The sequence below is a fragment of the Barbus barbus genome (genome assembly GCF_936440315.1).
Source record: "Barbus barbus genome assembly, chromosome: 28".
NCBI classification, from domain to species: Eukaryota; Metazoa; Chordata; class Actinopteri; order Cypriniformes; family Cyprinidae; genus Barbus; species Barbus barbus.
The window spans coordinates 8,824,866-8,894,711 of record NC_136756.1 but is presented as its reverse complement, the minus strand read 5'-3'; the positions used below and the strand labels follow the sequence as shown (position 1 = coordinate 8,894,711).

Below are 69,846 nucleotides of genomic sequence, written 5' to 3'. Positions count from 1 at the left end.
ACATAAAAAAAGATGTTACAACATATAAATAAATGACAACAAATAGGAGTTGCCGGGGGGGGGGGGGGGGGGGGGGTCAACTCCTATTTGTTGTCATTTATTTTTATGTTGTAACATCTTTTTTTATGTTATTTCTTGTAATATAATATCAAAATCAAAATAATATCAAAATCAAATAAATTTCACAAGCTTTCAAAGTTCTTACAGCTTTCTTAAGAGTCTCTGATACTGTCAATATGTATATATAGTTCAGCCAACAAATCCATAAATTGGGTTTCTTATTAGATTTAGATTAGATTCTTATTATAGATTAAATTTGGTTCACAGTATATGTAAATAAATTAAGTAAAAAATACTGCTCCTCTTGGAAAGAAGTAAAAGAGTATTTAAAAGAGTATTTTTACTCTACTGCACTGCACTGTGTCAGTGCATAATGTTTTAGCACACTGTATCCATGAAGGATTATCTGTTACATTTCTTATTGTTTGGTGTGGAGTTTATATCGGTCTCCTGCTATGAAAAATATTGAAAACAGACTACCAGTGTGTCAATTTTTGATTTGTATTTACAGATTTCTTTCCATTTTATCAGTGATGGTAAATTATTAGTAGGCTACTATGTTCTATGTTCACTGTGTTCTGACCTGAAGCACAAGAAAAGCTCAAATGTTGGGGTTGAAAACAGAGAAAGCAATTTCCACAAAGAAAGAAATTCATTTAATTTAATGTACATTAGATTATATTACATCACAGTTATACTAAATGAATATTAGAATTGTTACCAGAAAAAAATTGCCAAATGAACAAGTGTGACAAGTGTAAGCTTTCATAATTTCTAACGAAAATGAATAAAATGGCAACAGAGTTATTTTTAATTCCATGTAGATCACAAACCACTGAAATCGGCTGATAAATGTAAACGTTATCGTGTTTTTATCCAGAAAAAAACGCAGCTCCTACATTTGTTTTTAAGGCAATCTTGCCCGGACCAACATGGCGGACGCGTCGCGAGTGGAGGTGACGTATTTCCGCTCTTGAGTGGAGCGCCACTCGCCCAGTATGTCTGCAGCCAGACCCTATTGGGGATTAATAACACAATTTTAATTTTGGGGTGGAGTAACCCTTTAAAAGTAACATGCACAGCATTGACTCACTAAGCCGGTTTTACATTTATTTAATATATATATATATATATATATACACATACATACATGCATACATATACATATGTGTGTGTATATATATATATATATATATATATATATATTATTCATTGCTTTACAACATCTCTCTGTTGACTGTAGGTTCAAGTTTGGTCTGTGAACATGAGACAAGTGCCCTGACCTGTGGTGTGTATTCTGCTCTTAAGTGTTACTTGAGTTTGTACAGAGTTTATGACTAAACAGTAAAAATTATAGCATATAATACTTACAATGTAATATAATATAATATAATATAATACTTTTTTTGCATCCAAGAGATTGTAAAATGTTGAATTGATGTTTTCAGATCATGAGACTGTCATACGTATTCACAGTGCTAACTACGGCCGAACTGACAGCAGCACGTGCTCTACTGGACGACCTGCTTCTCAGCTTGCCAAAACTGACTGCTATGCCTTAAATTCTCACACAGTAGTTGCTAGTGGGTCAGTTTACATGCTCAGTGTACAGTTTTTCACATGTAATTTAGTCTTTGCCCTGCTGAAAAAAAAGAAGCCAAACCACGCTGCAATACCAGCTAAGACTAGTGTAGTGTTTTCTTCCAGCAGGGTAATAAAATGACTTTAATAGTAATAAGAAGATAATTTTTAATGAAGTTTTTGTTTCATTATTTTATATTTTATTGTTGTATAGATGTGAAGGAAAAAACAGCTGCTCCATATTAGCCTCCAACAGTGTCTTCTCGGATCCATGTGTCGGCACATTCAAGTACCTGTACATCTCATACTCCTGCGTGTATAAGTGTAAGTGTTACTGTATTGAGTAATAATGCTGCATAGTTTTCTAATGTGTTGATTAGTTTTGGTTTGGTTTTACTCATGAACTCACTCATCAGGCTAGGCTGATAATAGCTCATTACTGCTGATGTTTGTGTTTGCAGAGAACGACAGCTGATCTTGTGGATCTGGCCTCTTCAATTCTCAGATTCTCCTCCACTTTAAATGCATTGAAACCAAATCTATTGCTTAATTGTTAATGCATCTGATATTATGTGGTATTTGCCATTTTTCCTCTTATAAAGCTATGGCAAAAATCGTAATGGTAGAATACTTGTGTGCTAATCTGAATTCAGTCTTTGTGTGCGGATGAAATCATTGGGTAAGACTTTTGCATAAGGCTTTGATTCTCATACAATTAATATTTCTATGGACCTTGCTTGTACACTATGTTGGGATTTTTCTTACAATAATTGCTTTGCAAATGGGAATGAGGTGTGTGTGTCTTCTTCTTAAAGCATGTTGATTGTAAACACCAGCTTTACCATATCATCATTTACCAAGTTTTAGGATAAAATAACATTCACATATCGAAATTTGAACTATGTAATGTGGGTTATCCTTGTCTTTTAACATATGAATTGCAAATAACTGACCAAACCAACTTATCTTTCATTGACTAAGAAAAGTTAAATGCTAAGTAAACCTTATAGTGCAACCTTACAAAACTTTTCATACAAAATTTGCCAATTGTAATTCCCTTTTTTTTGTATTTGAATAAATTTTAAAATGTCATTTATTCTTGCGAAGCAAAGCTGAATTTTCAGCAGCCATTACTCTGGTCTTCAGTACAGGTAAACCGATTTACTGAGTATTGATAAGGTGGGACTGCACTGGCTCATAACTTCCCAAGTAAAATAGTGCTGAATGTAGGGTGTTGATCCTCCATAATCCTCACCCATATGAAACAGAACAAGCAATATACGGCTTAGTTTGATTAAAATGCACAACAATCTCAGAACCCCTTCTGACAGCTGCACTTTATAAAGCACATCAGACACCCTTTCTAAAAACTTTAAGGGGCCCTTAAAACACCAAAGACTCTTATAATGTCTCCTAGATGGGAGAGGAGAACAGTCCATGGTTGGGGTGAGAGGTACCTTTGATCAACCTGGTCTCACAGAATTCCGTGTAATGACCGCAGACCCTTAACTCCGAATCTGTGGTGCATCACGGAATCGCCGAAAATTCCGTGATGGGTTCACAGAAGTGATACCAATGTAAGTCAGTGACAGGCATCAGCCGTGGTCCACGCACGGTTAACCGTATTCAAATATAACTGCATCGGAGTCACTCTTTTTACGTGGTCCAATCACGGATCCACTGGTTCAACACGTGCTGCCTCAATTGACGTCGTTTTCTAATTTGGAAACGTAAGCCTATCATGTTAAATATTCTGGGCTTTTTTAGACCTACTTCAAAAATACTACACGTGAAATATTTTTTCACCATGTCTGAAGCATTGTTCTGTAGTCGTTTGAGCGCTAGCTTCTTCTGATCGGCTCAAGTTCTGTGATGGTATCACTGAATGTGGTCACCAAAGTTTCACCCTCACTGGACATTATTTAGGCTATAGGCCAAAGTAGTTTGTTTGTTTTGACACTTGAAGTCTTAAAGACGGTGTCTGCGATGCAGTTAACCCGTCAACCTCTCATCTACCCCTGTTTTTATATAATTCAGTTTGTAGCCTTTTGCTTATTGTGCATTTCTGTGGTAGATACACAGACAACCTCGGGTCTCACGCAGTGGCTTGTAGCAACCCTAATGTTGTTTCATTTCAAATAATTTGGCCTACGCTTCATCTGTCATTCATCAATCGAAATTGATGGGCCTACACAACCAGGTCTCATCAATCTGCGTAGAAATAACACGAGTTTACGTGTAATGCATACGCCAAAGTCCAATTTTGCTTGCATATGACACGCCAATCCTTCCTATTATGTTCGGTGGAGAGCAGATGCATCCGAATACCACGCGACATCTTCAGCGGCAGTGACGTCACCAGCGAGGCTCAGTTTGCCCGGTTCACCTGATGCACGCACACCTTCAAACAGGTAAGTAAAGGCAACAATCTGTTTATGTTACGAGATCACGGGTTTAACAGTATTAGTTTAATTATTTCAGTGTTTCTGCATCACATTATAGATGAGGTAATGTGTTAAAATGGCAGCATATGCGTTCAAATGAATTGTGAGTGGAACAGTGGGCTGCTTAGTTAGCACAGCTGCTAGCCTGCCATTGACATTAGCCTAAGGCTAACTTCTACTGTATGTTGACCTGTTGCCGTCTGAAATAAATAAATAAAACAGTTTTTAATCATGTTGTGACATGGGTCTTCAGCTTTTAGACATGGCTGATGACAGCACAACAAATCAACCAACCCAGTATTGCGTGATAATTGTGATCATGTAAAAAGTCCATACATTTACCATATTTTTACCATAGTAACTGTTGCTCGACCATGTCATGTGTAGTCAATACATTTCATGATTTTATCTGTTACCACAGTAACCGTAGTTTTACTGTGGTATTTGTAGTTAAAGCACAATAACCACAACACCATGCTTTTACCACAGTAACTGTACTGTGTGCTATTTGTAAAGCATTAACCACAATGCTTGCCACGCCTTTAATATGTTTTTGTGAAGTAATTCAATATTTTTTTCTGTCTTGCAGTTACGCCAGATCACATACTCCAGCAGCTCTTTTAAGAAGCCCTCTCTCTCTCTCTCTCTCTCTCTCTCTCTCAGCTTTTCCGTTCCCATTTTTCCAAACTGTAATCCATAATTTATTTACACATATTTTGCTCTCTCTCTTTCTGTGGTTCAACATGGTATATTTTTCAATCTCAGAATCAAATTCTGACCAATTCTGACAGAAAGCTGCTGGAATTAACAGGGAACTTGAGCTCAAAGTTCACAATGCTGATCTTGAAAAAGATTTGATTTTGGCCATCTTGTGTGTTTACGGAGAAGACCAAAAGCTGCAAAGGCAAACACTTCCAATGGTACGCCTGTGTTGGTCTGAGAACCTTGACTAAACTGTCCCGCAGCTACATTTGCACAGATGTTTCTTAACTTTGCTCTCCAAAATGGTGCTACGCTGACACAGAGAGGAGAGGAATTGTTCAATAAATGTTATTTTATTGTCTTTGCGTACAAAAAGTATTCTCGTCGCGTCATAAAATTCAGATTGAACCACTGATGGCAGATGGACTATTTTGACAATGTTTTTTATTCTTTTCTGTGCCTTGACAGTGTAATTTACTTGACAGTCAATGGGACAGTCACAAGCCTCCCGGTTTTCATCCAAAATATCTTAGATTGTGTTTCCGAGGAAGAACAAAGCTTTTATGTGTATTGAACGACACAGGGGTAAGTGATTAACGACAAAATGTCCATTTTTGGGGTGGAGTATCCCTTTAATGAACAACGTGAGGGCTTTTATCAGAATGAGTGATTGGTCAACAGGTCAACAGGTCAATCTGTCTACATATTTGCATTTCATGTTATACAGTATATTAAAAGCCTTGCACAAGGGCAAAGTTGCAATCTAGTATTAAGGCTGAAAGTGTACACTGCTATTTTGAACCAATCATTTGAACATGAAAAAGGGTGATATATGCTTACCAGAGCTACAACATCTCGGATACATATGTAACACTCTTTCCCTGAAGGAGGGAATGGAGATGTTACATTAACATACTGACATATGGGGTCTCATTTGGGAGCCCCAATCACCTCTGAGTAGTATAAAAAAGAATGCTAGCTCTCCGCTGCGCATTGGGTGGTTCTTTATGTCCACGTCATGCATTAAAATCATTGAATGCACAGCTAGGCGTAGATTACATCAGTGACAACAGAATTGTTTTGTATTGTTATAACAGTTTGTTTGTTTGTTTTTGATAAATGTAACAAGACTGAAATATTTAGGCCTACATCGGAAAATAATATAATAATCATCATAAACTATACATATAGACTTTACAAAAAAGAAAAATATACAAATAATAAACTGCTTAGGTCAACTTCAAGCTGTTATGTTGGTCCATACAAAGTGGACTGGGACCAAATTGCTTTCACGAATCAAAAGGAAATCGAACCACAAATGGACCCACAAATGAGTACGGCTTTTGGGTCAGCTTGGTTTGCTCACATATGAGCTGAACCGCCCTGTGAGTGTTTAGAAGGCTCAAACGAACTAGATGTGAAAACACCCTCATATGGCGGCATGCATCCACTCATTCAAGTTTGCGTCAACATACATACTAACGTGGGATCTCTATGGAAAGTGGCACAACCACTGAACAAGTTCAACACGAGTTGGGGATACAGGTGTAGGCAAGCTCTCACATGCCAAGTAACAACTGGCATCCCAAGTCACAACCTATACAGTGCTTTGTGTGAGACAGATAGCCTTTCATACCGAAACCGAGATTGAAAGAACACTCACCAGGAGGGTCACTGCTGCTGTTCCTTTACCCTCAGTTTGTTGTTTTCATTTTTTTAACAACAACAAAAAAGAGTGATCATTTCATTTCTGATGGTGGTACAGCCATCTTCTGCTTGGAGACAGCCTTTACCTTCTGCTGACCTCCAAGGAAAACAAGATTTGGTTGGAGCTCCTAGCTCCATGTACAGTCCACAAAAGACCATAGGTTGTGTTTCCCAAAAGCATTGTTATCTATGGTCGTAAGTTCCATTGAACTCTATTGGTAATGATGGAAATTGTGACCATAGTTGCTTTTGGGAGATGCACCCCAGGGCATCTGTGTTGAGGCAAAATCGAGATGCGCCTCAGCATCAGCTAGTGATGTGCTGTTCGTGAACGAGATGGCTTTAAGAGCTGATTCTTTGTAATGAACGAGAAGAGTCAACTCCCGTCGGGGAGAGCCGAATCTTCAGCCTGAGCCTTCTATTTTAGCCCAATTTAGTAATTGTGAATAGTTTGTGTTTTGGAAAGTCATTTTTTATTCAGTGTTTTCATAAAAGCCTTCTTTCGTTTAAAAAAAAATGTGGCTAATCACATGGGAGGAGAAAGATTATGTGATTATGTGAAAGAAGGAAGAGGCCACATGCTCCATAGATAGTGAGTGTAGTGGTAAAGGGCAGGTACACAGAGAGACAGAGCGAGATGGGGGGGAGCTGGATTCAAATGCAAGCGCATTGGTTAAGGTAATGGAAGGAAAACACTGCATTGTTGCAACATCGGTCCCCTGAGAGAGAGAGTTTTCTCAAAAACAGGACAAATAATCACAGAGAGGAGAAATCGCATCAGCACATCCAAGCTGAGGCATCTGATATTTCTGAATGCCAACCTGCCCTAAAGACTAAAGTGTTTTATTGTTAAGACTTTTGCCTTTATTTATTTGATTTGTTTGCTGTGGTTCCGTGTTCAAATTAAAGTTTTATTAAATGTTAAATAATAGTAACTGTATTTTTTTGTAAGGAAAAAAAAAAGCATAAAATGAGGCTTTTAAGAAAAAACTGAATAAAAAATTGCTTACCAAAACTCAAACCATTCAAAATTGCTAAATTGGGCTAAAATAGAAGGCTCTGAGTGATACTAAATGAAGAGCCATTTGGGAGCCGTAAGAGCCGGCTCTTCTAAGGGAGCCGAGCCAAAAGAGCCAAATCATTGAAAAGAGCTGGACTTACCATCAAGCCTTAACATTTTGAACAGGAGTTTGTGCAAGATTCAAGACCTCGACTTCATCTCTGCTGGAGGGGCTGGCTCTAAAAAATCTTAAGTGACTCATTTACTTTCAGGTGAGTTTAATTTAATGGAAAAATTATGCACTGTAAAATATGTGATGTGACAATATTTGCTCTAACTCTTAAGAAATTATCAAGTTCCTATAATAGTAGGAAGTGTTTGCTCAACATCACATTTTTTAAACTGATGTCTTTACTTTCAAAATTAGTTTAAGAGAACGTTTGCAGGTTGATTCTTATCTGATTGAGTAATCAGAAAACAGACCGTATAAATATGGATCAGAGGCTGCATCTACGCCTTCGACTGTGACAGCAGAACCATGTTCTCTCTCAGTGTCCTCCTGCCTACCTGTAAGTTTCTTTTATCTGATTAAATTGCAAAATCAGATGCACAGTTGGTTAAATTTAGGGCTGAGAATAGTGTGAATGACTTTAAGATTAGCATTGCACAGGGATTTTAATCATTTATCTTCTGTTTTCTTACAGTGGTGCTTCTGAACTCCAGATTGCTGATATCTGCAGGTATTTCATTTGTCCATGAACCACATCAATAATCAGCAGTTAAGCAAAGATTATTGACTGAATTGTCCAGTTTTAAATTTAATAGTTGTTGTTTGTTTGGGTGGGTTGTGCTGTGAATATGTCACTACTGTATGTTTTTCTTATTCTTATTAACATTATTAGGTTAGTTCAGGTTATACTGTATATGTTGTGTTGCAACTCCCCCAAAACATAATATTTATGAATGAACATTTCTGGATATTTGTAATAAAACAAGTACTTTTCTAAGAACTTTGCATGTGTTTTGTGTGTGTTTGTGTGTGTGTGTGTGTGTGTATTGATTAACTTGCATCAAAATCTTGAATTTATTGTTTTTATCCTCATAGTTTGTCCATCACACCTTGTTACAAATGACAAATAATATCTTGAAGCTGCACTCTTTAATTTTTCAGAGACTGTACATGTGATGGCTTTGTCCAGCATCTCAGTTGTGGTAATGTTGTTGTGTCTAATAACTACAGTTATTTATTTATATATACTATTGTTATTGTTGTTAACAGTAATCCATTGTGAAATGATATTTTTCTTCTGTTCAGATACTGGTGTGATCAGTGTACAATCAGCAACATATGGCCAAGTTTGCAGCTTTGGACAACCACAAAGTCAAATATCTAATACTCACTCGGTGTTCAATAAATGTTCCTGTGATCTATAAACAGTAAGAGGAAATAGATAGAATTATGAGTATGTTGCTCACTCTGTTTATTTACTTATATAACATATGTCTTTATCTTTAAACAGTTGTAATGGACTGAGAGAGTGTGGGTTAAACACTCAAGGGCTCTCCACAGATCCATGTTTTGGCACCTACAAGTACTACACTACCAGGTGCCCTGATCTGTGGTGTGTATTCTGTTCTTAATAGATTGTTGCTTTATTTTTTAACATTTCAGTTAATGCATTACAGAGTTTGACAAAATCCCCAAAATTCTATTATATGATTACTTTTCTTTGCATCCCAGAGATTGTAAAATGCTGAATTGATGTTTTCAGATCATGAGACTGCCATACGCATTCACAGTGCTAACTACGGCCGAACTGACAGCAGCACGTGCTCTACTGGACGACCTCCTGCTACACCTTAAATTCACACACAGCAGTCGCTAGCAGGTTTACAATACATGCTCAATATACAAAATTTCACATGTAATTTAGTCTTTCCCTGTTGAAAAAACAACCCAAACCATGCTGGCTACCACTAGCTTAGGCTAGTCTAAGTATTTTCTCCCAGTAGACTTTAACTCTTTCCCCACCAAAGTTTTTTTTTAAAGTTGCCAGCCCCCTCCAGCATTTTTGATGATTTTCACAAAAAAATGAATTGCCCTCAGAATATTTTGTTGTATTATGTGCAAAGCACCAAAATAAAGAACAGATCTACTTTTAAACACACACACACACACACACACACACTTACACACACATCAGTTTTATTCTAGCTTCAAACATTCTTTTATTCATCAACACTTGAATGTAGGTAGGTTTCATAAAGCAACATTTTGAGTAATCACATTTTTAGCAAATACTGCATCTGGATCATATTCAGTACTATTATCAAAGCAAAGATGCAACAGATGGCTTTCATCAGCACCCCCAAAGCTTGCACAGTCCTTTGCCACTTCCTGGATCGACATTTCACTTGCTAACATTAGGCAGTTTTCATTTATATGCAGCTTAGTGTTGATGATCTCATTATTTTTCATATATGAGATAGCTTGGTTCTGCATCTCCCTCGTCTTGTGTTTTTGATCGGGAGATTCTGGACTTATTCAGATGCGTAATAGCACCCTGAGCATATTACAGTGAAAACACTGAAACTCAGAAAATCCTGTGTGTGCTGGGAAAGAGTTAATAATGGAATAATTTTTTAATTAATTTATATTTTTTTCATTAATTTATATTTTATTAATGTTTAGATGTGAATGAAAAAGCAGCTGCTCCATATTAGCCTCCAACAGTGTCTTCTCGGATCCATGTGTCGGCACATTCAAGTACCTGTACATCTCATACTCCTGCGTGTATAAGTGTTACTGTATTGAGAAATTATACTGCATAGTTTTCTAATGTGTTGATTAGTTTTGGTTTGGTTTTACTCATGAACTCACTCATCAGGCTAGACTGATAATAGCTTACTGTTAATGTTTTTTTTTCTTTTGCCAGCTGATCTTGTGGATTTGGCCTCTTCAATTCAATCAGCATCCCCTCCACTTTAAATGTGCTGAAGCTAAATCTATTTCTTCATTGTTAATGCATCTAATATTAAATGGTATTTTGGTAATGGTATAATACGAGTAAGCTGATCCGATTTCTTTTTTGTGCGAAGAAAGTGGCTTTGATTTAATACATTTTTCTATTGTCCTTGCTTGTACACTGTTGTGGGATTTTCCTTACAATAAACGCTTTTTGAAATAGAAATCAGGTGTGTGCCTATTGTATTTAAAGCATGTTGGTTGTAAACTCCTTAACATCATTTACCAAATTTTAGGATAAAGAATACATCAGGGTTCACATTGTTCATTTATTACCGACATTTGTTACATTATAAATCTCAATGTTGCTTTTGATCAATGAAATGCATCGTTTAATAAAAGTATTTATTTCCTAAAAATCAACCAAGCAATTAGTCAGTCTTACTCAGGGCTGTCCAAACACCTGCAGAGTTTAGCTCCAACCCTACTTAAACACACCTGAAGCAGGTAATTAAGCTCTTACAAGGCATAGACCTGGCCCTCTAGGACCGAGTTTGGACAGCCCTGATCTTACTGGATCCCAACCTTTTGAACTTTAGTATTCTGCTCACCTAGTGGCAAAATTATGGTACTTCTCAAACAAGCTGTTCTGACTTCATATGTTAAAAAAAAAATAATGTCATTTGATTTATATGTACTTCAATGTATTATTAACATAGTATGTCAAAGCAGAAAGAGAACATAAAAGCTAGCTTTACTCATTCAAGTTAATATCAGTAGTTCAAAACAGTCCTCTTAATGTTTAAGAATGTCACTACTTGTGTTTAAGAATATGACATTCATGAAAACACAGCTTAAGCAGCACAGAATTGAACACAAGAAAACAGAGATGTCAGACTTGCTCTGTATTTGGTGAAAATAAACTGCCAGTTTAATAACCATACAATAAAACCTGTAAATACCGATGAATTATACTAAAAAAAATATGATCGTAACAAAAACAAAAAGGGGATGAAAAATGCACAACCAGCTAAAGTGGAACAAAGGGAATTATCAGGAAGGACGATTAGAGTTCACAACCCCCGATCCCCAATACACTCACTCTCACTTTCAAACACATACACACACACACACGCGCACACGCACACACACACACACACACACACACAGTTACTCTCCATTAGCAGCACACACACTCTTACAGTCACTCAGACATGCATAAAGGACAGGGTTTGATAATCAGTACACGTTAAATTCACAAACAAAATGACTGGACCTGCTCTAATGTCAGCATGTCACCCTGTGAGCCATCCCCACCCCCTCCCAGCCACGGGGGCTTCGCTGAACGTCTTCCTGTGGGTGCTGATCATCATTTAGAAGGTATAGGGGAGCGGGGCCAGGAACTGGATGGAGAGGGGTGGGTGCTGTAGGGTGGAATGAGGTGGGAGGGTTGGTGGAAGCCATTTGTGTATTTAAGGTGGATGTGTCTGGGTGTTTGGAGATCAGTGCAGCTCCCCTAGTTCTCATTGTCGCCAGCTTCGTCGCCCTGGTTTTCTGACGTCCAAAGCTGCAGGTATGAAAATTAATATATTGTATGAGCCAATAAAGCACTGAAACAGAAATATATCTTGTGCAGAATGTATAATTGAGGACTTACAGTGAGGTTGTCCCTTAGAAGCTGCATGATCAAGGTGCTGTCTTTGTAGGAGTCCTCATTTAAAGTGTCAAGCTCAGCAATGGCTTCATCAAAAGCCTGTAAGAGAGGCTCTGGTTTCTCATTTGGGTTGAATGAGCATCAAATACACTGGTGCATATATTGTAAAACTGTTTACTGTAGTCAAGATTTGCTAAGAAATAAAATTCACATTTATATGAAGAAGTGTAAGAGGCTATCCACATAGGACACATTCTTGTTTTTTATGGTTTTATATGTACACGTGCTCTAGATGGGCATCTTTGGTGACTGTACCGTCTCTCAATACTTGGGAACTTAAAAACAGTTGAATTTCTATAAACAAGTCCAAGTCCAAATTTTGTTAAATGCAAGAACTCGTCCTGTGTGAATAGCCCCTTCAGCCCAAGTTATACTTCTGCGTCGGACCTACGCCGTATCCTTTGCAGTGTCCACGGGCATGCTGCTGGTGTAACCCGCAGTACCATGGCAAAAGCCGAAGAAGCAGCGTCTCGTCAGAGAAGCATTATAGCCGTGACAAATCAAATCATTATTTAAAACTAAAAAAGGGGACAACAACGGAACAGAAGATGGCATTCTTTCAATCTCCACAAGGACGTGTACCAAGGCAGATCAACATTGTTTGTCGCGGACAACTACTGATGCTATGTAGTATAATAAATAAGACACTTGTTCTTTGCTTTGTTTTATTTTAAATAAGGTGTAACATTACCTTATTACAGTGCTCATAAACGCACACAAAACTCAAGTACATACGGAGGGGAGGGTTTTAGTAGACCAATCACAGCGCTTGCGTTCCGCGTAGAATTGACGCGCTGTTAGATTTTTGGAGAGGTGCACGTCAGGTACGGCGTAGGTTCGACGCAGAGGTATAAATTGGGCTTTATGCTTCTAGTGTTTAAAGAGATACCAACCGTCTTAGCGAGGTGACAGGCATTCTCAGGAGAGTTGAGGATCTCGTAGTAAAAAACTGAAAAGTTGAGGGCAAGACCCAATCGTATAGGGTGCGTGGGCTGCATTTCCTTCTTACTTATCTCAAAAGCATCTTGGTAAGCCTTCTGAGAGTTCTCAACCGTGGCTGAAAGAACAAAAAAAAAGTTGATCGTGTGTTGATTACATTAAAAAAAATATACAATGATGTCAAAAATAGTCGACAGATAGACAGTAGTCACTGAAATGAACTTTTTTACTGAAATCAAAAGGAAAGTTATTTAAATCGAAAACCAAACCTGAAAATGACAATTCCAGAATTTTATTTGGGTAACTCATTATACTGTTCAGGGTGTAAAGTTCTTTGGCAACAGGCCACTTCTCAAGATTTCAGCTGAACAAATTTTACATACTGCTGCTCTAAAATCATTTTTGGTCACCCTAATGTGTATCCACACTGCTGACGTCTTTGCCTGTTGTAGCGTATCCATGCCATGTTCACAAAATAGTGCTAATTACACTTTCAATCTAAAAGTATTATGCCAGAATTTTCTCAGATGGAAATACAGATAGATAGTTAGATAAATGACAAACAAACAGATAGACAGATAGATAGAACAATAAATAGAACAATATGATAATAGCTGGAACAATATAGATTGACAGACACAATCAAATTTAAGGCTTTTAACCACCCTTACAAAATCCGCAAAATGAATACCGTAACATGACTGTATAAAGCATGATTTAGAGTTCAGATACAGGGTTTTATCAAATGTTCTTCACATTTTTATGTTTAATGCTTAAAAATATGGGTGGATTTTCACACTGGTCTTAAAAACAGTAGACAGGCTGATTGAAAATGCAAATTCATTCTCTGCCAGTAGGTGGCACTTTTTGAAACTGCAGAAATATAGCAGTTTTCCCCAGTAACGGCGAAGCAACTCTGCACCTGTAAATGCTACTTTAAGCAGGCATAAGAAAATCAATGTTGATATTGTGGCAAGCTGCTACAAATAAATAAATATATGGGAAACATTAAAACGATAGATAGAACAATAGAAAGATAGAAAGATAGATAGATAGACGCATATAATGCACTTACTGGTCTTGGATTCTCCAGATGCGACCTCAGATAAGTATCTATAGTAATCGCCTTTCATTTTCAGGTAAAACACCTTGCTTTCTGCCTGAGAAGCATTGGCAATGAGGAACTTCTCCAAAAGACCCTGTCAAGACAGGTTGGGATCATCAGGATGGCTCATATTTGTGGTCAAACATAGTGAAAAATGGAACAACATTTGAGTCTTACACTTTTAATATTGAAATTAAAGTGTTCTTTGTAAACTGAAAGCTAAATATTTTGTATTTAAGAAGGAACTTCATTTAATTCCATCATTATAAAATGTTCAGAAGATCAAGAGAAAGAAGGGCAGATACCAGCACATCATTGCAGATGTCCTGCAGTTCAGTCTCGATCTTTTCACGATACTCGCGTGCCATCTGTTGCTTCTTCTCGTTCCCCTCGGTCTTCTGCTCGATGCTGGAGATCACACGCCAGGAGGAGCGGCGGGCGCCCACCACGTTCTTGTACGCCACAGACAGCAGGTTGCGCTCTTCATTGGAAAGCTCCACGCCGCCCTCGGTAACAGCCTTCATAGCTGCTGCCATGTCATCATAGCGCTCGGCCTGTTCAGCGAGCTTGGCTTTCTGCACCAGGTCACTCTTGTCCATTTTTAGACTGAGAATCAGATACGAGTAGGTATGAGCACAATAATTCACAGAAAAACACTAAATGGGATTTTGAAAGTTTTCAAAAGTATTCATTGTATTAATGCTCAATAATTGATGAAGAGCAGAAGATTAACAATTTGAATTACTCTGTTTTTAATCAATCTTCATATTCATCAAATGATTTTGATTTTTAAATCCCAAATTTGATATTTTAGTTTATGTTGTTTTCAGCTGATGCACAACATTTCACTAACCAGTATTTGCAGCATGCCTCCCACCCAATAATTTTAATAAGCTTTGAGCTGTTACTTTTGATATAAACAATGGCTCCGCTTTCAAATTTTAATATTAAAATAATAAATGCAGTTGACACACTTTAACATGGCATGACAGATCAGTGTAGCCACAACAGGTAAAGTGAACTGATCATTTCTTCCTCTTGACTAGTAGTTAATAGCACAAAATACACTTTTATGAACAGAAGGTGAAAGAAACAGTACAACTTACTGTATCATGTCTCATATGTAATTCAATCGGTTTCAACCACAGATGTATGTCAATAAAACAACTTGTAGGCAATGTCACAAAGTTGCATTTACACCTCAGAAAAGCCAAAAGAAATTTATATGAAAATTTCCCGATGTGTAGCTTAAATCATTGTATAAAATTCAGTGCTGATTACTAGGTCTAAAAATAAACAGCAATTGAATTTAATAGTTTGCACTCTTTAACCTGTCAACCTAAAAGATTTTTTTAAAAGTCAGATTTCCATGGAAACACAATGTCCGATTTCAAAATGGTTTTCACAGGATAAATTAAGGTTTTAAGAAGGGATGCATTGATCTAATACTCAGTATCGGTATCAGCACCGATACTGGCATTTCTGCCAGATCGGGTATCGGTCAGATGAGACCGATCCAAATCCGATATTGTGAGTATACTATTGTGTTATTGTTGAGCCCCACAAAAGTCACAAAAACATTATAAAGCACCATAAAGTTTTCGTGCACTATATTTTAAGTGTTCTGAAGCTGTCCCATAGTTCAATGTGAGGTACAGATGAATATTTAAGTCATTAAATTCAAGTTCACATGAACTCTTCTCTCCGCTGCTGCTGTGTGTCATCCTCCAGCGTTCAAATTGCATGTTGCATTCGGTTACTACAGTCAAGACAATGAAACTCTCTTCAAGAGTACACAGTAACTGAGGTTTAAAACTGTTCAAAGAAAAGGCTCAATAAACTAACGCACAGATTTAATACACTATGCATCTATCTCTCTTTCCTTTGTACTTTGAACTTTTCTATGAGGACTCGGAGGGCTGCGCAGCTTGCTTCAAGCGCATCATTCTGCGCACGGGATGGAGCCTTTCATATTATAATACTTTTCTGCGCAATGAAAGATTATTAATAGTCTTTCTTGTTCTGTCCTAGCTATCATATGTTACTGCCTTCATTAATGTGCTATACATTTAAAAGAAATGTCTTAATTTTATAGTAGGCCTATATATTATATATAAATGTATTTACTCATTTAGTTTTTCATTAATGTATTTTACAACAATACAAAGAGCAATGTGTAACTTTTTACCAGATTTAGTCGTACACTTATTCACTTTTATTTGTAAATAAAAATGTTTCACTAGATTTTATCAAATTATTGTACGAGTATCTTTTGCTGCTGAATTCTCCACTAACCTAGTTTATAATAGTATTTTTGTCATAGATTATGATCATATATTTTTTCATTTGTTATTTTTCCATTAAAATTAAGTTGTCTATATGTAGTAGAGTGTGTTTAACACAAAAAATTGTGATGATCAGGTCAACACAGAGAAGTATAGAAATTCTACATTGATTTAATAAAAAACTGCGCTGGTATCGGCAAATATTTTCGGTATCTGATCGGAATTGAAAAAATGGTATCGTTGCATCCCTAGTTTTAAGCTTTCAAATGATATATAATTTATGATGATTACTAAAACATGTAATAGGGACAAAGGTTTGTGACAAAGGTCAACTCCTGTTATGATGTATATGTCTTGTGGTGCACTCTTGTCAAAAATTAATCTACTACTGTTCCTACATCATTTTTTAACAACAAACAGTGGTAAAAAAATCTATTGAGGAGTCCTAGTCCTTTCCAACGATGTATATAGATTGTCATGATTAGATTAGGATTTAATCGTGATATATTTAAGTAAATTTAGGTGTCCCGCTGGTGGGTTTTAATAGCAATGTAATAACTGACGGGGTTCCCTATACATTTTACAGCATTTCTTCAGAAATATTTTTTCCCTAAAAAAAGGCATGTACTGTACTTATATGTCCAAATGAATCAAAATCGGATCAAGCGCTTGTGAATCGGAATAGAATAAAATATCTTACAAAACACAGCTTTAATAGGTTTATGATCTCATTGAGAAGAAAATGAAGAGAAAGTGTCAAAAATGCAATGCGCTACCAACACAAAACATTATGGCACCATGTTTAACACTCGCTTGTCACATTTAACAAGGCCTGCTTGGAGGCAAAACAGCGTGAGAACAGCGACTAAACAGTAGATGAAAGCGTATTTTACAAAAACAAACTGAACATTCAGGCCGTTGCTAAAATCATTGAACTTTCATCATTTGTCCTTTACTCGGTCGATACGATTCAACTGAACTCGGTCAGGCTCTGCTCATATGAGCTAGCACGCTAACCACACATCCTTTCATTTAAATTCTCCGATAATATGTAATGATTCTCAGCCTTTTAAACAATACTGCTAACGTTATACTATTATCTAACACAAAATGCTGGCAGTGGGTTCGGATATTTCATTGTAAAGATTCAGCGCGTCTGAGAGACAGTGAGGCCTGAAGCGCTTAGCAACCTGCTAAATCCCTCGGCTAGCCGCAGGAACGGAACACAAGAGCAATCAAAGCATGTTATGTAAGACACGTGGACAGTGATTCAACGAATAACGGAAATACACTCACTTTGTGAACGGCGTTTACTCTGACTTTAATCGTTAAAAAGACACAAATTGGGACCCCGTCCTCCGCCTCGCTCTTCGGTTGTTCGTTCTGTGCAGTACCTCTTCCGCTTGCAGCGACACTTCCGCTTCCTGCAAACCGTTCCTACTGTCTGAAAGTTTTGTTTTGATTTTTATTATGTTACATACATTTAACATCATGAGTAACCCGTTTAGTTCGTGTGAAAATACCGGGATCGACGTGTACTGTTATAATGAACGACTCATTAAAGCAATAACAAGTTAAGCACAGAATTTAAGGAATTAAATTAAGAAGTAGTGCACAGAAAGCATTTATATTAATATTTGTGTTCTTAGTTCTGGGTTTTAAACTTCATAAGTCTTATATTTATTTGTAAATGCCACTGTCTGCAGGTATAAGTGACACATTTCCTACAAAAATACAGCATAGACCAAAAGTTTTCAGCTGTTGAGGTGGAGAGACCAGCTAAAATCAGTGAGCCACGTGTGTGTGAGTGAGGTGGCCAGGTGTGGCAGGTTCACTCACAGAAGTACTGCATCTTAATAATAATAAATAAAAAATCAATCAATAAAAGCAAACACAAGCAATGCTTGAAAAAGCTACATCAGCCAGACAAAGTGAAAGATGTTAACTACTTTACAGTTTAAAAGTTGTGGGTTGGTAAGATCTATCTAAAGAAATATTTTCACAATTTTAAATGGACTTTTCTCTATTTTAATGTCATTTATTCCTGTGATCAAAGCTGAATTTTTCAGCATTATTACTCCAGATTTCAGTCACATTATTCTTCAGAAATCATTCTAATATGCTGATTTGCTGCTCAAGAAACATTTCTTATTATCAATGTTGAAAACAGTTGAGCTGCTTAATATTTGTCATTTAAACTGTGATAATTGTTTTAGGATTCTTTGATGAATAAAAAGTTAAAAAGAACATTTATTTGAAATCTTTGTAACATTATAAGTGCCTTTACTGTCATTTTTGATCTATTTAATGTGTCCGTGCGGCTAATAAAAATCTTACGGTCCCAAACATTTGCATGCATCAATAAGCAAGAAACAAGAACACAAAACTGAAACCTTTAGTCATTTTTATTTAAAAAAACAAAAATCCAGTTTCAAATATGCCAACAAAAAAGCATTCATTTCCATCCAAGCACTGCAAACATGCCCAAACATCTGCTGCCCAATGTTCTACTGAAGAAATCAGTGCAATATGTAATCATCTGTGTAATTACATAAGAACAGTTTTCTCATTTTCTAGAGATCAGAGGAGATTCAAAGTCACACTTTTGCTGGATGTCTGGATCACGAAACGCTCGTTGGATCCAATCTGAACAATCTTGCATTCTTGTGCATTGACTGTCAATGACTAAGCGTTGGAGATTCAGTTTTCCTTTGATAAAACAAAATCCGATATAAAAAGCTGTATTTTGCAAAATTCATTTTTGTTTTCCATCCAATAATATCCCTGCATTTTCTCTGAAAAACAAATACTGCTCAGAAAGTAAAAATTGACCACACAGACAGAAATATGATCAGATATGCTAAATGCAGAAAAAATAATAATTATATTTCTGGAGGAAGGAGGTAAAGTAAGACAAGCAAATCAGAGGGAGCCTGTTCACAAGCCTTCTAGCTTCAGAGTTGGATTTATTAATAGAGATTACACTCAAAAACCTCCACCGTTCACTCCAATCCTTGGGTCACTGCACTTCAGAGGAGAGCAGCGAGGACAGTCGTCAACCAGAGGGGCAGAGCATCAGTCTGGGGAAGAGGCCAAAACAGGGAGCTTGTATTAGTTGGCTTTGGCTCGAAGCTGGGCTCTTTTGCCGGTGACAGCCTGGAAGCCGGTCTTGATGCTGGCTACAGAGCAGCGTGAGTGACAGGTTTCACATTGCAGGAAGTAGAGGCGCGTGTCCTTCTGCAGAATTGTATCCGGTGAGCGGCAGGTGTGACAAGTCACATATTCCTCTGTGAAACAAAGAGAAAATTGGTTGTCAAAAATTAGTAACTTAAACTGTGTTTTCACCTTGTTTTCTGTAAACCAAAGGAGTGGACTGAACTAAACACTGTCATACTACATGAACTGAATTTGAAAGAAGGTCACTATATTTACATGAATCTAAGGCTGCACAATTATTACAAGAATAATCAAGATTTCGAAAGCACAAATCACATGGGAAGACGTGTTGTGACAATGAAATGAATTGAAGGCAAGATGCATCACCGATTGTTACACGACGATCAAGTGCTCATGGCTAATGCATTAACTGCTTTTAAAGTGTTTGAAGATTTCATTTATTTGTACATGGTAAAATTAAATGATGCTAAGTTACAGCAAGTATGTCGGGGCATTTGATGGGGGGGGGGGTGCACATATCAGCAAAAAGTATTGGTACACCAACAAAATGTTTGACTTACTTATATATCTTCTCAAGACATTTTCTATTTGTTTCTGTTGAAAGCGTCCTTTAATTACAAGCTGGTTATTTCCATCTATGGATCCACTAGAAGCAAGAAGACATTGCTTGCATTACAGGAGAAATCACCATTTGACGGAAATCTGGAAGTGCAATTAAAAGCTCACCTGGTTCCTAACTCAGCTAACAGGAACGCCAAAAGATGTTTGGGCTGTCGATGCAACCTGAAGATGAAAATGCAATGAAAATTTGTTTTGTTTAGTGATAGTTGTTCATGAGTCCCTTGTTTGTACAATAAAACTGCCTGCTGTTCTTCAGAAAAATCCTTCAGTTCCCACAAATTCTTTGGTTTTCAAGCATTTTTGGGTATTTGAACCCTTTCCAACAATGACTGTATGATTTTGAGATCCATCTTTTCACACTGAGGACAACTGAGGGACTCATATGCAACTATTACAGCAAGTTAAAACACTCACAAATACTCCAGAAGGAAAAACCAAGCATTAACAGAATTTTTCTTATTTTGCCTAAGTATCATATTTTTTCTTCATTTAGTACTGCCCTTCAGAAGCTACAGAAGACATTTAAATGTTTCCCAGAAGACAAAAGTTCAATTTTCCCTGATCTTCAAATTCAAAACATTTTCACCCCCTGGCTCTTAAAGCATGTTTTTCCTTCTGGAGCATTTGTGAGTGTTTTAACTTGCTGTAATAGTTGCATTTGAGTCCCTCAGTCATCCTCAGCGTGAAAAGATGGATCTCAAAATCATACAGTCATTGTTGGAAAGGGCTCAAATACCCAAAAATGCTTGAAAACCAAAGAATTTGTGGGACCTGAAGGATTTTTCTGAAGAACAGCAGGCAGTTTAACTGTTCAGGACAAACAAGGGACTCATGAACAGCTATCACTAAACAAAAAAACACAGCTGTGGATCGTTCAGGTAACACAGTATTAAGAATCAAGTGTATGTAAACTTTTGAACAGGGTCATTTTTATCAATTCAACTATTATTTTCTCTTGTGGAAGATATGTAAACATCTTTTATGTGAAATATCTTATTCAGGTCAGTACTAAATAAACAGTAGCATGCATTTTGTATGATCCCTCTTATTTTGGTAAAATAATCAACATTTTGCAGATTCTGCAAGGTGTATGTAAACTTTTGACTTCAACTGTACATACAGTGCCCTCCATAAGTATTGGATCAGTAAAGACAAAATTGCTGTTGGCTGTGGAGTCAAGACATTTGCAAATATGATTAAAAGATGAATATGAGACAAAACTACAGAATGTCACATTTTATTATAGCCGTTTATTTTTTTATTGTTTTAGTTCAAAAGACACCTGCATTTTATTGCACTTGATTCTGATTTGGCAGATATGTTAGTCAAATGTTAATTTTATCCTTTTAATAAGGATTTACTTTGTGATATTAGGTCAGTATTATCATTGTATGGATGGATTTTTAGTGGAGTTTTTTTTAGCATTTCAATGTTTTGATGTATTTCTGAATAAACTGGTAGGACCGACAACGAAAGCCTTGTAATTGACCCATGTATCATCTGTTGTATTATTATTTTTTTTAAAATACAGCAGATATGGATACTAAAAGTTTATACTCACAGTTTACAGATGTCAGTGAAGTTGACAAAAGAGGTTTTCTTAGTCCCAACTCGGACCACCTGAGGCGGCTTCATCACAAACTTCCTCTTCTCCCCTGCCACCATATCAGGGTTCTTCTCCCTCATGATGTTAAAAACCCTGCTCAACAACTGTAAAGATGCAGATATGGAAATGATAACACTCCAAATCAAAGGAAAACTATGCCTTTAGTATGGGGTAGAAGTATTTCAGATGTGTGAGGAATAAGAAGGATTGCTCATTATATGAATAATCATCATACCTCCTCGTAGGTGTAATCTCTCTCTGAACCGGCCCATGCTGGGCCCGACTGGGAACTGAATGTGATGCCATCTGTGCCTTTATCATCCTCGACAACTGCAGAAAAATATATGTGAAGAATTCACACAATCTAATATTTAATCATCGCCGATAAAATCTTTTTCATATAGTATCTGGTATTAGAGTAGCTGTTTCTTGAAAAAACATAAGATATAACTGAGCTGCATAATGAGAAAAAAATCTTGTCAAAGCCAACTCCTTTTATTAAAAAAAAAAAAATCCATCAATCAATAAATAACATTATGCAGCACCATCTACGTACCATCATCCTTTTCCACAGTATCACTTTCCTCAACAAATTCCACTTTTTTTGGCTTCTTTTTTTTAGTTGGAAGCATCAGATCAAATTCTTCGTCCTCCATCATTTCCTGCTGGTCTCCCTCAATTTTCAGCTCCTGGTCACCAATAAAATGAAAAGAGCCAACAGCCTTTAGAAGAACTATCTAATATAAGAAAATAAGCTCAATGGACGTCACATTAGGAATCATTATAACAATCAGCTAAAAAAAAACAAATGTAATGGACCCACTTTATATTAGGTGTCTAACTATGTACTTATGTCAAAAAAAAGAAAGATAATCATCAGGTACAATGTACTTAATGTTGCATTGCAAAACACTTCGGATGTGGATTAAAGTTAGAAACAGGTTTGGCGGTATGGTTAGGTTTACGTGTGGGGCAACTACAGAAATTACATAGTAGTTAATGTTATTAGTAGATAAACTATATAAAGTGGGTCCAATTTCTTTAAATAATAATATTAATAATGATTGATAATGAAACACACTAAATTAAAGCTGGTATGAAACGGAAGTTGTGATCATCCTTTTGTTGTGACGTGTAAGAAAACAAGAAAATATGTTTTTGAAGATTACAGGGCGCAATAATAATAATAAAAAAATACTGATGTGCAATGGATAAATCATTCAAATGTTAGCACAGTAGTTAAAGATGAAGTGGGCCCAATGTTATCGCACGGATATGGTCACAGGAATTTCCGATGAGTGGTGAAAAACATTTCATGTGCATTGCAGGGCCTCCACATAAACAATTACCTTCATGCCCTCCTCAACATCATTTTCAAACACCTTCTTCGGTTTCTTTTTCTTCTTTTTCTGGTTAAAGAAGTTCAGATCATCTAAATCATCCGAAGGCTCTGTGAAGATCAAACAGCGTCATAAACGGCCAAAAGTACAATCCTAAAACTGCACATTATACACAAAAATGCAATAAAATTTTGAAGGTCGTGATTTAAAAACGTGTTAGGAAACATTTGACTAAATCCAAGGCCCAGAGATTAAAGACAAGAGCGAAACGCTTGACTGATGATCATACTTGCATCCTCTCACCCTTTCTCTTGACTTCATCATCTTCAGGGTCCAGTTCTGCCTCCTCTGCTGCTTCAGGCTCAGCCTCTTTCTGTTCAGTCTGTTGAGCCTCCTCTCCTTCTCCATCCTCGTCGAGCATAAAGGGCTTCTTCTTCTTCTTTTTCTTCTTTGTTGTGGAGGGGTCGAATAAAATCTGAGGACACATAACGCACCAGGCTCATTTACTCAAACATGCAATCCTGAGCTTAACTCTTTCTACTGCTCAAGCAATGTTGAGTATTATTTACTTTAGTTTTTGTATTTTATACAATTACAAATAATACGTAATGACGTCAAAACGTGCAACTATACAGCACGTTAACTGCTCCCATAATCTCTGCCAGAAGTCACAACATAACTGAATATTTCCACTCAACTATAAATAATAAGAAAAAGCACGCATAGACCACCACGATACCTCGTCTTCTGACATGATGACTGAATCAGATATCGCTGTTTCTCGTCCTGTTAACACTACTGTTCTCATCCACTGTCTTGCATCAGCACAGAGGCGCGAGCTCTCAGAGCGCAGGCGCACTTCCGGTGACAAGTGATTACATCATTACGACGACAACATTACGCGACTTTCCATGATACTGCTACTGATGCGTTTCAGTCGATGTTCAGATTTACATTTATAGTAATAATTGTTGTTTGTTTTGGAGCTTCTTCTATACATATATGTAGAATTGTTTATCAAATAAGCAAGTTTTTTTTTTTCAGAAGCAAACAGCCATGTGCTTTTTTGAAAATCGGAATCCGCCCAAACCCCTTACCAACATGAATATAAAATAAAGAACAACAAAAGGAAATTAGGCTAAAGCAACGAATTCACAGGCAAGAAGGAAAGAGTAAAAATGAGCAACTAGATGCAGTACAAACACCATGCCTCATTCTTCTTATAAACTTCATCAGTCAGCCATGAGGCCTTTCAGTCATTTAAAGACATGCCACTCATTAAGGCACATTACACAGCAGACACACGTCTTTATATGCTTTTCAGTGCAAGAACAGGACAGAAGTTATTGTTTTGTACATAATTTTAACAAGAACTAAGGTGGATACTACAGAAAGACTAACAACACCAGAGAAAAGGAATCCAAAAGTTTAATGATCTCTCAAATAAAAGCCATCTGCATTTTTTTAAAACATACAAATGTACACATATGCCTCAACCTGAACAGATACAGTATTTTTGCATCTCAAAAAAGTATATGCTCCCATACGAGGAAAAAAATGTGGTATAGTTTTTGTATAATTACACCCATCTACTGTCAGAGAAACCCTCAGCACATCAATGAATCAGGCCTGAAAAGAGCACAATAGGAAAGATCTGTTATTAAATGTATCATTTTCTGCAACTACCTGGATGCAGCACCAAACTAAACATGATGGGCAGTAGGAAATGTTTTATTTATATATATATATATATATATTGGAGCTAATAATTTCAATTTGTTATTTGTCACCAAACCATAATATGTCACTGTCAACAAACTGTAAAAAAGCTACTGCTCTTGGAAGTGCTTGAATAACATTAATTTAACCGAACACATTGAGATCAAAGATCGAAGCAAACAACAGTACCAAATATATTTAATATATCAGATGAGATGAGAGCGTGTTGACCATGTATATGAAAATTGTGTATTGCAAACATGCTTATCTCCATGACAAAAAACAACAGTTTCTGAATAGTAGAGGTCAAACAAACACTTCTATCAAAAGAGGAAAAATTAGAAACACCAATGCATTACCTAAATAACCATGGGGTCACTTCATATATTATGTCATCAGATTTTATTGTCAGATTAACCTGCTTCATATCCATTTTCGTTGTAACTCTTGTTTTTATGGGCTTGTTTTATCCACTCTGCAAGTTTTTTAGTGTTAACTCTCTGAAGGTTCTCAGGTTTGCCTGCCCAGGCCAACCACGACAAGCAACGAGAGTCTGTCAGACTGGGTAAATTCACATGGCCCATGCCTTGAGTTCTTCCATGTCATCCTCATCCTCCTCTTCTCTCTTTTTTTGGGCTTGAGAAACACAAAAGGCAAATGGTTATAAGGGTTTCCACAGGGGAAACTCTCAAGATGTCTCTCTACTAATGTAATCCACTTTTCAATTTCACATGTATTGTCTCATATGTAACATTTTGAAAGTAGTTTGTGATATAAAAACAATTCTATGTTACTATTATGTTGATGTGTACTGAAGAGCATGAAACGAACCAACAGGTTTCTTGGGTAATGGGTTTGAAGGCACACTGGGCAGAGGGACATCCTCTGTGCCACCAATTTCCAGCAGGTTCTTGTCCAGCTCCTCCTGTTCCAATTCCTCCAATTCAGCCAAAAGCTCATCCTAGAAATGGAAAGAATCGCATTGTTCAATCAACATCTGTAAAAACTGCATTTGAAGAGATAAATCTATGTAAGATGTATTATCAAGCATTTCACCTTACTCGGAGAGTACAAAAACCCAGTCAGGTAATATTTCTATTTTGCTGTTGTTGTTTGTTTTAAGTTGAAATGAAAAAATTAACAATAATGTCTGATTTCCTAATAATTTGGTTCATCTTCATTTTGCTTTAACATTAGCAACACTTGAGCTAAATGTTTTCGTTTAAAACCTGATGAATCATGTTCTCAACAAGATGATCCAAAGAGCATCTTGTCCTTCAATGTAAGCAAGAACATCTGAGAGTAACAGGATCAATATCACAAGTTCTTAAAATAATGCAAAATCTTAATTTGAAGTCATAATGTTTCTTTGTTTGATATTTTAAAATCCTAACAAGTTCTGTTGAAGAACTTTGGATACCATACTGAAAATGTGGGATTTTTTTCTTCTAAAGGGGATTCAAATGGCTCCCTTTGTCTCGACTCACCTCATCACAGTCATCTCCAAAACCTACAGGCCTTGAAATGGCATCAGAAATCTCCTGTGCCAACTCCTGTTGCTCTGTGATGTCCTGCATGAGGTCATCCACTTTGTCTAGATCCCTGAAATCAATCAATAATATTAATTCAATATACATTTTTGCACATCACTAACTGTATTCTGTGATACAGATTCAATAGGAAATTTTCCTCAAGCAACTTACATGTTTTCATGTGCGGTCTTCATGGCCTTGGCTGCAAAGCCCATGTTTTTAAGCACTTCTGTGTTTGTATTAGCATTCTCTAATGCTTCTCGCTGGAACTCAATAGTGGAGAGAGTGCCATCTATCTGAGCCAGTTGCTTCTCATATCGCTTCTTTCTTTTCAGGGCCTGTAAAGCAGCTAAAAGAAGGGACAACAGACATGCACAACATCAGTTTATATATATATATATAGAGAGAGAGAGAGATATAGATAATACACACACTCATACTATAACTTTTTCTAAGCTAATCAACAAAGTTAACATGCAATATTAAGATTGAACTATACACAATCAAGAGATTCCCAGCATGTGGGATGTTTCATTATGGAAACAATGTACTTGATTAAGTTCCCTGTCAATGGCTGTTATTTCACAACACACCTCATGACACTAATCAGACGTAACTGTGTGATATGAAATGCAATCCTTTATTTAGCCCAACTCTTGAATTTAGTTAGGATTTTAATTTTCGTATCCTACCCGACATTGGTGTTATATTAATAAACTGACTTCATAGTTTCGATCATGGGCGAGTTTAAGGCAAGTGACGGATGGGTGTAGCTACCTAACTAACATCACTGACATCGACGAGACAAGCTTTCTTTAAAGTTATTGATCCTTATCACATGAAGGCTTGGTTTTAAATACATACCTCGTTTGTTTTTCGTGCCGTTTTTCTTTGCTATTAGTAGTTCCGCATCGATCTTTTGCTCCAAGTAGTCTTGTTTCTTGGTTAACATATCTTCTGTCTCACGGAGTTTCTGGATGGCGTCTTGTGGGCTTGGGCCTTTGCCTCCTTTCCCCCCACCGCCAAACAATTTGCCGAATACGGACATATTTTGTATTTTGCGAAACTATAAAATCCCTCCGAGTCGGTTTGTTTCTAGACTCTAGTGATAAGGTCTATCGCTGTTCCGTGTTCAGTTGTTGATCGTCTTACTTCCGCCTTCAGGCCCGCTGACGTCACGGCCAGGCCGCCTATCAGCTCATGAGTCACGAGCAAACTAATGATTTAACACTTTTTATTTTTATTATTATTTAAGCCACACTTTTTAAACTCCAGATCTAGTTCGCGTTTTCTTTAGTGCCATAGAAAATGTTTTAAGGAAACTTTTGGTTTTACAAGAGGCCTTGGCTAAATTTAGGTCATGATCTAGTTAACGAAGAATGAAGATATTCATGTTTAAGTGAAACTATTTAATAGAAAACATATTTAAACATTGAAATAAATAACTCTCTCAAAATACAGCAAACAAGAATATGATCTTTATGACATTTCTAATATTCTAATATTATGTGCATTAATTTGTTATACTGAAATTATTCATAGACATCTTTTTACTAACTTTTATGTGCTATAATGTAATTTTCATATGGAGCTTTGTAAGATTGTTTAGTGCCACTGTGCAGGAGGGATGATCTCAGACTTTTTGCGTGGGAACAGTGTGTGGTACAAGACTGTATTTAGAGAACAGGATGTGGGGAACTTTGTTCCAGATCAGTATTACAAGAGTGCCACACTCTCAAGGTGTGTGCGAGACCTCTTTAATTTCCAGTAAACCTACATATTCTGTTTGTAAAAGTTGTACAGGCCATTATTTCATGTTTTTTCTTTTACTTTTCATATAATTTGTGTATTTCAATGAATAAATAAGATGAAATATTACGGGTTTTTTTTATTTTATTGACTTTTTGGGGAAAAAAAAGTGAGAAATACTGAAATTTTACAGTTTGTTACTATATGTTGCATACACAGATTTCATCACAGTGTTCACTGACACTCCATTTGCACTCCCTGTATTTCTCACCCTGCATATTGTTTATATAGTGTGTATTATGTGTTTTGTTTGTTTGTGTATGTTTAAATTCATTATAATTTATTTAGTCACTCACACTTGTCAATATGATGCTACTGCTTAATGATGCCTGTATTTTCACCCAGCATTACACTTTTCCCCACTAGGCTTCACATTTAGAAGACCACCAATGAAGAGAGAAAATGAGCAGATTACAATACCATGCAATGTTAAACAGGCCTACATATCGATATTGCGATAGTGAACGCAATACAGCACAATAGCAACATCTTAACTAGTCACTGAAGTGATCAATGAACAGTGAGAGGTCACAGGAACTATTTTCTTACGCGGAACCACACGGAAAGGCAGATGAGGTTTAATTGCTACACAATGGAGCGCGTTACAAATGACAGGTGTTCCTCGGTAATAATTAAAGTGAGACAAAAACAGTCCCAACGGGGTGGAGCCGCTTGAAGCCAGCTACAAGGATATGTTTATGTGCTCCACATTACACCAGGTAACTAACATTGTTTCCTCAGAGGGGTTCTTGTTTTAATAATGAACTTTTAAGTTGGCTATTTTTACTTTTTGCCCATCAGCCACAGTTGCTGGCGAGTGCCCAATAAGGATTCACATGGTCTATTCACATACAGGCTATAAATAACGCATATGCATGTGAAACTGAAGACTGGGCATCAAATTATGTTTTGTTCTTTTTCGTGTGGATTCCTGTAGCCTTTAATCGTGTGCTTGTGCACCTAGCAATATTACAAGTGTTGCACTTCACAGTAAGATTACATTTGTTAAAACGGCGAACAAGAACTAACAATGAAAAATACTTCTAAAGTAAAAAAACAAAGTTGTATCTGTTCATATTATTTAATGGACATGAAGCATTAACAATTGTTTTATTAGTTAAAAAAACTAAACGCATGAATTGCTCATTGTTATTTAAAGTGTTACCAAATTTGTTGACTAAGATGGCCTTCATATTGGGGACAGAAGCATGACTTTCTTATCAAGTTTCTCTGATCATAAGGTGCTTTTTTGCAGAGTGCGTCTGAAGGATGAGTAGCAGTGGACCAGCATACCCGTTAGCCTCTCTGTATGTCGGTGACCTTCATCCTGATGTCACTGAGGCCATGCTGTACCAGAAGTTTTCTCCTGCTGGTCAGATCATGTCCATCCGTGTGTGCCGTGATGTCATTACACGGAGATCCCTCGGATATGCTTACATCAATTTCCAGCAGCCTGCTGATGGTGAGCACACTCTTACTAGGGTGTTGCCAATTGAACTGAGGATGCTCTTTAATTGCAGCTTGGTTCTGGAATTTAGTTAACAAGAACTAATCACCATTTTTAGTGATTCAAACACTTCTCTAAATAGTAAATGTCACTTTTCTCCACATTAAAGCGGAATGTGCCCTTGACACGATGAACTATGAAGTCATCAAGGGTCGTCCAATCAGGATCATGTGGTCACAGCGAGATCCAGGTCTGAGAAAGTCTGGTGTGGGAAACATCTTCATCAAGAACATGGATGACTCTATTGACAACAAGGCTCTCTATGACACCTTTTCTGCCTTTGGTAACATCTTGTCATGTAAGGTACATCCTTTTTTATTACTGTGTTTTTAAATGATTATTAAAGGCAGCTTCATCTGCAAGTTGATTGAAATAATTTACAAACAATGTAACTATTGCATTTTTCATCCTAGGTGGTTTGTGATGAGAATGGCTCAAAAGGTTATGGGTTTGTGCACTTTGAGACTCAAGAAGCAGCCAACAGGGCCATTGAGACCATGAATGGCATGCTTCTGAATGATCGCAAAGTGTAAGTATTGACACCAGTGGTTCTCCACCAGGGAGCTAGGGAAAAACTAGGGGTCTCAGCAAACACACAAAATCAAGATGTCAACTTGATATATTTTTTTAACAATGGACCTTTGAGTCAAAAATTTTTATTTTTACTTTTTTTTTGTCCTTGTCAACAATCCATGTTTTCTATATTAGAAAAATAAGTAAAAGTTTTAAGACACATTTATTTCTATTATAGAATTGACATTCATATAGTGTTTTCTAATTTGGCTTACTACTACTTTCTCATCCTCTCCATGATCCTTTCCACCATCCAGGGGTGAAAAAACTTGGTCCGCTTCTAAGGAAGCAAAGTCATTTGACATTATTCAAAGCAAGAACAAATCATTATGCTAGTTCTACCATTCCTATTTGTATTTTTATGGACCGATGTATATGTGTGTAAATGTTTATCTTTTGGTGTAGTTTTGAATGTTTTTATATTTCTTGTATTTTGTATTTGCTTTTCTTGCAGGTTTCTTTCAATGTACTTTCTGCAATAATTCAAACTCCGTATTGCTATGCATGAAAGTAAATAAACTTTAATCGGCATTTGCAGTTTTGTAGGGCATTTTAAGTCTCGTAAGGAGCGTGAGGCAGAGTTCGGAGCTAAAGCCATGGAGTTCACCAATGTGTATATTAAGAACTTCAGTGAAGATATTGACAGTGAGAAACTGAAGGACATCTTCTCTGAATTTGGTAAGCGGTTTCATATAGGAATGTTTTTTCTGTAAAGACATTCATTGGGAATATACAAGTGTTAAATATGCAAATGCACTAAAAGTATCAGCAGGGGTTTTAAACTTTGATTTAATTTTTTCACTTTTCATTAGGAGTATTGATTTTGCTTATTTTAAAGCTGGCTCTGGTTCACAGGTAAGACTCTTAGCGTCTGTGTGATGACGGATGAAAGGGGACGCTCTCGTGGCTTTGGATTTGTCAACTTTGAAAACCACGGAGATGCCAGGAGGGTAAGAAAACAAATTGTGCAGTATGTGCGAGTAGATTTGGAGACTGAAGTCTTTTCTCTCTGTGGTAGGCAGTAACTGAATTTAATGGCAAAGAGCTGGATGGCAGAGTCCTGTATGTGGGCAGAGCTCAGAAAAGACTAGAGAGGCAGGGAGAACTCAAGCGCAAGTTTGAGCAAATAAAGCAGGAGCGCATACAACGCTACCAGGTAGGGTTACAAGCATATACGCTTACCTCCATGGTAACTTGTATAAATCTGCAAACACAGCCAAAATTCAGTATCGTCCTAATCATGAAGGATTTGTGTATATATATATATATATATATATATATATATATATATATATATTTTTTTTATTTTCAGGGATATGTTTTAATGCATGCATTGTTTCTTTGATTTTAGGGAGTAAATCTCTATGTAAAAAATCTAGATGATAGCATTGATGATGAGAAGCTGAGGAAAGAGTTCGCTCCTTATGGAACCATCACCAGTGCAAAGGTAATGTAAAGTGCAACAGAATGCACTTAATTTAATAAATAACGGTAAAATTACAACTACAAAATATAATAAAATGATTCACACGTTTGATAGGAGTCTAAAATCAGACATTAGTTACGTTAGTCAGACATTATAAATGTGTGTGATGTCAGTTGTATAGTCACAATTCTCTTTCCTGCTTTATGGCCATCACACTTTTTTTTTTTTTTTTTTTTTTTTTTTTTTTTTTACATTTATAAAATTAATTTGGGTCACATTTTTATGTTGGAAAATCAGAAAATTTGTATTAATTTGGAAAATTTACATTTTCAAATAGCTATTTAGCCATTATTTTAGCTACATTGTAACACACACTTTTCACCATCCAACCCATTTATATATAATAAATTCCAACTCATTAAAATGGTAGTTCTTATTGACAAATGGAAATTCTCACATTTGTTTGTACTATTTTACAGTGAGATAACGTGAAGTGTCTTGCTTCTGATTTTCTTGTATTGTGTGATAGGTGATGACCGATGGAGGCCACAGTCGAGGCTTTGGCTTTGTGTGTTTTTCCTCTCCTGAAGAGGCCACTAAAGCAGTGACTGAGATGAACGGCTGTATCGTTAGCACTAAACCTCTATACGTGGCTCTTGCCCAGAGAAAAGAGGAGCGAAAGGCAATTCTCACAAATCAGTACATGCAGAGACTAGCCAGCATTCGAGCCATTCCCAGCCCTGCCATACCTACCACCTACCAGCAGAGCTCTGGCTACTACATGACCTCTGTGCCGCAAGTGGGTGGAAGGGTTTATATGCATGTGTGGTTTGGTATGATGATTGTGTTATCTGCATTACTTCTGCTGTATGAACTTCTATGCATATCTGCATTTCTAGCATCAGATTCGCTCTTTTTACAACACCGTACCAAACCTACGGCCTGTTCCACGCTGGACAACTCAAGCTCCTAGGACTCAAGGTAAAGTCACTAATATCATCTCATTAATATAATTCAGATACACTTTATTTTTTTTGTTAACCCCTCAGTATGCTTTTGTGTTCGTTTTGTATTTGGATGAGTTAATTTCTCTTATTGTCTGCATTAGCTCCATTCACAGCTCAGTTTGTGAGACAAGCGGTGCCCCACAGACCCTCCACCATCATCAGCACAGTCCGCCAGGCCTCCACTCAGGTTCCTCACATTGTTAACAACACCCAGCGTATGGGTAAGGCTTTGTGTGTGTTTAACAACGTATAAAAACAATGTCAGCAAAAAGTCCTCACAAACATACAGAAAACATGTCTGAAGGTGTGTGCTTGTATATAAGATCTATTTAAAGAAAAGAAAAGGGAAATGGACCTCAATGCATTGTGTATCTCTTCTCTCTTAATTACTTTGGTCCATATGTTAAAATGCAAGTAATCATAAGAGCTAGAGTTGACTGATACTAGTGTCATCCTGAATGTTCTGATTTTGGCTGGAATGTGAATCATCTTTTCTTGTACCTGTTTTTCTCTGGACTTAGCCAACATTGGCACACAGACTGCAGGTGGGAGAACTGCAGGAGCGGGAGCTGTGGCCCGAGGAGTCAGTCAATACAAGTACTCAGCAGGAGTGCGAAATGTGCAGCAGGTCATCAATGCTCCAGCTCCTGTTGTTCACCAGGTAACACGCGCACTTTTTATCTTTCATTTTGAACTTGAGCTTAACTTTGTTTTGGAGTGACGCTTGCAGCTTTGCCTTTCGAACCCGGTGTCCTGACATTTCCTCCTACCAGGGCTTACTGCGCATGCACGCATCAATATTGTCAATTTTCTCATGCTGAACAGCACATAATTACTGTATTTGCATTACTGTAAGGGCAGGTTTAGGGTTGGGGTAGGCGTTAATAAAGCATAATCTGATGGGTAGCATTTATTGTTGTCGAACTTTAGATACTTTAGATTTTTCAGAGAAATACAACATTGAGTGTAGTAGACTGGAACCATAGACTGTAAAAGAAAAAGATGGACAACGCGTCTCTATTGCTTTTAACTGTAGAAAGTTGAAGACAAAATGTCCCTAGTATAATGCGCTAATGGTGTAATTTGTAGTCCGAGTCTGCGCAGTAGTAATCATGAGCTGGAACCGCCGTATCAAAGTCCTGCAAACCCAGTCACAAGCTCACAGTAATGTTGCCACATCCTGTTTTTATAGCATCAAATAACTAAAAGCAAACCTATTAGGAAAAACAAACACTGCATCAGAACATGCATCAGCTTGATTTAAAAACTACCTAAATGATGGGAACTATCTTTGGGGAAAAATGTATATGAAGTGTAATTTTAGTTTGGCTTACATCCCATTCATTTATTTTGAGAGGTCAGGGTTTATGACCTATGCTGCAGTCAGTGCACTCAAGTCATGAATCGTATTTACAATAGACACAGGACTCAGTAAAGTCGTAATTAAGAGTGGGAGACTCAGAATTTTCTCAGAGTTTCCGAGTTTGGGGCTTCTCAGTGAGTGTCCGGTTTCATTGGCTGATGAATAATGTTTCAGACGCCATTTAATTGGCTGCTGGACAAAATGTTCCCTGAAACTCCCATGGTTTCATTGGTTTCCAACCACGTGCTCATAATAAACGTCTCCTGACTGTTAGAAGCCAATTGGAGACCAGGCATCAAACTCTGAACTAAGGATGGGCGATACCTCTTATTTTATTTTCGATCCGATACCGATATTTTCAAGCCCAGTATCGTTGATACCGATACCTGTAAACTAAAATGATCTTTTAAATTATTAAAAGAATATAATCAGTAATTACTCACTTAATATTAGATTTTTAAAGCCATGTTTCTTTTATTTTTTTTACATTTCACAGGCCTTTTTTTGTTTACACTGTCAGAAATTAAATATACCGCCCTTTACTGAGGCAGTAACCTCAAAGGTGCACCTATACCCCTAAAAGGGAGCATATCAGTACCATACAAGTATGCATGCTTTAAGGGAATAGATAAGTTACAAAGGTGCACCTTTGAGGGTACCTCATGAAAAATAAACATGGTGTTACATACAGCAAGTACTAAAATGTATTTATTATTATTATTATTATTATTATTATTATTATTATTATTATTATTATTATTATTACCATGGTAAATTTGTGCTTGCTACAGTTTTACTACAAATACTATGGTTACTGTAATAAAACCATGGTAAATTATTTTTAAAAGGCGGCCAGAATGCTGTACTCCTAAAGATGAAACTTTAGTATATATATATTTTTTTCTGACAGATGTATTAACAGCAATTACAGAACATAAAATAATCCATTTGAACGTTTAACAGCGGTTTAAATTTGCTTACACAAACTAGCCTATTTAAAATTAATATTACATGTACACACAAGTTTGGGGTTAGTAAGATTTTGTAATATATTTTTAAATAAGTCTCATGCTCACCAATGCTGCACTTATTTGAACAAAAATGCAGTAAAAACAGCAATATTGTGAAATATAACCATTAAAATAACTATTTTCTATTTTAATGTAGGCCTATTTTAAAAATGTAATTTAAAATGCATCTGTGATCAAAGCTGAATTTTCAGCAACATTATTCCAGTTTTCAGTGACACATGATGCTTCAGAAATAAATCTAATATCATTTGCTGCTCAGGAAGCGATTATTGCTGCTTCATATTTGTGTAGAAATCGAGATGCATTTTTTAGGATTAATTTTATATATAGTAATAATGATATGTAATGGTTTCTTATGCTTTTGGGAAACGCAGCTCTATTTGAACAAATGTTTTGACTGAGCCATGGGTCAGCAGTGTCTGTGATTGATTGGTTCTGTCTTTCAGCTTTTGCGTGTGTTCCAATGAGCAGCAGGAGAAATAGCTCTATCCAATACAATAGTTCGCTTATATAGTCTATTCTTCCATTTAGAAGCTTATTTTATGTACCGAGTTTCTTAATAAAATTAGTGGTTAAAAATGCACTTTAGAATCGATATTTTTATGTGAGGATCGATACTTTAGGATCGATCCGCCCATCCCTTCTCTGACCTCTTGAACTCGCTGAGAGCTCTATCCTTAGTGATAGCTGTTACACTTGAGCCCCTGTCCAAGAAGAACTTCATGCATATCTCTGGTCTGGTACGTTAATCTCAATTTCTCAATGTATTAAGCCGCACTGAGTAGCTACTGTCTTTCTAGTGATTTTCTACTAGAAAACGTGTGCATAATGCAAGTTTCTTTCATCTGAAACGGATCAGATTTACATTTTAGTCGAGGATTAGGTTTAAACTTGGTCTGTGAAACCGGGGGTATATGTGCTAAGTGCAACAAACTGGCAGAATAGGTCAAGTTTAAATTAAGGAATTGGATTCCAATTCGCTCTTTAATCAAATCAAATCAAATCAAATCAAATCACTTTTATTGTCACATCACCACAGCACGTGTGCCTTCGTGAGTGAAATTCTTGAGAGCGTGCTCCAGACACTGCAGAAACAATTTACATATAGACAATTTACATATAAACAATTTACATATAGACATTACCATACATACGTACAGACTTATACAGATGACAATGTGTAATATACACATACATATACTCAGTACACATAGTGTACTATTAGACAGACATACAGTTACGATACACATTATACACAGTATGTAGTACACATTCTACGTTATATACACACAGTAATATGCGAAGATGCAGCAGATTATATATAAACCGGGTGTGCAAATGTCATGGATGTGCATTGGATGGTATCCAGTGCTGGCAAAAAGATTGTTGTATTTGTGCAGTAGTGTACTGGTAGTCCAGTTTGAACTGTATGGAATTAAAGTGCAGTGCGTGGTATATTGTAAAGTGGGAGTGTGCTGTAGGGTGTATTAGTTTTTACTGTTCATTAGCCTGATAGCCTGAGGAAAAAAGCTATCCCTCAGTCGGCTAGTGCGGGATCGGATGCTGCGGAGACGTCTTCCTGAGGGCAGCAGAGAGAGCAGTCTGTGGGACGGGTGGCTGGAGTCATTGATGATCCTCCGGGCTTTCTTTATACACCGCCTGGTGTAGATGTCCTGGAGGGAGGGAAGCTCACCTCCAACAATGTGACGGGCAGTTCGCACGACCCTTTGCAGAGCTTTGCGGTTGCCAGCAGTGCTGTTTCCAAACCAGGCGGTGATGCAGCCTGTCAGGATGCTCTCCACAGTGCAGGTGTAGAATGATCTGAGGATGCTGGGGCTCATTCCAAACTTCCTCAGCCGTCTCAGGAAGAAGAGGCGTTGGTGTGTCTTCTTCAGCACTGCATCTGTATGAGCGGACCATGTGAGATCCTCAGTGATGTGAACACCGAGGAATTTGAAGCTATTTACTCGCTCCACAGGAGTCATGTCGATGGTGATGGGTGTGTGTTCTCTGCTCTGTCTCCTGAAATCCACCACCAGCTCCTTGGTCTTGTCGATGTTGAGTGAGAGGTGGTTCTCTTGACACCATTTAGTCAGGGTTCTCACCTCCTCTCTGTAGGCCGTCTCATCGTTGTCAGTGATCAGGCCTATCACCGTTGTGTCGTCAGCAAATTTGACGATGACGTTGGAGCTGTGTGTTGCTGTACAGTCGTGTGTGTACAGGGAGTACAGGAGTGGGCTGAGGACGCAGCCCTGAGGAGCACCAGTGTTGAGGGTCAGCGGGGATGAAGTGTTGTTGCCCATTCTGACCACCTGACATCTGCCTGTCAGGAAGTCCAGGATCCAGCTGCACAGAGATCCGTTTAGTCCCAGAGTCTGGAGCTTCTCAACCAGTGTGGCAGGCACTATGGTATTGAATGCTGAGCTGTAGTCCACAAACAGCATTCTCACATAGGTGTTCTTATTTTCCAGGTGGGAGAGAGCAGTGTGCAGGGTGAAGGCAATAGCATCGTCTGTGGAACGGTTTCTGCGATATGCAAATTGTAGGGGATCCAGTGAGTCAGGCAGCACAGAGCAGATGTAGTCTCTGATGAGTTTCTCAAAGCATTTGCTGAAGATGGGTGTCAGAGCAATGGGCCTCCAGTCATTCAAGCATGTGATTTTATTTTTCTTTGGTATGGGCACAATGGTGGATTTTTTGAAGCATGCGGGAACCACAGACAGAGAGAGGGAAAGGTTAAAAATGTCTGTGAAAACCCCGGCCAGTTGGAATGCGCATGCTCGGAGCACACGGCCTGGGATGCCATCGGGACCCACAGCCTTGCGGATGTTCACCCGTCGGAAGGATCGGGTTATATCTGCGACAGAAAAGGAAAGTGCGCTCGCCTCTTCTGCTACAGCCGCGGGAGCGCGCTCTGTGTGGGCGGTGTTGTGAGCCTCGAAACGAGCATAAAAGTGATTAAGTTCGTCCGGTACAGAGGCGGCAATGTTCACAGTAGCTGGTTTATTCCCTCTGAAATCTGTGATGTTATTGATACCCTGCCACATGCTTCTTGCGTTGTTGGTTTTGAATTGTTCTTCAACTTTGTTTTTATATTGTCGTTTGGCAGCTTTGATTGATTTCCTGAGATCGTAACTGGCTTGTTTGTGATCGTCAGAGTTTCCGGATTTAAAGGCAGATGTCCGCGCTGACAAGGCTGCTCGAACATCGCTGTTAATCCACGGTTTTTGGTTGGGGTAGATGCGGATTGTTTTTGTCGGTACTACATCCTCTACACACTTCCTGATGAAACACGTTACAGTATCTGAGTACGCCTCTATGTCGTCATCAGACGCTGCCCGGAACATGTCCCAGTCCACGTGATCAAAACAGTCCTGTAGTATAGCGTCTGATTGGTCCGACCAGCATTGAATTGTCCTGAGGGCGGGTGCTTCTCGTTTCAGTTTCTGCCTATAAGCAGGCAGGAGCAGAACGGAAGAGTGGTCCGATTTGCCGAAAGGTGGGCGGGGGAGCGATTTGTAGGCGTCCCGGAATGGAGAGTAGCAGTGATCAAGTACACGATCACCACGCGTGTTGATGGTGATGTGTTGGAAGTATTTTGGAGCTATTGTTCTGAAGTTGGCTTTGTTGAAGTCCCCCGTAACAATAAACGCTGCATCTGGGTACGCGGTTTCCTGCTCGCTTATATTCCCATACAGTTCCTTAAGTGCCTGGTCTGTGTTGGCTTGAGGGGGAATGTAAACAGCTGTGATTATGATCGCTGTAAATTCCCTCGGTAGCCAGAATGGTCGACACAGAAGCATATGAAATTCCAGATCAGGGGAGCAGGAGGATTTAATAGAGTGTAGGTTCCGTTCATCACACCACGAGTTGTTGATAAATAAACAGACGCCCCCACCTCTGCTTTTCCCTGTGAGCTCTTTCGTTCTGTCCGAGCGGTGCACGGAGAACCCCGTAAGCTCGATGGCCGAGTCTGGAACCACTGCAGACATCCAGGTTTCTGTGAGGCAAATAATGCAGCAGTCCCTTGTTTCCCGTTGGTATGAGATGCGTGCCCGCAGTTCACAGAGTTTGTTGTCCAGTGACTGAACGTTAGCCAGCAAAATAGTTGGGAGAGGAGGTCGGAGGGGACGGCGTCTGAGTCTGACAAGGACGCCGGCTCTCTTCCCCCTTTTCCGGCGGCGTTTCCTCGGTCGCGATCGTGCGGCCCAGACAAAGGGCTCTGATGCGGTGTCTGTAAACAAGGCGCCGGCGTTCAGGAACTCAAAGTCCGGTTTGCGTTGCGCGACGAAGGAACCAATGTTCAAAAGCGTGTGTCTATCGTAGACAGTTATACTGACAACATCTAACACGTGAAACAACAAAATAACAAATAAAACATAAGAAACATAAGAAAAACTGCAGAGTTTTCTTGGAGCTCGCAACACGGCTGCCATGCTCGGCGCCATCTTGGTAACTTATGCAGTAAAATACTGAAGTTAAGACCGAAGTGACGCTTTTAATGATAAACAAAGGTATATCTTATACTCGAGAGACACCTAGTGGCAGAGAAAGACATAACTTTGAATTAACATCCTCTCTAGCTGTGGAGAAACACACAGTTCACCACTAGAGGGTCTCAAGTCTAAGCTAAGACAATACAGCTAAAACTATCCACCTTTTTCTTCCATACGGAAGTAAGCCAATGGGTGAGATTCCGGTTCATTAGCCATTATAGATGAATAACGAGAATAACAACGTGCGGTAAACGGTAAATCTGCACTACAAACCAGTGTGTTCATAATTAAGACAATACATTAAAAATGATATCATAAGATACACAGATTTTCAGTATCAATCAGCAAAACGAACTGTTTTGTACAGCTAAAATAGCTGGATGCAGATGAGACCGGAAGCTAGACCCATAGAATTTACAAATGGCCGCGCCCATGTTTATGCCAAGAAAAAGGTGGATAACAGCCAAATACAAACTATTAAATTGTGCACTGCTTCTAGGAACCTCACTTCATATTTCTGTAGATTTGTGGATGGTTTTTTGTCTGCCTCTGCATGTAATGGTCTTAAGAGAGTGAGGGAAGCAGATGAGTAATGTAGATGAGGGTTGTGTGGAGCTGGGGAACATGAACCGTGACAAAAGGCTAACATGTTAGCTCACTTCTTGATAAAAGTTTAATAACATTTAAAATAAAGTTTCACCTTGAGGATTCAGTGAAAGACCTTGCTAATGTATATGCACTTCAGACACACTATTGTGCTTTTTTTATGTTTTTAAGTGAACTGTGCTATAACTCAGGGCTATAAAACATTTGTGTTTGCAGATGAGGAGATCCCTCGTGGCAGATGGAGGCACCGTAGCCTCTAAATTTACAATAGAAGTTAAATATAAAACAAAGGCCCTTGGGTGCTTCGGTTTCTGGTGTGACGGTCTCACACGAGTCACGAGAGCAGTCCTGACGTTGGGGGTTGGGAGCTGCAGTGCTGGGGGAGGAGAACAGATCGCGTGACCTGAATGCGTCAGCACTGAGAGCCGATCCTATTGCCTAGAAGGCCGCCTGATCTGCATTCTTGCCTGTCTCTTGGCAGACAAACCTAAATTACACCAAATATATAGTTTAAAGGATCAGAAATGCATGTGAATACTGACGTGTATGTTGCAGCACACCAAATGTGCTTGTATTGTCCTGGTAAATGATTAAATCATGGTGTAACCACTCACCAGCTGTGAGAGAACTTGCCCGGAGACGCAGCTATATATACCAGACGTCTAGACTAGTTGTTCGTGCTTGCTTCGGCAGCACATATACTAAAATTGGAACGATACAGAGAAGATTAGCATGGCCCCTGCGCAAGGATGACACGCAAATTCGTGAAGCGTTCCTCATTTTTGAACAATTTTTAATCGTTAAACGTAATTAATATTAAACTGGATTAAAAAAAAATCATTTTGACGTACATAGAAAGTGCCTAGAACATGCACGTATATCAAACTTTGTGAAACGACAGTGTGACGGCACTTTATTCACCTTTTATTTATGAAGTAGCAGCACCCCAGGAGCCCCAGTTTACCCCCCTCTCACAGGGTGAACTTTGCGGACTGTCTCTGTAAATACAAGAACACTAAAAAATTGTCAACAGAAAAGCAACAAAAAAACCTTCAAACTAAGGTCAACTTCATAAAGTAAAAGTGACGTTTTAGGCTACTGCAATGAGGAGATTTGACACTAAGAAGCATTGAATGTAGAAATATAACGGACTGTCTTTCACAATTTCTTTAGGTAGTACCGAATACAGAGCCGGCGGTTCATGTGAGAGGCCAGGAGCCCCTTACTGCCTCAATGCTGGCAGCTGCACCCTTAAAAGAGCAGAAACAACTCCTGGGTACGAGACGTGCACACACGATCACTTAAAGGTTTGAAGATGTGAGCAGCTTGAATCTTTTTATATCACCTGCATCCTAAACTTGAATGAGCAATTCTGCTCAGAAGAGAGCGCTACTAGAAAAGTACTGTTAATACATGACTTCACTGTAGTACTGTAATATTTATCCAGTGAGAACAAATGTATTCATCCCCTTTACAGTGACCAATCTGTAGTAAAATGACCAATCTGTTCGCATCCCATACAGGCGAGCGGCTGTATCCACTTATCCAGGCCTTGCATCCTACTCTTGCGGGAAAGATCACAGGCATGCTGCTGGAGATTGACAACTCTGAACTACTGCACATGCTTGAGTCTCCAGAGACCCTGCACTCCAAGGTTCACCCGCTCAAAACACGAACTCAACATTTAGTCTCAAAGATCAGATTTTGTTTGATCATTACACTTTTCTGCACTGTTTAGGTTGAAGAGGCTGTAGCGGTGCTTCAGGCTCATCAAGTCAAGGAACTGTCACCAAAGTGAGAGAGCTTTGTAAGGCAGGTAATCTACGTGCATTTTTCTATCAAAATATTTGGTCTTAATCATGCAAGGCCAATTAGTAGCGCATACAAGTGTTGCATACAAATGTTGACCGATTTTTATTTCAATTTTACAGGCATGCACACTGAAGGTCTGTGAGGGTTGTTCCAGAGAACGGGGAAAAGAAAACAGCACTTCAGAGTCATGCTATTTAATGCATGGTTTGCACACTGCAAATGTCCTTTTGCTCTCCACAGTGTTAAGTTTGTTCTGATTTTGTTTATATTAAAAAAAAAAAAAAAAAAAAAGAAAAAAAGTAAAATGACTAAAGGCAAAAAAATTTAAATGACTAAAAAGGCAAAAACATTTAATTTCTGTGCAATAAAAATTATTCTGAATGGACATGCAAAAGATGTTTCTGAGTGTCTTATTCTTATCACAGTGATTTTGAGTTTGTGGCAGGGACACATTTGCAAGAACTTTACATAGCTTTTTATTAAAATAAGTTTTGTTAATGAATGCGTGTGAAAGATTTGTCTCCTTTGCAGAGGTAAGGTACAACCTGAAATGTATAATCTAACAAACAAAGCTTTTAATTAAATCCCAAAAGGTTTTTATATTTATTCATGTTTGTGCTAAAGGCTGGAAAGAAGATTTTAGAATGGTCTTGTATGAATGCAATTTATTTTGTTTTATGCATATAACGCATCTAGTAAGTGTTGATCTGCTATTAACTTGAGATACTCCTAAGGTTACTAGTGCAAATATTTAAACATTTTTCAGGTAATATTTTTATTAATCTTATTTGTGAGAAATTGTGTATTGAATTAGTGTATCTCCATTTCTGGCTGATCAGCTATAAGTAAACTTCACTTGAAATGTAAACATTACAGTTCTTCACTACAATCGTTTTCGTAGAGAAAAGGTGAGATTACATGAAGATGTTGCAAATGTTTCACAGATTTTTCATGTTTTTTGAAGATTGAGAAAATGTTTCAGACACCATGGTTTTATTGGCTGATGAACGAAATGTTTCAGACTCTATCGTTTCATTTGCTGTTGGAGAAAATGTTTCAGAAGCTATACTTTTATTGGTTGATGGACAAAATGTTTCACACGCTATCATTTAATTGGCTGCTGAACAAATGTTTCCCCGAAACTGCAATGTAATTGTGCCTTTTTTGCTGTGTGTATATTATCATACTACACAAACCCATTATATTTGTTTACTATTCTGATTGTTAAAGATACAACTATCTTTCCCTGAGCTTAAATGTGATTAAATGTTCTGCAGTAATAATAAACAGAAGGTAAGAGGGACAGGTGCACTAACATCTCATAGCATCAGTAACTCCACAACCCTTCCTAGTATATTTTTCTGCAGCATTTGCAATATCTGCACAAAGGAGACATCGGACAGCTGCTTGAAGATCTTGACTTTGGAGAAGACTGCTGATATTATACTCAAAAAATGTAAGATTGCCCCAGAATGCATTGCTAGCCCACCCCAACACTTACAATAATAAAGATAAATGCTGACCAATAATTAATTCAATATATAATTTTTGTAAAACAAGCTACATGTAATTTTTGTCATATTCCACAGCTATGCGTGAATACACACTAGACAAATGCAGCCAAAGTGAATACATCTGTCAAGTAACTAATTAATGCATACATTAATGAAACAATTATATTTTATTTACTGACAACAGGAAACATGAATATGAGTAAAAGAATAAAAGTAACCATGAAAATAAGGACACATGAAGCAAAGCTTTATTCAAACTTATTCTAACAATGATGTATTTACAGGCAGTGAACCCACATCTATACCCAACACAGCTGTGCCAATTCTGCAGCTTTATTCTGATGAAGCAGCTGACCACCGTGTCCACCTTCACCCGTCTCTGCCGTCCATCACGACCCTCACTGCTGCTGCCAGACTGAATCTGATCACGGATGAGAAAGGGACATTGAGTCTATTGTTGTCTGAGTGCACAGAGAGGATGAGGAAGACCAAGATGAGGCCCCTGAACCAAACAACAGCAGGAGAACATGTGTGGGACAGTCTGGCTCCTGCTGTGTCTGCTCCAAACATTCATGTGCTGCTCTCCATGAGCACCACTACCTGAAAAACATTTACACAGAGTAAAACATTTTACATCTCATGTTTTGAGCATTCCATTTCTTGCTAAATTAATTTCACGTTTACAATTACATGCTAATTTTTGCTATAGCTTCATTACTTCTGTGGTGCAGTGAACTGGTAATCAGAAGGTTGCTGGTTCGAACCTCTGCAGTCGTCACCACCAGTGTCTGTACTCCAGGTTGCAGCAGGGGGATTGAGGGTCCCTGTAATAAGAGCACTGCAAGTCACTTCAGATAAAAGTGTCTGCCAAATTAATAATTCTAAATGTGATTTTTTGGAAATGAAAAAGGGAAAAACGCTCAAAGCTGCTTATTTTTAAAGTTTATTTCTTAAAGGTACTACTATAATATAAATGCATACATATATTTCTTACAGTTTCTATTTGGAGGGGTTAAAGTGTTAGTTCACCCAAACATATAAATTAAATTAGTATTTACTTGCCCAAAGCTGTGATTTTTATTATTTTTTTTAACACAAAAGGTGATTTTGGTCAAGTGTGTCCTGCTGGATTCTGTTCATACAATATCAGTCAATGAAGCCTGACTTTCAGATTCTTCATGCAATTATTTGATGATACACTTTGGAGTGTGGGCGGGACGCAGTAGGCCATCTGGGGATCTCTCTCTTACTCTTTTATGAATACTGTGGTTTCGGACATACTACTCTTCTCACTTACCCATTTCGCCTGCTATATAGTAGGTAAGTAGGCATATTCGAACGATACTTAAGTATACCTACGCCCGAATCTCGCGAGAAATTGTGCTCCATCCAAGTAAATCTCGCCTACTCTTTTGTGGATATTGAGATTTCATGCATACTTATCCTTCGCCTACTGCTTTTTGCCTCCTAAATAGATGGAAGATGCGTTTCGAATGCAGCCACAGCTTACAGATATTACAGCTAAAACTATAACAGCCAAATACAAACTATTAAGTTGTGCACTGCTTCTATACCTCACTTCATATTTCTGTTGATTTGTGGATGTTTTTTTGTCTGCCTCTGCATGTAATGGTCTTAAGAGAGTGAGGGAAGCAGATGTAATGTAGATGAGGGTTGTGTGGAGCTGGGGACATGAACCGTGACAAAAGGCTAACATGTTAGCTCACTTTCTTTTTGACAAATTCTTTCCTTAAATGTTATGAAATTTAATGCTACCGTGAAAAAGTAATAGGATCATTTTAATGTGTCAGTAAATTACCCTTTTAATGTATTTTAGACCCTAATTCAGACAATTTTTTGTTATTTATTTTGTAGTGAATTGTTCTATATCTTAAAGGTTATAAACATTTGTGTTTGCAGATGAGGAGATCCCTTGTGGCAGATGGAGGCACTGTAGCCTCTAAATTTACAATAGAAGTTAAATATAAAAGGTTCTGCAATATATAAATATATTGTGGAAACTTAAATTCCTGTAGAGCTGCTTTGCAACGATTTGTATCGTAAAAAGCGCTATACAAATAAACTTGAATTGAATATAAAACAAAGGCCCTTGGGTGCTTCGGTTTCTGGTGTCTCACACGAGTCACGAGAGCAGTCCTGACGTTGGGGGTTGGGAGCTGCAGTGCTGGGGGAGGAGAACAGATCACGTGACCTGAATGCGTCAGCACTTAGAGCCAATCATATTGCCTTAGAAGGCCGCCTGATCTGCATGCTTGCCAGTTTCTTGGCAGACACACCTTAATTACACCAAATATATAGTTTAAATTATCAGAAATGCATGTGAATACTGACATCTGTATGTTGCAGCACACCAAATGTGCTTGTATTGTCCTGGTAAATGACTAAATAATGATTTAACGACTCACCACCTTCAAGAAAACCTGCTCTGAGACGCCGCTATATATATCAGACGTCTAGGCTAGTTATTCGTGCTTGCTTTGGCAGCACATATACTAAAATTGGAACGATACAGAGAAGATTAGCATGGTCCCTTGCGCAAAGATGACACGCGAATTCGTGAAGCGTTCTTCAATTTTGATACATTTTTAATCGTTAAACCTAATTAAGATTAAACTGGATTAAAAAAAAGTCAAAGAAAACGGTTGAAAACAGCACTTCAAGTCAAGACAAGTTGAGTTTTATTGTCATTCCGCTACATGTGGGGACATACAGTGGAATGAAATGTCGTGCCTCGCAGGACCACAGTGCTACATAAATACAGACATACAACAATGAAGTAAAAAAACACTTTAAACCTATAAACCTATTGGGGTGGGGCATGGTCCATGTTTCAGGAGGTAGGGGTTTGCATGGGGTTTCAGAGGGGGGCAGGGTGGTTTGAGTTCAGGGCTCTCACAGCCTGGGGGAAAAAGCTGTTGAGCAGTCTGGCGGAGCGGACTCTGATGCTCCGGTACCGTCTTCCTGATGGTAGGAGCTGGAAGAGACTGTGGGAGGGATGGGTGGAGTCCTTCAGGATGTTGTTGGATTTGCTGGAGCATCGCGTAAGGAAAATGTCCAGGATGGAGGGGAGAGGGGCACCGATGATCTTTGCAGCTGTGTTCACTGTCCGCTGGAGGGTCCTGCGGTCAGCAGCACTGCAGTTCCCGTACCAGACAGTGATGCAGCTGGTCAGCACACTCTCAATGGTGCCTCTGTAGAATGTGGTGAGGATGGGTGGAGCGAGACTTGCTCTTTTCAGCTGGCGGAGAAAGTGTAGGCACTGTTGTGCCTTTTTGGAGAGTGACATGGTGTTGGTGGTCCAGGTGAGATCCTCTGTGATGTGCACCCCCAGGAATTTAGTGCTGCTGACTCTCTCCACAGTCGAGCTGTCGATGGTCAGTGGGGGGTGGTCAACGGAGTTTCTTCTGAAGTCCATCACAACCTCCTTTGTCTTCTCCACATTGAGGGACAGATTGTTAGTGCCACACCATTCAGCCAGCTGTGCCACTTCCTCTCATCGTTGTTGCTGATGAGACCTACCACTGTTGTGTCATCAGCAAACTTGATGATGTGGTTGGAGCTGAACTTGGCAGTGCAGTCGTGGGTCAGCAGTGTGAAGAGCAGCAGGCTGAGCACACAGCCTTGTGGGGCACCTGTGCTCAGTGTGGTAGTGCTTGAGGTGTTGTGGCCGACACGGACTGACTGAGGTCTTCCGGTTAGAAAGTCCAGGATCCAATTACAGAGGGAATTTTTAAGGCCCAGCAGGTTTAGTTTATTTATGAGCTGTTGTGGGATTATTGTGTTGAATGCCGAGCTGAAGTCAATGAACAGCATTCTAACATAGGAGTCTTTATTTTCTAGGTGGGTAAGAGCCAGGTGGAGGGTGGAGGAAAGTGCATCGTCCGTAGAGCGGTTTGGACGGTATGCAAACTGGAGCGGGTCGAGTGTGTAGGGGAGGCTGGTTTTGATGTTGTGCATGACTAGCCTCTCAAAGCACTTCATCATGATTGGAGTAAGTGCTATGGGACGGTAGTCATTTAGACAGGACACAGGTGATTTCTTTGGTACCGGTATGAATGTTGTGGATTTGAAACACATGGGGACGACTGCCTGGCTCAGCGAGGTGTTGAAGATATCTGTTAGGACATCTGTCAGCTGTGCAGCACAGTCTCTCAGAACACGGCTAGGTATGTTGTCAGGACCCGCAGCCTTGCGTGGGTTAATCCTAGATAGAGTCTTCCTTACGTCGGCTGGAGACAGACAGAGCACCCGGTCGTTGGGAGGTGTGGGCAGTTTTTGTGCAGGTGTGTCATTCTGCATTTCAAACCGTGAATAAAAGTGGTTGAGTGCATCGGGGAGGGATGTGTCCTCATCACAGGCCTGTGGCGGGGGCTTGTAGTCAGTGATGGTCTGAATGGCTTGCCACAGGCTCCGTGTGTCTCTGCTGTCTGTGAAGTGATTTTTTGAGCGTATGACCGTTTTGCATTTTTGATGCCACAGGACAGATTTGCTCTTGCTGTTTTGAGGGCTGCTTTATCTCCTGATCTGAATGCTTCATCTCTGGTCTTTAGCAGCCCACGAACCTCTGCTATCATCCATGGCTTCTGGTTTGCATGTGTGGTGATGGTCTTGGTGACTGTCACATCATCAGTGCACTTTTTGATGTAAGCAGTCACAGTTTCAGTGTACTCATGCAGGTCTGTGTGGTTGTTGTAGGTGGCTGCCTCTTTAAACATGTTCCAGTCTGTGTCCTGGAAGCAGTCCTGCAGTGCTGAGGTGGCATTGTCTGGCCATACTGTGATCTGCTTTTCAACCAGTTTGGCGAGTTTGAGAAGTGGTCTATATGCTTGGATTAGCATAACAGTGATGTGGTCTGAGTACCGAGGTGGGGGCGGGGTACAGCCTTGTAAGAGTTCTTTACTGTTGTGTAAACAAAGTCCAGTGTGTTGTTTCCCCTTGTTGCAAAGTTCACATGTTGGTAGAACTTTGGCAAAACTGTCTTTAAGTTTGTGTGGTTGAAGTCACCGGCTATGATGAAAAAGCCGTCGGGGTTATTTGTTTGTTGTTCGCTGATGGCGCTATACAGTTCCTTAGCGTTTGCACACGGGGGGGATGTAGACTGCGATGATAACAATGGCCGTGAACTCCCGCGGCAGATAGAACGGTCGACACTTCACAACCATAAACTCCACCAGCGATGAACAGTGTTTTGATAATACCGCAGCATTGTTACACCAGTCTTTGTTGATATACACACACAAGCCACCTCCGCGGGTCTTACCAGACAGTGATGAATCTCTATCCGCTCGGAAGCTGGTTAGCCTGTGCAGCTGAATGGCGGAGTCCGGGATGTTGTCGTTTAGGATCTTCAGAGTCATGCCATTTAATAAATGATTTGCAAATATGGCCTATTGCTCTCCACACAGTGTTGTTTGTTCTGATTTTATTTAAAAAAAAAATAGAAAGAAAGGAAGATGACAAAAAGGCTAAAAAATATGTTTTGAAATTTTGTGTGCAATAAAAAATATCCTGGTTTAAAAGATGTGCAAAAGAAATTTTGGCGTGTCTTATTCTTATTTTGCAGAGCAAAACCACAACTTAAATAGTATCCAACAAACAAAGCTTTTATTGGGAAAAACTTAAGGTTTTTTATATTTATTTGTATTTGTGCTGAATGCTGGAAAGAACGGTTTTAAACAATGAATACAATTCAACAATATAAATTTTATAATGGTTTAGTTTTTTTTTTAGATATTTTAATAGGAAATATGTACTGAATTAAATTGAATGTTGTGGTCTGATATTAACATGAGGAACTCCTAAAGCTACTACAGCAGATATTGCAACAAAAACTATGATATTTCTTATTAATATTAGAGTTAAATGTGAAAAAAAAAAAAATGTTTTTGACCTATATTAATGATCATTTAGTGTATCTCCTTTTTGGCTAATCAAGATTATTAGCAAACTTGAAATGTAAAAATAAAAGTTCTTTGTAGAGAAATAAGTGGTATAAAGATGTTACAAATATTATGCAGATTTTTTTTCAAACAGCTATCGTTTCATTGGCTGCTGGACGAAATGTTTTAAACGCGATCTGATTTTATTCTATCGCTTTGTTTTAAGCAACGGAGGCGTCCCGGGCCTTGAAGTTAGCAGGGTATGATGGGGTAGTGACGCTGGGTGTAACTAAAAAGGTGAATTGTCCGGTTGAGGAGTTATGGGACGGAATGGCCCTGCTCGGCGATCTCATATCGCATAAACTGCTTATCTGCTGAACGCTCTCGGTTACTCACTTAACCTCGGTTCCCCGAAATGAGGGAGCGAGACATTGCTTTGGGAACGTATAAAATCCCGCCGTGTCACAGCGATGGAGCCTGGCTCGACTAAGTATGTTAAGTTTCACATTCGGAGCCGTAATGAGAGCGGCAATGATATTGACGCTCTTAGTAAACACAGCTCATGTCTACAGGACACTGACACCTCGCGAAAGTGCTGGGTGACGACCAGCCTGCCGCCGTACAAATGTCCTGAATAGACATGCCATTGGCCCAGGCCCAGGATGACGCGAGTACATGGGTTGAGTGGGCCTGAACCCCTATCGGACATTCCACGCCCTTAGAGCTGTAAGCCAAAGCAGTTGCTTTGACAATCCAGTGTGACGGCCTTTGCTTGGACACAGGCAGTCCTTTTGCGCGTCCACCAAAACATACAAATAGCTGCAGATAGTGTTATGACCTGCGCTTTAAATGGAGTCGAAAGTACTTTAGGCACATATCCTTTTCTAGGCTTCAAGGTGAGTCTGCAATCACCTGGCCCAAATTCAATACACGAGTCGTCAATTGAAAGCGCCTGCAGGTTTCCAACTCGCTTAACAGAGGCCAGCGCGAGCAGGAGCGCTGTCGTGAGAGAGTGATTGTATGGGCTTGAAAGGGGGTCCCGTGAGAGCGTCAAGCACAAGCGCCAAGTAGAGTAGAAGGGCGAGGAGGGTTCAGCCTTCTTTTTAAAAACCGGATGATCAGTTCATTTCTGTCGATCGGGCGATTTTCGACGTGCGCGTGAAAAGCTGTTATAGCGGCCACATACACTTTCAATGTGGATGGCATACGACCACTATCAAATCGCTCTTGGAGGAAGGCAAGAATTATTGGTATTGGGCAGTTGATTGAGTTTTCGCCCCACGATACACACCAACTTGAAAAAACTCTCCATTTATGTGCGTAAAGATGCCTCGTGAACTCCATTGGCCAGTTTCACTGGCGTGATTCAATAAGGCTTCAGTGGTATTCGAGAAAAAGGTATTTCCCAAAGCAATGTAGAGTGACCGAATTGAAGGGGAACTGCAACTTTCTTTTCAGCGCCAATTTCACTGGTTAAGGTTAAGGTCAGGTGTGGGGGTAGGTTTAGGGGTTAGCATTTTTTGTGGCATAGTGTAGGAAATCAAATTAACACGTACTGTGATTGACACAACCAATAAAATCTGTAGAATCATCTGTGGGGTGGAGTTTACTCTGAAGTTGATTGGGAGAAAAAATTGCAATAATAAATATAATAATAAATTGCGCATATGTGTCATGTGTCTGTCTGTCAATGGGAAGAAGCCATGCCCTATTTTGGAGCTCCCACCCCGTTTCTCCAGTCTCCAGGCTGTAGTTATACCCTTCTCAAAAACAAAACAACAAAAAAAAAGTGCAAGTGGGTTGCATGTAATTTCTATGTGGTGGCACTGCTTTTATTCCGCTTCTCCTCACATCCTTGGCTTTTTATCCACATGTTCAGCTGACCATATATGATCACAGATACATTCACTTATATTGTAGTGAGGTTTAGTCATGACTATAACTAAAATATTTACCAATTTTGTACACCTGTTTTTATTTACAAAAACTTTTGTATTACAGGTGTGTGCTGGGACAGGGATGCAGTGGCCTGACATAAGTATTCTTAAAGAGGTAGTTTGTCTGGATCTAATACATTCATCTGCTGGTCAAGTAAAGTGGGCGTTTTATGATGAAATGCAGGACTGTCACTCTGGGTGATTATCAGGACATAAGATGACTGATTTTTGATTTCCCAAGCCCTAAAAGGAAGGCGCAGCATACAGCTGTTCAGACTCAAAGCGGCAGTCGTTTTCTGGTATATGCTAAAGCGACTTGAACAGATTCAAGTCTTTATTCACTTTATTCTGTCAAACCACACAAACTATATCAAAGTGCAAAACTAACTACTTTCATAATATGGAGAGAAACAGTTTAAACATTTTTCAAAATATCTTTTCCACATTTTTGGAGAGGTGCGTGTCATACTTGCTATAGGTCTGATGCAGAATTAATAATCATCATGTTTAGTCACAATATTGTGTGATCTATTTTAAGAAAAGCAACAAATCTAATTGATTTGCAACGTCACAGTTCATCAGTAACACCTCTTAGAACTCTTAGCAATAAATAATATATATAGTTTTATCCTTTAATTTCTTTAAAACAGCCTGATGATAATGACCTCCTTTTCTCACATGAGTAGAAACTCTTTGGATGTGTTTGTGACAAACATAACTTTTTACTTCAGAAAGGTTTTTGAAATGTATGACTGAACTTTTCTCATTTGACAGACCTGCGTTTCAAATGAGTTATTATTTACCCGTGTGTTTAACAGCCAGAAGGAATGCATGTTGTTTTCTAATGTTCATGAAACCTTATTACATTACCTACTGTATGAATGAATGAATGAACAAACGATCTAAAAAAACATTAAACTCGACGGAGGAAATGTGGGAATTAAGTTAAACTGAAACAAGGAATGTGGTGTATAATTGTGTGAAACGTATAATGAAAATTGGCCAGCAATTTCGCCAAGCAAATATCAAGAAATAGGTTGCAGCAGTTTGTCTTTTGACCACACTTGCAAAGTCCACTATGGGACTGAGCTCGAAAGTAGCTAAAGCCAGTTTGAAAAGTCGCTAAATGTCGCCAGATGACGTCATGCGCTAATTAGCATATTAATTACGTCATCGCGTCATATTGCCTTTTACATTTGTTTGTCTCTCTGTGCTCATACTGTATTTTAATGCAGCCAAATTCTCAATAAAACTGTTTTCATTTATATATTTTACTGTTTATGTTGTCAGTCAACGGGATAAATATGAAATAGTGACTGAAACGCAGCCCTTTAAGAATACATAACCAGCTCTCCCTCCCAAGAAGTTAGTCTGCACAAAAATCCTAATTTATAATCGAGCCGTCGTCTGATGAAATCAAATAATACACACATTATAGCGTTACTTTCCTTGGTTGTTTGATGCCTACGGGCCTACTATGCTTGCATTACATCAAATAAATATGACAGAAGTGGAGAAACGAAGATGTTTAGCACATGCACACATTGTAGATGCTTGCGTACACCAGAGATGTTGCTTTATTTGAGTCAAAGCTTTAATGTCGTTGTGTTGAAAAAGATTCTGTGGACAAACATCTCAAGGGAAATAATTTGAAATGGAAGTTTGTAAAAATAATAAAAAGTTCAGTCAATGTTCAGTAATTTTCTTAAATTAATAAGTATGTGGGATTTTAGGTCCAGAAACATAGTAAATACATCGGTAAAACAGTCCATGTAACATCAGTGGCTCAACTTCAGTTTTGCGAAACTACAAGAATACTTTTTGCGCAAAGAAAACAAAACATAATTTACTCAACCATCAACCAACGTCGTCCGCCATTTTAGAGAGTATCACAAGCATACGCACGTTTTTGCCTAAGCGTAAACAACGCTTAATACGCAGATTATGTTCATGCGTGCGCTTTCCCACCGAACGTAAACAACGCTGATTACGTCAAATACGCTCTTAGGTACTCTCCAAAATGGCGGAAGACGTAACTCGGGGGAGAAGAATGGTTGAGTAAATTGTTATGTTTGTTTTCTTTGCGCAAAAAAAATAAAGTATTCTCGTAGCATTGCAAAACTGAATACTGATACTGAATACTAATATAAACTATTAAACTGAACTATTATAATAGGCAAGTTTTGTATGTAATGGAAAATTTATTTTTATATGCTTTTTTTATAATGTTAATTTAGAAAAACGTTTGGAGCATTTTTTGTTCGTTAAATGTAAGTGCTTTTTTTGTAAGTAGGCCTAAGGACCAAGCGGCCAGCAGCAGACAGTGAGTTGATCACAGCTCATGGTACTCAGCCGTACACCTGCAGGTGTGGCACTGGTCTTGCCCTCATAACTGCTGCAAAAATAATTTGCCACCATACCTTGAGTGTCCATAAGCCTTAGTTTTTGGCTGCTGACACAGAACAAGTTAGTGGTTTGCATTTCTTTGGTCTTTTCTGAGGCTGGCCTTGTGTCATGGCTTCCTCTCTTTTTTTCTTCTCCAGGTGATAAATGTTGTCCGAGGCACATCATTGTCTGTGGCTACGATCCTCTTATGCCCATAAAGCCATTGAGAAACAGTCTTTCCAGATGCAGTGGCACAGAAACTTTTTCCTTGAAGAAACTGTCCAAACTCCAGTCTCTTTGGCTGTCCACACACAATCTGCAGGGATATCCCTTTGGATCGGCTCGCTGTGCAATGGCTTGGCCATGCATTAAGGCCTTTTTGTCCTCTTCAGCCCTCATCTTTCTACTCCAGACCGTGGCCCTTGCCACCCGTTTAAGGGCTAGGGAGCACAGCCAGCGATGCGCATGTACTGTATAAGACAAAAATATTTGTTGCTTTTTACATGAATTCATTCTTTCACATTTATTCATAGTTTAACAATCTCACCTGGCATTCTTGAGCTTTGGAGGCCACTGCTGACTGGAGGATGAGGACTTGTAGAGAAGACTCTCTCTCTGCAGGCCTTTCCCAGACCGTTTGTTGGGGAGGATTTTAGCGAAGACTTTCTCTCCAGTCTTTCCCGGAACCATCTCCTATTCTTACTTTCCTCCAAGGAAATCATTGGAGGCCAGTGAGGTTTGAAAAAGATCTGTTTTTTTTTATTTTAAAGTTGAGTTGTCCTTATCCCTTGAAAGCATCAGTTGTAGCTTCTCACGACGTTCTTTCTCTCTTTTTGATATTACAGGTGGCCATATATATATATATATATACACTTTTTTTTTTTTGGCATAATTTATTGCACAATAACACTGCCCTCTAATATAATATATATATATATATGAGTCTGAAATCAAACAGGTTGACATCTCAAATCGTGGGGCCATGACACATACACTCAGATAATTGAACAAATCTTCAGGTGAATTGTTGCTAATTGTTTCACACGCTCTGATTGGCCGTCTGACAAATAGTTTCACCGCATCACTTCCAAACCGCTCCGCCCATTAGCTGCTGACAAACTATTTTAGACACGTTAAAGAAGTTTCCCTTACACTGTCTAAAATATTAATTGTTATAATATTTAATTAATATTATTTTACAATAGCGACAAGTTGGCCAAATACATTTAGCACCTTCTACAGTTAAACAAACAAACAAAAAACCTTAAAACATTTTTTTCGTGAGTCTTTTTTTACAGCAATATTATTTTTATAAATGTTTTTTTCATTAAATCTAAAATATTTATAAAGCATTTAATGCAATTAAAGTGGAAATGGCAACTGAGCTAATGAGTGATCCTCTGCTGCCATCTACTGGTTGTAGTGCTAATTTGTTCAACCCCCATTTATGAATGATATCATCTCCATTAATGAAAATGAGAAATGCAGATCTTCTCAGTTTTGCTCACTTTTTAAGTAAGTTTTACTGCACAACTGTACAATTTTAACATAATAAAGGGTTAAAAATATAACTTTAGAAAAATGTCCATCATTCATGAACAGGACTTAAGAGGATCTTTGTCACCTTTTCCACACGTGATTTTGCATCTCTGCTTATCTGAGGTTGTCCTTGCATTCAGGACCCTCTTGGAGTGCAGCTAAACACCCACCTGATGCCCCGGTCAGGCGATGGCCTAATATTAGTATGGATTGTAGAGACAGTAGTACATCTGGAGCTTTGCTCCATTCATCCAGTGGGGAAGGTGAAGTGGGAAGTTTCCTTGAACCGCTTGGCTGGGCTCTCAGTCTACTTCATGACTACCAGGCCTTAAGGAGGCTGGTGGGGAACTGCCCTGCACTGAGGGGAAGAACCAGGATTCAGCTGTTCAAGATCAGTCAGTGGACTCTTTCTTTTTGGCAAGTAGTTTTCTATGAGATCCAGTAGTAAAAGTAATTTCATAATGTAGTAGTGCAGTTCTCACATTCAGTTCATCCTATTATTTGTGCCATGTAAATAGGTCCCACAAGTACAAGTTGGAAGTTTGCCTGAGAGTTTGCCCTCAACTCAGATCAGCATGGTGTCTCACAACCCATGGCTTTCACACAAGAAAAAAATAGTTTGAGTTATTTACTATTTATTGTATAACTAATATTTATTGTTGTTTTGCATGCTGTATGTGTTTGGGATGTTTTGGGATAATGAAATGATTTCTGAAGGATCATGCGACACTGAAGACTGGAGTAATGATGCTGAAAATTCAGCTTCAAAAGGAATAAATTATGTTTTAAAGTACATTGAAATAGGAAACAATATTAGAAATTGCAATAATATTTCACAATATTAACCCTACCATTTTTCTGTATTTTTGATCAAATAAATATAGCCTTGACGAGCATAAGAGACTCATTAAAAATCTTACTGATCCCAACCTTTTGAACAGCAGTGTATAATAATATAATATAATATGCAAAATGAAGCAGACATTGCTCATGAATTCCGAAAATACAGAAAAAAATATTGTGAAATATTATTACAATTTAAAATAATGATTTTCTACTTTAAAATATATTTCTGTGATGCAAAACGGATTTTTTCATCAGCCATTATTCCAGTCTTCAGTGTCACATAAACCTATAAACCATTCTAATATGCTGATTTATTATCAGTGTTAGAAACAGCGCTTCATGTTTATTTTATAACCTGTGATGCTTTTTTTAGGATTTTTTGATTATTAAAAAGATGTTTAAAAATATAAATATTTTATAACAATATAAGTCTTTACTATCTCTTTTTTATCTATTTAACACATTCTTGCTGAATATTACTGTTTGTTTTTTATCAAAAAAATGCAGGCGTGATGAGCATAAGAAATTTCTTTCAAAAACATTAAAAATAGTAAAGGTCCAAACTTTTGACATGTACATATGTTGTTGTTGTTATTATTATTTTGCTGTTTCATTTAATCACAGTAAGTGTTTTTATCATTTTTTTCCTAGCTGAGTATGGGCAGGATTTCCCCCTCCCATTAATCAATATTGACTACAGATACTGTCATATTATTAATATCAATAATATGATATTATGTATTGCATTGTTACCCTAAATATGACATATATAGGCCTGCACAAATCAAGTGGAACAGAAGGACACGATCACTACTAAGCAGAAAAAAGTTTAGTTAGTTAAAACTTAAATTATAAGTGTTAGAGCAGTAATAATAATCATCAGCTGAATTTAGAAGATACACCTGAGATCCTTTATTTGAACCATTAAAAAAAAATGTTCTGTTTTTGTAGCTGTAACTCGTAATAAAGCGGTCAATGATCGATTCCAGAAACTACGCTGATCGACAGAGCAAGTTTATTTTTAAAATATATTGCAATCACTCCAAAATAGATGACAACAACTCAACTGCAATAGGAGCTATACTTCTTTGCGTGCCTATTTAGACTTTTGCATTGCATAGTTCGCACCTGAAAGATGTGTTCGTTACGCAAACATTCTGAAGGCAGGGCTTTGAAACTGCAACATTAATTGGTTTAATTGCAGATAAGTGACAATTCAACTATATCCAATGAATGATGAGGCTATTTCTGCCCATCTTGACTGGTGGACTGGCGTACAGGGGATGCCCAGGGGTGTCAAACTCAATTCCTGGAGGGCCAGAGCCCTGCAGAGTTTAGATGCAACCCTAATTAAACACACCTGATCCAACTAATCAAGTCCTTCAGGCTTAATTGAAAACTGCATAGTATGTGTGTTGGAGTAGGGTTGGAACAAAACTCTGCAGGGCTGCGGCCCTCCAGGAACTGAGTTTGACACCCCTGCCCTAGGCAAACGCCTGCTCTGCCTACAGCTAGCACCGGCCCTGGGGCTCGTTCTTCCTACGTCGCTAACTCAGTTAGCTGGATTTGATTGTTGACGATTTGATTGGATTGATCTTGGATTGTTTGGTTCTTCGACGCTCATCCTGGACTTGCTGTCATAGCAACAGGTGCGCAAGCTTAAACCTGATCCGGAGCAGGCTTATTTCATGTAAACAGGATTAGATCGCGGCTTTATAAGCGCAGGAGATAGGGAAGTCTGTCGCAGCCATGTCTTGTCCATTTTTACGACAGCAACCTGTTGCGGAAGGTGCAAGAATAATTCGCAGAGCTTTTCGAATTAATCGCGTATTGCGGGATAGACAGGATCCTTTGGCGCAGCGCGAAAGTGTAATTGTTGAGAGATATCGTTTTTCTCGTGATGGTGTTATTTACATCATTAATTTGTTGGAACCACACATTAAGTGTTCAACACGGAGGAGTCGGGCTTTGACAACTGCACAGACTGTGTGCATCGCCCTGAGATTCTTTGCGAGTGGCACTTTCCTTTACACTATTGGAGATGCAGAGAACTTAGTGAAAAGTGCTGTCTGTCGTGCCATTCGTAAAGTTTACCAGGCACTCAAGCAGTTTTTAAGGGTTTTTGTGGTATTTCCAAGCCACTTAAGACCCCAGGTGGTAAAGCAGAAGTTTTTTGCTATTGCAGGTACATTTATAATTGTTAATGACATGCAATCATGACCATGCCAAAAAGTATGACTAACAGTATGTGTCCTTCAGGCTTCCCTAACGTGATTGGTGCCATAGATTGCATACATCCCCATCAAGGCCCCACCAGGCCCCAATGAAGGGGATTTTGTGAACAGAAAGGGGGTTCACAGTATAAATGTGCAGGTAAATTACTATTACAAATTTATAATATTCCAGATTAGTAATATTACATTAAAAAAGAAATGGATCAAAAAGTATGCAGTTGACTGACTAAAATCTCTTATGTTCCATATAAATGTGGAAGCAAAATGGCCAGGATCAGTGCATGACTCAATTTTCAGAGAGCCACATTTATGCACATTATTTGAACGTGGTAAGGGAACATAAATGTCAAGCTCACAGTATTACACACACACACACACACACTTATGCTGAGCTTAACAAAACTGCATTTTTCCATTATACAGGGGATTTTGACGGGATCCTGCTTGGAGACAGGGGCTATGCCTGCAGGCAGTATTTTATGACGCCCTTCCCTGACCCAAACCCTGGACCACAAACCCGTTACAATGCAGCTCTAGCCAGGACAAGGGCACGCATTGAAATGACCTTTGGGCAACTAAAGGAAAGATTTCAGTGTCTGAAGGGTCTGAGGGTTGCACCTGACAGGGCCTGTGACATAATTGTTGCATGTGCCATCCTCCACAATATTGCCACCATCAGAAAGGAGAGGACCCCTGTGGTGGAGGTGCAGCCTGATGATGACCTCCAGCCAGTGCACTTGGACAAACCTAGTGGCAGAGCTGCATGGGACAGAATTGTGGAGCCCCATTTCTGATTGTGTAAAATAAAAGACAAGACAAATATGCTTAGTTCCTGGAGTTTTTATTTAAACAATTTTTTTATAAAGAAAAGCCAGAAGTCATCTTTTGCCTGCAATAAGAGATAGTTATGTGAAGTCAACAATACTACTATGTGTCAAATGGTGTATTAGCACTTACTCTGAAGGTCCTTTTGAAGCAACTCTCTCTGTCTAGTGCAATTTTTCTCTTTTTCAAGTTGTCGAGTTCAAGTTATCCTCTTAATTTGTGTTTTTTCAGGTCAAAATACTAGATTTTTTTGTTGAAGATGCGGTTTATATAGGGAACGGATGTCACCCTGTGTCATTTTGTGAAAAAAAAAAAAAAAAAAGGTCAAAACATGCCTCATGCAACAAAAGTAAAAAGTACAACACTGTCCACCTCTGTATCAGTTCTTTGTGCAGACTCTTCTGCAAGCCTTTCTCTAGGTGTGGACTCCTGCAACTCATATTGCAGACAGAAAGAATAGGTACACAAGTATATACAAATTACTGTAAAGTTATTTATGCACTTACAGGTTCTTCCTCCAAAGGACAGTCATCTGAGAGGGTTTCTTCACGGTCCTGTGCAATGGAAATAAATGGGTATTCCAAAGTGTTGCACTCTCCTCCCTTTATGCAAGTTAGAAAAAAGTACACAACTTACTGCATATGCTTCAGCCACCACTTGCTTGGGAACAAGTAAAAGTGTTGGTGTATCATGTAAAACTGCACAAAAGAGAAAAAAAAAAAAAAAAAAAGTCATTACTATTAACTACACTGTAAAAAATATAATGTGATCAATAACTCATGGCAACATTTTATTTTAACTAAGTGTAGAAGTCTTCACTTTCACAAATGGTTGAAATGACTGTACCAGCCATTTGGATTATACTTCATTTAATGCAGCAACAAATAATTTTACAGTGTACTAAGAGAATTGAAAGCTCATTACCAGTAATGAAGGTGTTGTTGCTACTGGTCCCTGGCTTTGGGTCTGAGGAAGAGCTGCCCCCAGGGATGCCCTCCACAATGGTTCGGTTTTCATTCAACCCAAGGGCCAGCTCCTCTGCTGGGGTATATTGTGGTGGTGCAGGACCACCACCTGTTTTTTTTTTTTTTCAGCCCTTTTCTTGGTGGCTGTTATAAACAGACAAACACATTATTTAACAGTGGCTTTTAAAAAGGAAAAAAGTGGCTTTTTAAAATAAAGACAGTATAACAATTAAAGGCTACCATTTTGTAGAATATTCTTGTACTTCACTTTTACTTGTCCCCATGTTCTAGTGGGTCCCGTGGTGGCTCTGACATAAAAGAACAAAGTAAATATGAAATTATTAAAATGCAAAAATACACACTGTAGAAAGTAATACAAACATCTACCATGGACAGCACTTACGCATTTAATTTGTCTGCTACTTTTTGCCAGCCCTCTCGATCTACTATCGATACATATCCCCTTTTAAACCAACGCATGAACGCGCAGGTGTGGAGGATCATGATTAGCACGATGAAATCATCTCGGATGTTTTAAGCAACGTACGAAGAACGAGCCCCTGGTCTTGTATTCAGTGAACACGCTATGCTGCATGATTTAGCTTATTAAAGTTGCACATATAAAACCCTAGAATAGAAATAAGCCGAATGAAGAGTAGGATCCACTGTCCGCTGCATTTCCAGCCAGATCTTCAAAACACTGTGGTGAAACAAATCCTTCACTAACAGAGAAGATTGTTGGAAAGATAAAATAAATATATATTATTTATTTATAATAAATAAAATAAAATAATTTATTTGTCAATTTTTGTAGTTTTTTTTTATATTTGTATTTAGTATTTTATTTACATTTATATTTTATATAGTATATTTTATAGTATCATTTATACTTTTTCAATTTTTTTCTAAAGAACTTGTTATACTGTTTCTTACATTTTTATTTTAATATTTGTATGTAGTATTTTGTTTCCATTTCCATATATTTTATAATTTTTATATTTTTTTCTAATGTAAAATATTTTAAAAAATCTTTATCTTAAATTTTGTTGTACGGCTTCTGCTGTTAATTTTTTGTTGTTGTAATATTTGCATTTAGCATTTTGTTTACATTTATTTTTTTTAGTGTGAACTTTAATAAACAAAAAACAGACTGTGTTTGACTGTAAGATGTATTTAGGGGTAGAAAAGAACAGTCATTAAATGGTCTAAAATAATTATTTTGGACACTTTATATGTCCTTTATGTAGGCAGATAAACCTTTTGAAATAAAGAACAATCATTTTGAACTATTTACACAATCTTTATTAAACACAAATAAATGTTAATAGAATAAAATAAAAAATCTTAATAGAAAAAAGCAAAAGATATGTATAATATTTACAAATAAAACTATTTACAGTGAAGGATTTCCCTCATTCCTCTTCTCTTGCAACCACTCTTCTAGTGTCTTTCCCTCTGCTGTGGCACAGAAGAAGAAGCTGCCCACCCTGGTGTGCCCAAACTCTTTTTTTCTGGGCTGCCCACATTGAGTGCACGTGTACACTTTTCGTGCAAGTTGCTGGGGACGGGGCAGCCCTTGCTCTTGAGCTGAAAACTCTGCTGCCTTCCTCTTCCTCCACAGAGTTGTTCTACTCATGGATGTTCCTGCTGCTGGAGCAGAGAGAGACGCTGGCCGGGGACCAGAGAGGGACGCTGCCGGTGGAGCAGAGAGGAACGCTGCCGGTGGAGCAGAGAGGGACGCTGCCGGTGGAGCAGAGAGGGACGCTGCCGGTGGAGCAGAGAGGGATGCTGCCGGTGGAGCAGAGAGGGATGCTGCCGGTGGAGCAGAGAGAAACGCTGGCCGTGGAGCAGAGAGAGATGCTGCCGGTGGAGCAGAGAGGGACGCTGCCGGTGGAGCAGAGAGAAACGCTGCCGGTGGAGCAGAGAGAAACGCTGGCCGTGGAGCAGAGAGGGACGCTGCCGGTGGAGCAGAGAGAGATGCTGCTGGTGGAGCAGAGAGGGACGCTGCCGGTGGAGCAGAGAGAAACGCTGGCCGTGGAGCAGAGAGGGACGCTGCCGGTGGAGCAGAGAGGGATGCTGCCGGTGGAGCAGAGAGGGATGCTGCCGGTGGAGCAGAGAGGGACGCTGCCGGTGGAGCAGAGAGGGATGCTGCCGGTGGAGCAGAGAGGGACGCTGCCGGTGGAGCAGAGAGGGATGCTGCCGGTGGAGCAGAGAGAAACGCTGGCCGTGGAGCAGAGAGGGACGCTGCCGGTGGAGCAGAGAGAGATGCTGCCGGTGGAGCAGAGAGGGACGCTGCCGGTGGAGCAGAGAGGGACGCTGCCGGTGGAGCAGAGAGAAACGCTGGCCGTGGAGCAGAGAGGGACGCTGCCGGTGGAGCAGAGAGGGACGCTGCCGGTGGAGCAGAGAGGGACGCTGCCGGTGGAGCAGAGAGAAACGCTGGCCGTGGAGCAGAGAGGGACGCTGCCGGTGGAGCAGAGAGGGACGCTGCCGGTGGAGCAGAGAGGGACGCTGCCGGTGGAGCAGAGAGGGACGCTGCCGGTGGAGCAGAGAGGGATGCTGCCGGTGCAGAGAGAGCGGGTGCTGATGCAGGGGGAGGAGGTCGCTGCCCAAGTTGCGTGGCCTGACCTGACAGATCAGGGTTTTCAACATAGGGGAAGGGTTGAAATGATGACCCAGGTGCAGAGGGCATTGACGTCATCTGCCTGGCTACAGGAAGCTGGGTGTGAGACACCATGCTAATCTGAGGTAAGGGCACACTCAGAGCCAGCACATCTGCCTCCAACTTCTTCCTGTAGTTGTTGTACCTGTTTGAAATGACACAATTAATAGGATGAACATAATCCGAGAATTGTAAAATTACTTCTATAGCTGGCTTTCAAAGAAACTACTTACCAGACAGAAAGCGTCCGCTGATTGACCTCAAACAGCTGAATTCTTGTCCGTCCTCTCAGTGCTGGGCAGCTCCCCACCAGCCTCTGTATGGCCAGGTAATCATGAAGAACGGCAGCCCAGCGGTTCATTGAAACGCCCCACTTCACCTTCCCCACCGGATGAATGGAGCAGAGCTCCAAACATACTGCCTCTACAATTCTACTAATATTAGGCCACTGCGCAGGACCCAAGCTCTGCCCCAACCTGTAAAATAAAATAGGGGATTATAAAGCATAAAAAGCATAGTCATTTATATTTTTACAGCTTAAAGTGTGCAAATGTTTAACTTACCGCTTCAGGCTCTCTTTTTCATGGCAGGTGGCGGTTTCGGAGTGGGTGGCCTTGAACCTGCCTTGCAAAACTCTCTCCTTGTGTCTCGGTGGATGGGAAACACCCTGTCTGTCACTGTCCGGCAGTCTGTCCCACAGCCGAACAATGTCAGCGGCTTCCCTGTCCGAAATGCAAGGTTTCTCCCTCAGCTCTACAAGGTATCTGGCCAGGTCCACCACTCTGTCAAATCCCGGAGTCCCGTCTGGTCCTCTGCACACCTAACAAGAAGAAAGAAGATCAGTTAGTATGGATGAAAAAGTCCTCCAGCATGGCAAAGGATGCTTGTATGCATACATACATCTTCCTGGGGCTCAGGTGGCAAGTCCTGGGAGGACTGAGAGGGTGACGGTGAATCCTGAGACGAGCATATAGCTTCATTAGTTGAGACTAAAGAAAGAGGGGAGATGGTGTGGTCCTGCTCCTCTGCCTCATTCCCAAATTCCATATCTTCTATCTCTCCCAAGTCCGCTGGGATTCCGTCTGGGACATCTGGGTCCCGCCCAAAGTTCTCCCTGAACTCCCGGGACTGCTGCGAGCATAGGTACTCCACCCCGATGAGCTCGCCTGAGAAAAGAGAATTAAATAGAAAACAAGGTTGTAAAACAGAAGTCTGTGCATTACAAAAAACAACAAAGCATGCCATTATAGACACATACCTGTGTACTGTCCTGGCTTGGAGTAGTCCTGCACAAGACTACAGCCAAGAACACGCTGGCTGAGCTCATTGAGGCTGTGCTGGAGTGAGCCACTGTAGCAGCGCAGCGACAAGGGAGCATCATGTGTGACGGCAGCAGCAGCACGGTCCTCGTTCCACCGCTCCAAACCCTCAAGCAGATAAGCCTGGAAATTTTCCAGGTTAGCACTTGTTCCTGATTAAAAAAAAGGAAACATTAACACTAATTTATAATTACAAATGACATGAAATAGACTATCACAAAAACACACCTCAAATTGGATGTGTGTAATCTTACCGGGTATGAAGCGGTTGAGGTTATGGAAGGACTCCAGGGAAGTGGAACCCCGAGCACAGCGGTAAACAGGAAGTGTGAGCTCTCCCTTTGTAACACTTCCTGTCTGGGTGTACAGCTGCACGCCAGGAGGGTCCTGGATGCAGGGAAGATGGCGCCTTTGAGTGTCCCAGATGACGTCCATCCTCTCCTGGTCCACCAAGGGGATGCCTATGATTTCCCTGCCATCCTTGAAGGCCTCCAGCATCTGTCCGATTAGCTGCTCTGTCTCCTCCACACCACGTGTGCAGCGGCGGCAGTGCTGCGCCAGCTGTCTGGAGGTGAGCTTGCCGGTCAGTTGGTCTTCAGTGAGGCCTCTGATGCCCTGCTGTTGCTCCAGCTCCCTCCTTTTCGCCTCCCTCAGCAGGGCCACATCTCCCTCGTCCCAGATGAAAATGCAAGCAGAGAGCTTTGCCATGAACAGACCATAGAGCGGGTGGCTGTCAGTGTGCAGACCTGCAGTGAAGCGCCGCATGAAGTGCCACACATCAAGACGAACCACCAGATCACTCCAGCCGCTGAACATGGCAGCTGCTCTGGATGTTCCCACAGAAGAGCAGCAGTCTCTGTCCACATACAGGAGCGTGGGGGGAGCGACTCCAGCCGCTTCGTACCTCCTCACCAGGCCCGTGGTCATGGGCAGCAGTCCCTGACCCTCATGTGAGGTGAGCACAGACATGAGGACCTGTCCGTACTCATTGGCCACACTGGTGACACAGGCTGCAGTCCCAGCTGCAGCTCCCGCCAGTTTTTTGGCCACCTGTTGTCGGAAAACAAAACAATTCAATGAGCTCCAAACATGCCTTACATATACTAAGGATCAAATCTATTTAAAATAATATGTGATTAATAGGTTACCTGTTTTGTGGAGCCCATTTTCAGGATGGACCCAAAGACAGAGGTGACCCTGGCTTTTAGCTCACTATACCGGGATCGGACATCCTCCGCGTGGACAGAGAGGAGCCACTTGGCACTTGGTACAGGTGGCATCGGAGGTGGAGGCGTGATAGGCCGTGTGATGGTGCCCTGAAACCGGTCACATGCAGACAGGTACTGCAGGGTCCTCTCCATCCAGTCCTCACTATGCTGTTCACATAGTTTGTGATATAGCATTGTGGCGCTGTTGCCGAGAGAGCGCTCCCTCATCAACTTTGCCACATGCACATCACAAGAGAACCTGTTAAAATAAACAGACAGACCAAGTCAAAGTTTATTAAAATTAATTTAAAGTGTTATTTTTTTTCTAGAGCAAAGGTGTGTATTTTTTCCCACACACAAAAAAACTGGGCTCAATGGGGGGTCGTTAACTCCTGAACAGGTGACAGGTGCAATGTCTCAAGGTGTTGGAAAGCTATTGTTCTGTGTTTGACACCTTTGAAAGGTCAAGCTATGTTCAATGGAGGGGTCGTTCACACATTCTGAACAGAACCTTGACTGGCAGACGCAGTGTCTTGTGAAAAAACTTCAAAAGAAAGATAAGGCTTGTTTTGTGTACAAATTAAGTTTTTTTAATAGTAAATGTTATTTTAAAGTAATTTAAGTTGCATTATTACTACTACAGCCTAGTTAACTGCACCTGCCTATGTATTTTTTCCTACAATAAGAATAATTGTTTCATGACTCACTGGTAAGTGAGGATGGCTGGGAACATGCTGCGGTGAGCCGGATCGAGCTGGTCCAGGATATTGTAGGACCATGCGGCCAGCTTTTTATGGCAGCGCTGACACTCCAGGTATTCCGTCGCCAGAAAATACCAGCCGTGTAAGTTCAGCACCCGCCTCACTGTCTTGTAGAGCCCACAAGATGTCAGTCGCTGACCGGACCGTCTGCAGTTTGGCGAGATGCAGATTAACTTATAAGACCACATCCTGTAGGGCATCCACAAACACAGCGGCCAGGTGAAGAACGCGTCTGGCGATGCTGGAGGCTGATGATACTGCAGACATGGCTGGGGAGGGTACCACCACATCTGCAGATTATCCGTCAGCACTGCCCTTCCACCCTGGTTTCGGAAGAGGGAGTGACTGATCCACTCGTGTTGCTCCTTTGGAAGTGAGCGCTTCCAGGCCTCAGGGAGAACAACCTATACACACAAAAATATGTTATATATGAATAATAACAAATGAGTAATTTAATAATAAATATATATATATATATATATATATATAAGCACACTTCTGGTGTGAAAACTGTACCTCAGAAGCCGCTGACACCAGCCTTTGAGCGGCTCTTTGCTGCAAGCGAGGTGAGCGGATCGGCGTCGAAGGTGGTGGTGGAAGTACTGTGAAGAGCACATAACTTTAATTTTGTCATTTGTACTAATGATTTAATTATTTTCAGTTTATAGGCTTTTATGGTTACATAATACTGTATGACACAAAAGAAAACAAAACACTCACCCTCTGGCTCCACCTCCATGGCTGAAGCCAGATGATCTTCATCTCTTGGCTCTTGAGTGTAGAAAATTGACAATGTTATTAATAATTACATTAGAACGTGCATAGAATTATGACAGGTATAGATCTAAAAACTCACCGTGTGCTGTGGCTGGCTGGGAATGGGAGCTTTGGGTGACAGGAGGAGGAGAAGCCGGACGTGAAGGGTGTGGGACAGGCTGGGATGCAGATGATGCAGAGGATGACTTTTTTCTCTCTTCAGCCTTAATTTTCTTCTGGTCCCTCTGCAAGATGTATTTCTTCAGGGCACCCATCTTGCTGCCTGCACTGGTGTCCTTGTTCCTGATGTACTCCACATAGCTGCATAAGAAACAAATTAATATACATGAATGAATTAACAATTAACAAGCAAGCAGAAGCATATATTACCTTTTCCTCTCCCTGTCCTTGGCCTCATAGAGTTCCTTGAATGTGCTCTTCCTGTGGACCCCAAAGCCCACCTGACAGTCACCCTCACAGCCAGGTAACGATCCCTCTCTCTGCCTGTGCACTTTGATGGCTTCTGCGACCTTCTCGCATGTGCAGGCATACTTGAGAAAGGCATCTTTGTTAGCCATGAGGGCACCTCTGTCCAATCTGCCAGCCTCGCGCTCCCGCTGATGCCCAGACAGGACCATGAGGGAGTAACCAAGGTCATTCTCCAGCATCCACTTGAAGGTTTTCCCTCTGTATTGACCAAACTGGAAGGCACTTTGACTTGCCAGCAGCAGGTCATCAAAGGGACCCCCTCCACCATGGATAACCCTGACCTTGGCCTCCTCCAGCACAGCTTCAGGATCCTTTGGTACAAAGGACACCCCTTTAGCCACTTGTGAAAGGTGGACTTTCTCCACAGTGGCTGCCTGCTTAGACGGCCTCAGCACCAGCTCTCCAGCCTCAAAACGAAGGTTGGGCTTGCTTTCCATTCTGCAACGTAAAGAAATTCACCAGATGTTACAACAAACAATGCACTGAAAACCCCATATACAAAATAAATATTTATGCAAAATGCATTATTATACATTAGTAAGGGTAATTCATGGCACACACAAACCAAAAAAAGGATGAAAAAGGTCATATTTTTATTGTTTTTACACAAATTTCGTTTTCTTTTCTTTGATGTTGATTACTAAAACTGACATAAAGCGAATAAAGGGTCAAACGAACGCATCAGAAAAAGAAAATGCATTATTATACATTATTACGGGTAATTCATGGCCCACACAAACAAATAACTTGTGAAAAAGGTACATTATTAGGGGTTTTGTAGTTTTATTTTTAGTAATGTTTTTAAATTTCGTTTTCTCTTCATCGTTGTTGATTATTAAAACTGACATAAAGTGATTAAAGGGTCAAACGAACGCATCAGAAAAATGCTGCATGCTTTACACATATTTAAAAGGAAAAAAGTACATCTATTGGCTGTCCATGAAAATCATGACTGAAACTGTACTTTTTATCCTAAAAGAAATCTATGCTTTAGGCGGGTTAAACATGCATTGCACATGGATAAGATGCTTATCATATCCCTGTTTTAAGAAATGATACAAATAAAACGTGAGAAATTGTAAAATATGTTGACTTACCCGATCCGCAAAATTGCGAAAATGCAGAATTGGTGAATAAAAATTCCGATCACGGGGCAAAATTGCAGAATAAATTGCGGAAGTGCGTTTTTTAAAAAACGTTCGTGTTTAGCTGTGTTTTGTGGGTTTAAACTGATGAAGTCACAGGAGAAAAACAAGATAATGTTGTCCGAGTCGACGGCGGCGCAAGCGGGCTCTCGGCCATTGGGAGCAACAAGCAACTCTGAAACAATTCGCGAGAGCCAATGGGGCGAGGGGAGCGGAGGCGGGACATGGTGAAACAATCGTCCGGCAGCCAATCAGAGCGCGGGGCGGGTGAAAAGAGTCGAAGCAACTGCAGTATCTTCCTCTAGGGGGCAGTAATACCGGAGTAATTCGCGAGTAATTTTTAAATGTCGCTTTTGGTAATGAAAACTACTGCAAAATGTTCTTTATGAAATCTGTAACAAAACACAGTCTTTGTAGCTGAGATAGAACATTGTATTTATTTGAAACTAAATTGAAATGGTTTCATTTTCAATAGGGGGAGCGCGGGGCACAAAGTAACCCAGGGTTAGTTGTAACACACGTTTTTTTAATATTTCCACACATGCTAGCATAACCAAATTTACAGTATTTACTAGTTACCATATCAACATTATATAGAGAAAACCAATGCGCCAAAATTCAAAAGTCTTTTGAAGATATCACTGAACATTTATTTTACCATAGTAAAATAACCTTCACCTCTCTTCTTGATTCTGGTATCTCTCTGTCAAGATCTGCCATTCCTGAAAAACATTCACATTGATCTTGCATTTGTTCAATTTCTATTGTCACTGTGTTTTCTCTCTTTTGTCTGATTGCTCTCTCCAAAAGCAGAAAAACTTTTGCCTTTTCCTCTTCTAGTTTGTCTTGAATTTTTTTTATTTCAGACTCATATTTGGTTTTTATGGCCTCCATTTCTTGTCTGACCTCCTGTTCTCTCTCTCTGTTGATCTGCATGAGTCTGAATGCTCTCTCGGCCTCCTGAAACATTTTGTCATTGTAGAAACTGGGGTTATTATTCCACAACATATGATCAATCTTCTTTAACAGACTCACGACCTGAGCAGGATCCTTCTGTTTATTATTGAACACATGAAGTCTTCCTCCACAGTCATTTATCAGTTTCTGGACATGTGGATCTCCTTCTTTAATGAAGTCTTCAATACTTGCATCTGTGAGATTGTCTCCTCCTGTGAACAACACCATAGTGTAGGTCTCTGCTTTCTGTCCGAAGGTCATCTTGATGAGCTGAAGGGTT

The 69,846-nt window shown here is 39.4% G+C and overlaps 7 protein-coding genes across 10 annotated transcripts in view; 2 read left to right on the top strand and 5 right to left on the bottom strand.

The window, feature by feature from the left end:
• Positions 1 to 2,732, top strand: part of LOC306848308 (rhamnose-binding lectin-like) — a 7,958-nt gene extending 5,226 nt beyond the window's left edge. The window contains exons 9-12 of the mRNA XM_079382774.1: positions 1,304 to 1,348; positions 1,509 to 1,647; positions 1,856 to 1,965; positions 2,103 to 2,732. Coding sequence (XP_079238900.1) covers positions 1,304 to 1,348; positions 1,509 to 1,647; positions 1,856 to 1,965; positions 2,103 to 2,104 — 296 coding nt within the window. The 3' untranslated portion in view covers positions 2,105 to 2,732. The remainder of the gene's footprint in view (positions 1 to 1,303; positions 1,349 to 1,508; positions 1,648 to 1,855; positions 1,966 to 2,102) is intronic.
• Positions 2,733 to 11,367: 8,635 nt separating this feature from the next.
• On the bottom strand, positions 11,368 to 18,084 carry LOC306848309 (14-3-3 protein beta/alpha-B). The gene is made up of 6 exons (XM_079382775.1): positions 17,799 to 18,084; positions 14,523 to 14,823; positions 14,188 to 14,311; positions 13,067 to 13,230; positions 12,117 to 12,212; positions 11,368 to 12,026 (listed from the first exon to the last, which is right to left on the bottom strand). Exons 2-6 carry the CDS (start codon positions 14,814 to 14,816, stop codon positions 11,976 to 11,978), a joined length of 729 nt encoding a protein of 242 aa, XP_079238901.1. The 5' UTR covers positions 14,817 to 14,823; positions 17,799 to 18,084; the 3' UTR covers positions 11,368 to 11,975.
• Positions 18,085 to 18,890: 806 nt separating this feature from the next.
• On the bottom strand, positions 18,891 to 24,139 carry LOC306847901 (eukaryotic translation initiation factor 2 subunit 2-like). Its single transcript, XM_079382133.1, has 9 exons — positions 23,986 to 24,139; positions 23,550 to 23,721; positions 23,256 to 23,356; positions 22,463 to 22,595; positions 22,142 to 22,236; positions 21,862 to 22,010; positions 20,406 to 20,462; positions 20,240 to 20,325; positions 18,891 to 19,789 (listed from the first exon to the last, which is right to left on the bottom strand). The coding sequence occupies exons 1-9, from the start codon at positions 24,052 to 24,054 to the stop codon at positions 19,614 to 19,616; spliced, it is 1,038 nt and encodes a 345-aa protein (XP_079238259.1). The 5' UTR covers positions 24,055 to 24,139; the 3' UTR covers positions 18,891 to 19,613.
• Positions 24,140 to 24,526: 387 nt separating this feature from the next.
• Positions 24,527 to 27,674, bottom strand: LOC306848728 (charged multivesicular body protein 4c). Of its 3 annotated transcripts, none has more exons than XR_013782274.1 (6): positions 27,362 to 27,668; positions 26,669 to 26,846; positions 26,453 to 26,567; positions 25,797 to 25,926; positions 25,384 to 25,601; positions 24,657 to 24,875 (listed from the first exon to the last, which is right to left on the bottom strand). XR_013782274.1 is itself a non-coding variant. In XM_079383462.1 (5 exons), the coding sequence occupies exons 1-5, from the start codon at positions 27,543 to 27,545 to the stop codon at positions 25,537 to 25,539; spliced, it is 672 nt and encodes a 223-aa protein (XP_079239588.1). In that variant the 5' UTR covers positions 27,546 to 27,674; the 3' UTR covers positions 24,527 to 25,536. The 3 variants fall into 3 exon arrangements, 1 of the variants encoding a protein (XP_079239588.1); XR_013782273.1 differs by having other exon boundaries at positions 24,658 to 24,875; positions 25,325 to 25,601; positions 27,362 to 27,674; XM_079383462.1 differs by having other exon boundaries at positions 24,527 to 25,601; positions 27,362 to 27,674.
• Positions 27,675 to 29,575: 1,901 nt separating this feature from the next.
• LOC306848310 (embryonic polyadenylate-binding protein B-like) lies at positions 29,576 to 42,517 on the top strand (the record flags this gene model as incomplete). The annotated part of the gene is made up of 15 exons (XM_079382776.1): positions 29,576 to 29,768; positions 29,923 to 30,116; positions 30,227 to 30,342; positions 30,925 to 31,064; positions 31,242 to 31,336; positions 31,405 to 31,542; positions 31,738 to 31,833; positions 32,342 to 32,611; positions 32,718 to 32,793; positions 32,921 to 33,040; positions 33,341 to 33,480; positions 41,489 to 41,591; positions 41,839 to 41,969; positions 42,054 to 42,131; positions 42,247 to 42,517. 14 exons carry the CDS (start codon positions 29,576 to 29,578, stop codon positions 42,111 to 42,113), a joined length of 1,872 nt encoding a protein of 623 aa, XP_079238902.1. The 3' UTR covers positions 42,114 to 42,131; positions 42,247 to 42,517.
• Positions 42,518 to 61,555: 19,038 nt separating this feature from the next.
• LOC306847892 (uncharacterized protein) lies at positions 61,556 to 68,852 on the bottom strand. Of its 2 annotated transcripts, XM_079382121.1 has the most exons (14): positions 68,562 to 68,852; positions 67,366 to 67,902; positions 67,076 to 67,296; positions 66,940 to 66,990; positions 66,736 to 66,821; positions 66,166 to 66,623; positions 65,399 to 65,717; positions 64,505 to 65,300; positions 64,190 to 64,402; positions 63,832 to 64,097; positions 63,495 to 63,751; positions 63,165 to 63,407; positions 62,830 to 63,076; positions 61,556 to 62,060 (listed from the first exon to the last, which is right to left on the bottom strand). In XM_079382121.1, the coding sequence occupies exons 2-14, from the start codon at positions 67,899 to 67,901 to the stop codon at positions 61,905 to 61,907; spliced, it is 3,849 nt and encodes a 1,282-aa protein (XP_079238247.1). In that variant the 5' UTR covers position 67,902; positions 68,562 to 68,852; the 3' UTR covers positions 61,556 to 61,904. The 2 variants fall into 2 exon arrangements, with proteins under 2 accessions (XP_079238247.1, XP_079238246.1); XM_079382120.1 differs by having other exon boundaries at positions 61,556 to 63,076.
• The window catches only part of LOC306847894 (GTPase IMAP family member 7-like), a 2,982-nt gene continuing 1,756 nt past the window's right edge, over positions 68,621 to 69,846 (bottom strand). Inside the window, exon 1 of the mRNA XM_079382123.1 lies at positions 68,621 to 69,846. This exon is cut by the window's right edge and continues 1,756 nt beyond it. Within this exon, the coding sequence (XP_079238249.1) occupies positions 69,264 to 69,846 (583 nt within the window). The 3' untranslated portion in view covers positions 68,621 to 69,263.

What these genes read in the sequence shown, in the direction of transcription:
- LOC306848728 (XM_079383462.1), bottom strand. Translation starts at nt 27,545, where the DNA reads ATGTCCGTATTCGGCAAATTGTTTGGCGGTGGGGGGAAAGGAGGCAAA. An exon ending in CGGCACGAAAAACAAACGAG is followed by an intron (nt 26,847 to 27,361) that starts GTATGTATTTAA and finishes CCCTTCTTTTAG; the next exon opens with CTGCTTTACAGGCCCTGAAA. An exon ending in ATTACCCAAGAAACCTGTTG is followed by an intron (nt 25,602 to 25,796) that starts GTTCGTTTCATG and finishes GTGTTTCTCAAG; the next exon opens with CCCAAAAAAAGAGAGAAGAG.
- LOC306848309 (XM_079382775.1), bottom strand. Translation starts at nt 14,816, where the DNA reads ATGGACAAGAGTGACCTGGTGCAGAAAGCCAAGCTCGCTGAACAGGCC. An exon ending in ATCTGGAGAATCCAAGACCA is followed by an intron (nt 13,231 to 14,187) that starts GTAAGTGCATTA and finishes TTGTTCTTTCAG; the next exon opens with CCACGGTTGAGAACTCTCAG. An exon ending in TTCTAAGGGACAACCTCACT is followed by an intron (nt 12,027 to 12,116) that starts GTAAGTCCTCAA and finishes TCATACCTGCAG; the next exon opens with CTTTGGACGTCAGAAAACCA.
- LOC306847901 (XM_079382133.1), bottom strand. Translation starts at nt 24,054, where the DNA reads ATGAGAACAGTAGTGTTAACAGGACGAGAAACAGCGATATCTGATTCA. An exon ending in ATGTTGAGGAGGGCATGAAG is followed by an intron (nt 22,596 to 23,255) that starts GTAATTGTTTAT and finishes ATTGGTGACCAG; the next exon opens with GAGCTGAAAATTGAGGGAGA. An exon ending in TTAGCTGAGTTAGGAACCAG is followed by an intron (nt 20,326 to 20,405) that starts GTGAGCTTTTAA and finishes TCTTGCTTCTAG; the next exon opens with TGGATCCATAGATGGAAATA.
- LOC306847892 (XM_079382120.1), bottom strand. Translation starts at nt 67,901, where the DNA reads ATGGAAAGCAAGCCCAACCTTCGTTTTGAGGCTGGAGAGCTGGTGCTG. An exon ending in AAGGACAGGGAGAGGAAAAG is followed by an intron (nt 67,297 to 67,365) that starts GTAATATATGCT and finishes TTTCTTATGCAG; the next exon opens with CTATGTGGAGTACATCAGGA. An exon ending in CCAGCCATCCTCACTTACCA is followed by an intron (nt 65,718 to 66,165) that starts GTGAGTCATGAA and finishes TTATTTTAACAG; the next exon opens with GTTCTCTTGTGATGTGCATG.